This window comes from Carcharodon carcharias, chromosome 19 (genome assembly GCF_017639515.1).
Source record: "Carcharodon carcharias isolate sCarCar2 chromosome 19, sCarCar2.pri, whole genome shotgun sequence".
Taxonomy (NCBI): domain Eukaryota; kingdom Metazoa; phylum Chordata; class Chondrichthyes; order Lamniformes; family Lamnidae; genus Carcharodon; species Carcharodon carcharias.
The window spans coordinates 62227087-62299175 of record NC_054485.1 but is presented as its reverse complement, the minus strand read 5'-3'; the positions used below and the strand labels follow the sequence as shown (position 1 = coordinate 62299175).

At 42.9% G+C, this 72089-nt stretch overlaps 1 protein-coding gene across 6 annotated transcripts; it reads right to left on the bottom strand.

Moving 5' to 3' along the window:
* Positions 1 to 19171: 19171 nt before the first annotated feature.
* On the bottom strand, positions 19172 to 49154 carry LOC121291360 (KH domain-containing, RNA-binding, signal transduction-associated protein 1-like). 6 transcript variants are annotated; one of them, XR_005945984.1, is made up of 12 exons: positions 49024 to 49154; positions 43470 to 43591; positions 41919 to 42035; positions 41058 to 41204; positions 37506 to 37627; positions 36053 to 36281; positions 35077 to 35144; positions 34228 to 34286; positions 29992 to 30168; positions 26494 to 26553; positions 24360 to 24409; positions 19172 to 21693 (listed from the first exon to the last, which is right to left on the bottom strand). XR_005945984.1 is itself a non-coding variant. In XM_041212428.1 (9 exons), the coding sequence occupies exons 1-9, from the start codon at positions 49148 to 49150 to the stop codon at positions 30074 to 30076; spliced, it is 1086 nt and encodes a 361-aa protein (XP_041068362.1). In that variant the 5' UTR covers positions 49151 to 49154; the 3' UTR covers positions 29258 to 30073. The 6 variants fall into 6 exon arrangements, 1 of the variants encoding a protein (XP_041068362.1); XR_005945981.1 differs by having other exon boundaries at positions 24360 to 26553; XR_005945982.1 differs by having other exon boundaries at positions 19172 to 24409.
* Between the last annotated feature and the right edge of the window lie 22935 nt (positions 49155 to 72089).

Sequence of the window (72089 nt, the reverse complement as noted above, 5' to 3'; positions counted from 1 at the left end):
CTCAGCCAGCGGAGCAGCAGTCTTTCAAAATGGCCTGCAAGTGTGGAGCCAAGTCCCTAGGTTGCAGGGAGACAGGGGTGTCGGATGAGGGTAAGAGTCCAAAGGAAAGGGTAGAGATTGGTGTAGGGTCTGAGAGGTGTGGGGCTGTGGTTGTAAGGCTGACAGTGAAGTACAGTTATTTCTGTAGCTTGTCCATTAGAAAGTATTTGCTCAGCCAAATGTCCATTTTAATGAGAAAGCACACTGAGTCCATTCTGACTTTGTAATGATGGTCAATGCTGATATTTTTGCTTCCGCCCTCAGATGGAACATCATCATGACCCCAAAAGGACCCTGAGGATCCCCCCCCACCCCACCTTGAACCCCGAGGAGAAACAGTTGCCAAATGCACCAGCGTCACATCCTCCCTCTGCACCATCCACCAGCACAGATACAGGCACGTTGGTGGGTATAAGTGTTATGGGTCAGATGGTAAAGGCACATCACATTTGCCAGAGGAGTTAGCGAAGGCAAAGAGTCCACAGGGTGTGGCAGTCAGAGAATTGCTGGAGAACAGGTGATCCTGAGTCCAAGGCAGATGATGAGTCTCTGGAGTCGTCCATCAGGTGGCAGATGTTAGAGTCCAGCAGGATGCGTGGCAGGATCTGGTGGAGATCCCTGAGAGGCTGCACACCATGGTCGCTGTCTTGGAGGAGTTCATACAGAGCATAAGCACTGTGCTGGCCTAGAGCTCTGAATGCACAGCTTTCTCCATAGAGAGAGTGACAACTCTCATGGAGAGAGAGGCAGCTCCAGGAACTCAATCAGGGGTTTCTGGGGCTTTGTTCAGAGCTGCGAGCCCACACACTGGCATTGACCTCAGCAGGTCACTGCCAATGTGAGAGATGGATGAGGCATCTGGTAAGGACAGCTGCCAAGATCATCAAGGCCAAAGGGGCATCAGAGTCAGCAGGCTGCCCCGAATCCAGCTGCCAGCGAGGCGTGGGTGGTGGGGCACCAAGACATAGCACTTAGTGTGCTTTCTGCATTTGGTAGAGAAGAGGCCTGGGACTTGCGCGTGACACAGAGGAAGGGCTGCAAACTTTATTTTACAAGTCAGACCTTGACTTAAGGGTGACAGGATTGCCTTAACAGGAGAGATCAGTAAGGTGGCATACCCCTTACCATCACCTTGACTCCTTGCTTTGGACGTCTAGCTGAAAGTTCTCTGGGTCAAGGCCTCCTGGTCTCCCTGCCTCCCATAAGGATCCTCACATTGGGATCCAGCTCCTTATCCTGGGGCTCCTCTGGCTCCTCCTCAGGCTCAGTGCGTGACTCATCCTCTGCAGCCTGCTGAGCAGGATCACTGTCTTCACCCTCCAGTGGGTCCTCCTTTGACAGAGCCAGATTGTGCAGCACACAACAACAATAAGGGAAACGCACTCAAGATATTGAAGTGACCACCCTGAGCAGTCCAGGCATTGGAATCTCACCTTGATTAGGTGTATGGTCCTCTCAATTACTGCCCTTGTGGAGACATGACTGTGATTATAGTTTTCCTCAGCTTCTGCCCTTGGGCGTCTAAGTGGGATCATGAGCCACCTTTTCAGTAGATAGCCTTTGCCCCCCAGGAGCCAACCATCCAAGTGAGCTTGAGCCATGGAAAGCTTTGGCACCTGGGAGTAACAGCGGGTATAAGCAAAATGACAGCTTCCTGATAACTTGGCACAAACCTGCAACATCTGACTCTTGTGGTCAGACACAATCTGCACGTTACAGGAGTGAAAGCCCTTTCTATTGACGAATGCATCCAGCTCCCCCACTTGTGCCTTTATGGCCACAAGTGTGCAGTCAATGGATCCCTGGATGTGAAGGAGCCCAGAAATTGCAGTGAAGCCTCTGACTCGCTCAGCCTGGCTGGCTTTGATGGCCCAGAAGTGGATGAAGGTGCTGACCCTTTGGAACAGAGTATCAGTGACCAGCTTAATGCAGCTGTGGACAGCCAATTGTGACACACCAATAGATCTCCCACTGACCCCTGGAAAGAACCTGAGGCATAAATGTTCAGGGCTACTGTCACCTTCAGAGCCACTGGCATAGGGTGGCCACCTACACAGTTGCTCCACTCTCTTTAATTAACTCTCCTCCCTCTCTCTCCATGTTGTTTAATGAACTCTCGTCTCTCTCTCTCTATGCCCCGAAGGTGCCGTGGGAAGGGGATGAGGAGTTGGGGGTGATGGAGGAGTCGACCAGAGTATCACAGAGGAAATGGAATGGACCCTATGGAATGCTGATGGGGTGGGGGGTGGGGTGTGGTGGTGAGTTTGGTAGTGAGATGTGTTTGGTGGTGGCATCATGCTGGAGCTGGCAGTGTGGTGAAGGATGATCCTTTGAATATGGAGGCTGGTGAGGTGAAAAGTGAGGACAAAGTGGACCCCAACATGGCTCTGGGAGGGAGAGGAAGGATTGGGGGCAGAGGTGCAGGAGATTATATATTGTATATATTATATATTAAATGCTGTTATTCAGAGGGTCCTTGTACACAAATCACAAACTTAACATGCAAGTACATTGAGCAGTTAGGAAGATTGAAGGCCTGTTAACCTTTAATGCAAGAGGCTGGACTATAAAAATTAGGAAGTCTTGCTGCAATTATATAAAACTTTGGTGAGACCACACCTAGATAATGTGCACAGTTTTGGTCTCCTGACCTAAGGAAGGATATTCCTGCCTTCGGAGGGTTGCAAAGTAGATTCACTTTATTGGTTCCTGAAATCAATGGGCTGACTCTGTTGAGGAGTGAGAGAGAGAGTAGGCTGGGCCGATATTCTCTGGAGTTCAGAAGAATGAGAGGCGATCTCATTGAAATGTATGAAACTCTGGCCAAAATTTTGCTCTGGTGAGTGGGCGCGTGGTGGTTCTAATCCTTGGTGAAATGGGCTGCGAGGACGTTGGCAGAGCATTCTGATGTCATCGTGCCGCCTCGCGGTATTTTGGTCAGTGGGTGGGTGTGGAAGTCGGAAGCACACCTGGTGACAATTAAAGGCGGGACACTCAGCCAGACAGCCTTCACCTTTTTCATGGATTCTACTTCCAGGGCAGGATAAAAGGCCCCCAGCAGATGCAAAGGTGACTAGTTAGGAGTTTGGCTGTGAGTGGTTTGGAGTTGCTTTAGAGGTAGTTTCTGGTATTTTTGTGGTGTTCAGGAGAACTCCCTGATACCTTATCATTTGCAGAGGCTTTCTGCCAATAATTCCCTTCAGCGCAGAAACCTGTGGAAACATCAGCACAAAAATGGGGATGTTTACTCTGCTGGAGAGACCTCCTTAGAAGGGGAGGAGAGAGCCAGAAAGAGAGAGCCAGAAGGGAGAGGAGGCCATCTGCCCGCAGGCAGCACCCCACAGTGGGTCTGTGGATGGAGAGGTGCAGCCAGTAAGGATGCAGGCTCAGCAAGAAGTGCAAGGCAGAAGGTACTGGAGAAGGCATCATTATCCAGAGTCGGAGTCTACGGGCTGCGCTCATGCTACCTGGACATGCCAGAGGTTCAGTGCTGAAGAAGGCTCTACCTCTCCAGGGAGACTGTCACCTCGATATACAAGATGTTTGGTCCAGAGATTGCCTCCAACTGTGAGAGAGAGGGATGAGAGTTCATTGAAGAGCACGGAGAGAGAGGGAGGAAAGTTCATTAAGGAGTGCGGAGAGAGAGAGAGAGAGACGAGAGTTCATTAAAAGAGAGCAGAGAGAGAGGAACAAGAGTTCATTGAGGAGAGCAGAGAAAGAGGGAGGAGAGTTAATTAAAGATCGCGGAGAGAGAGAGACATGAATGCAGGAAAAGTAGCTGATTGGTGAGTAGGATTGATAAGTATTTCTAATCTTTAAAGTAAAAGAAAGGTCTTTAATTTGTGTTTAGGTCTCTAGTCTTTTTGTCTCTTTCTCTTAAAAATATCTTAAGTATAAGATTGATACTGGTGTGTAAAAAAGTGTAAAGAGTAAAAGTTTTGACAAGTGTAAAGAGCAGGGATACCAGAGTAATTAATTAATTAATTAAAATACGATAGCAATGGCAGGGTGGGTGATGTGTTGATGCTGCGGTATATGGGAGTTGCTGGACACCAAGGTGATCAAGAGCGAACACATCTGTAGTAAGTATTTGCAGCTCGAGGAACTTCGGGTCCGAGTTAAGGAGCTGGAGTCGGAGCTGCAGAAATTGCGTCACATCAGAGAGGGGGAAAGTTACCTGGACACTTCCTCCAGGCGGTGATCACACCCTCAGATTAGGTAATTCAAATTTGGTCTGTGATCAGGGACAGGAGGATGTAACTGCAGGTGAAGCAGATTTGAGGACCCAGGGGGTAGTGTTTGAGGAGCCTCGGCCTCTGCAACTGTCCAACAGTTCCGAGGTTCTTGCAAGCTGTGTGGATGAGAGCAGGGAGGATGAGCGAACTGACCACGGCACCGAGGTACAGGAAGCCACTTAATTGGGGGTGGTATTGGGAACGTAGTAGTGGTTAGGGACAGAATAATAGGGGGATAGATACTATTCTCTGCAGCCGTGAGCACGAGTCCCGAAGGCTGTGTTGCCTGCCCGGTGCCAGGGTTAAGGATATCTTCTCAGGGCTGGAGAGGAACTTGGAGTGGGAGGGGAGGGATCCAGTTGTTGTCATCCACGTTGGTATCAACAACATTGATAGGACTAGAAAGGAAGTTCTGCTGAGAGAATATGAACAGTTAGGAGCTAAATTAAAAAGCAGAACCTCCAAGGTAATAATGGACTGCAGCAGTTCAAGAAGGCAGCTCACCACCACCTTCTCAAGGGCAACTAAGGATGGGCAATAAATGCTGGCCTGGCCGGCAAAGCCTAAATCCCTTGAATGAACAAAAAAAAGAAAATCTCAGGTTTACTACCTGAGCCACAGGCAAACTGGCATAGGGTAAATAAAGTCAAGGAGTGAAATGTGTGGCTCAGGGATTGGTGTGGGAGGAATGGATTTCAGTTCTTGGGGCACTGGCATCAGTACTGGGATAGAAGGGAGCTGTTCCAATGGGATGGGTTTCACTTGAACTGCGCTGGGACCAGTGTCCTGGCAAATCAAATAACTAGGTTTGTAGAGAGGGCTTTAAATTAAATAGTGGGGGGGAGGGACACATAGGCTTACAAAGCAAAAGGACATGGCAGCCTTGCAGGGCAGCTATTTAGGTAATGATACCCAGAGTGTGACAGGAAGGGACAGAGTGTACAAACATTTTAAAAAAGCAGCAAATAGGGTCAAAGGGAGATAAAATGGTGATAAGGCAAAATTAACAGCTCTTTACTTGAATGCATGTAGTATTCAGAACAAAATAAATGAATTAATGGCACAAATAGAGGTTAATGGGTATGATCTTATAACCATTATGGAGACATGGTTACAAGGAGATCAAAGCTGGGAACTAAATATTCAGGGATATGTGATTTTTCAAAGCGGCAGGCCAGAAGGAAAGGATAAAAGCAAAAAACTGCAGATGCTGGAAATCCAAAACAGAAATAAAAATACCTGGAAAAACTCAGCAGGTCTGACAGCATCTGTGGAGAGGAACACAGTTAACTTCTCGAGTCCGTATGACTCTTCAACAGAACTAAGGAAAAATAGAAAAGAGGTGAAATATAAGTTGGTTTAAAGGGGGCTGGGACAAGTAAAGCTGGATCAAGGGCCAGTGATAGGTGGAGATAACCAAAAGATGTCACAGACAAAAGGACAAAGAGGTGTTGAAGGTGGTGAGATTATCTAAGAAATGTGCTAATAGGTGACATTAAGGGTAGAAAACAGGACGAGCAAGGTACAGGTAGCCCTGGTGGGGGTGGGGTGGGGGAAGGGATCGAAATAGCCTAAAAGGTAGAGATAAAACAATGGATGGAAATACACTTAAAAATAATGGAAATAGGTGGGAAAAGAAAAATCTATATAAATTATTGGAAAAAGGGGGATCGGAAAGAGGGTGGGGATGGAGGAGAGAACTCATGATCTAAAATTGTTGAACTCAATGTTAAGTCTGGAAGGCTGTAAAGTGCCCAGTCAGAAGATGACGCAAACTGGAGGAACAGCACCTCATCTACCAATTAGGCACTTTACAGCCTTCTGGACTTAACATTGAGTTCAACAACTTCAGATCATGATATCTCTCCTCTATCTTGACTCCTTTTTTAATCCAATTTTTATTCATTTATTTATTTCTACATTTTATTTTATTATTTTATTTATTTGTTCATTTTTTTATCCTTTTTCCCCAAACCCAACCGCACCTCGCACCCCCCACCCCCAACAGTGTCACTTGCTTTTAGCTTTTGTTTTCAAAGAGCGCAGACCCTTGTTCTGCTATTAACACCTTCTGTTATCTTACCTTTATGCCACGATCAGCACCTTTTTTTCATCTTTACTTCTGCCATTAATACTCACTTTGTCTTGTGTCCATGACATCTTTGTCAGTCTCTCCTTAGCTCCCACCTATCCCTGACCTTCTATCTTGCTCCATCTCCTCTTAAACAGTGTAAATTTCATCACATTTCTACTGCTCTTTAGCTCTGAATTCGAGTCAGATGGACTCGAAGCATTATCTCTGCTTCTCTCTCCACAGATGCTGCTGAGGTTTTCCAGCATTTTCTGTTTTTATTTCAGATTTCCAGCAACCACAGTGTTTTGCTTTTACAGCATTTAAGTGACTTTGTAAAAATTCTGCTACTCTATTCTTTCCGCCAGAGGGAATATCTTGACATTTCTCCACATTATGCTCCATCTCCCATCTTCTTACTCACTTAACTGAGCTATATCCCTTTGCAACCCTTTACATCATTCTCATAGCTTACTTTCCCACAAAGCTTAGTTACATCAGCAAATGTAAATACATTACACCCAGTCCCCTCATCTAAGCCATTAATATAGATTGTAAATAGCTGAGGCCCAAGCACTGGTCCTTGTGCTACCCCACTAGTTACAAAGATGAAAATGACCCATTTATTCCAACTCTATTTTTTCTCCATTAACCAATCCTCCATCCATTTATCCCCAACCACATTACCCTGTATCTTGTGCAACCATGTCTTATGTGGCACCTTATTCAATGCCTTCTGAAAATCCAAATATAGTACATCCACTGGTTCCCCCTCATCTACCCTTCAAAACACTCTAGATTTTTCAAACACAATTTCCTTTTCATAAAATCGTGTTGGCTCTACCTATTCATCGTGACTTTCCAAGGACCTGTTACCACATCCTAAATAATAGATCCCAGTATTTCATCTACTACATATGTCAGGATAACTGGCCTATGATTCCCTGTTTGCTTTCTCCTTTTCTTGAATAACGGTGTTACATTTGCTATCTTCTATTTGACTATGGCATTCTAGAATCCAGGGAATTCTGGAAGATCAAACCCAGTACACCCACGACCTCTGCAACCACCTTTTAAAACTCTAGGTTTGATCACCAAGTCCAGGGGTTTGCCAGCATTTACTCCTGTGAAGTTCTTCAGCACCTTTTCTTAACTAATATTAATTACTTTTAAGCTCCTTACTCAAATTAGTCTCTCGGTTCCCCACTTTTTTCTGGTATGCTCCAGCTTTTGTTGTGAAGATACAAAATATTTGTTGAATGTCTCTGCCTTTTCCTTATTTGCCATAATAATTTTGCCTGATAATGTCTCTAGAGGGATCATTTCCTTATGCTGATCTCTTATATTTTACATATTTGTAGGACCAATTATAAACTGTTTTTATTTTCCTGGCTCGTTCTATTTTCTTCCTCTTCAGTATTTTACTGATCATTCTTCACTGATTTTTCAAATCCTGCCAATCTTCATTTTGGCAAAATTGCAAACCTCTTTTAATTTAATAATTTTCAATTAATATTCATAGCTTCATTCCTCAAGGGCATGTCTATTCATCGAAAATTAATTTTTCTTTATACCTTTGCCATTGCTCATTTACAGTCATATTTTATAATTTAATTTCTCAGTCTGCCTCAGCCAACACGCTTCTCATATCTCCACAATTGGCTTTGTTTAAATTTAAGATTCTAGTTTTGTACTTACTACATTGCTCTCAAACTTAATGTGAAACCTATCATATTATGATCACTTTACCCCAGGGGATCCTTTATTATAAAATTACTAATTAACCTCGTCTCATTGCACAATACTAGATTAAAAGTAAAAACCAAAAATGCTGCAAGTATTCAGCAGGCCAGGCAGCATCTGTGGAGAGAGAAAAAGAGTTAACACTTCACGACAATGATCGTTCATCAGAATTCCGTCTCTCTCCACAGTTGCTGCCTGACCTGAGTATTTCCAGCATTTTCTGTTCTTATTGCTGATTTACAGCAACTGCACTGTTTTGCTTTTGTACTAGATCTAGAATAGCCTGCTCTCTAGTTAGTTCCTCAGCATATTGTTCAAGAAAACCATCTTGGATGCATTGCATGGACTTGTCCCCTAAACTACTTTCACTCATTTGGTTTGCCCAGTCTAAATGAAGATATTCCTCTTCAGGAGCATTGTATTACCCCTATTACATGTTCTTCTAATTTCCAGGTTTATACCCTGTCCAATGCTATGATTATTATTAGGGGGCCTATAAACTACTCCCATCAGTGCTTTCTGCCCTTTGTTGTTTCTCAGCTCCACCCACTCTGATTCTAAATCCTGATCTGAGCTGAAATCCTTTCTCACTGTGGCCTTTATCTCATCCTTTAATATCAGAATTACTCCACCTCCTTTTCTATTTTGCCTATCTTCTAAAAGTCAAGCTCCCTGGAATATTCAGTTCTCAACCTTCATCAACCTATAGCCATGTCTCAGAAATGGTGACCAGATCAAATTTATTTGTGCCATTAATTCATACAGCTTGTAACAAACACTTCCTGCATTCAGGTGTAGCACCTTTAATTTTATCTTTTTACTATTTTGCCTGATGTGGTCTTAGTCACTTATACCATTAGTAATTGCCATTATTAAACTTTCTGTCCCTTTCTTACACAATCTGCTTGACTTTACCCAAATGGTTGTTCTCTTTTACAGCCTTGACTTCTCTCTTTGGTTTTATAAATTTACCCTTACCTGGTACAAAGCACCTTGGGATGTGTTACTACATTAAAGGCTCTTTCTAAATACAAGTAATTACAATGTGTACCACTGAATGTGAACTCACACACACCATTGCACTCCCATCTTTTCAAATGGACTGATGAGATGAAGCAGATCATGAACAAACGGACTAGTTTATTCTACATGAACAGCATTTTGGCCCTGTTGCAGCCTCAACTCATTAGACAAGTTAGTGGTCCTTAAATTAAACAGCACTAAATTTTACTCTTGCAGTTTGTATGCATTCATTGTTCAGCCTAGTCCATTAGCTAGCCTGTCTCTTACTGTTTCACTGTCACATATCCTTCACTGAATCTCCAGAGACTAAGCTCTGGCTACTCCATCAGCTATGTGTCAAAGGTGTTTTGAATTAGATGCTCTTTTCCTCAGCTAAACTGACCCCGCTGCTGCTGAATAAACCACTCCTATACTGAAGACTGCTACAAGCATGTTTATCTCAAACCCGAAATCTCAAAATTCCAGTGGGAGAACTTACACACAGAAAGAAAGAACACAAGTGAAAGAGAGGGGTGGAGGCCAATATAAATAGTAACAAAGAGAGCAAGAGGCACATGCAGAAGTAATAGAAAGTAGGCCAGGAGGGAGAAGTAGAGACAATATTTGCTTTAAATTTTCTGAGCATTATCACACAGCCAAATTTGATTCTTAAGTATACTTTTTATTGAGGTTTATTCTTCACTGAAATTTTTGGTTAGGAACTTCAGCCACAATACAGCAATGCAGAGAACCAGGACATTCATACAAACCGTTATTCAGGAAGCTAGGAAAAGCTCAATTGCTGGAAAGCAAAGTGCTCAGCTATTTTCTGGATAGAATGCATTGCAACACCTGAGACTATCACCCAGGACAATGAGTATAATTTATATTGTGCAGTTGAGCATAAATCATCCAGCCCACAACTCCTAAAATTGAGATTTAGGTTTATAAGGTTGTTACGTTTTGCAACTGTGCATTAACTAATGAAGGGGATCATGTGACATGTTCTGAAGTCTGCCTGACAGAAAGCCCAGGTGGTTTGAGTGTCAGAGCTAAAAGGGGGCCCAGGTTGTTCTACTATGAAGAAGATGCAAGATGCTTACACTTGAAGACAATGGCACAAGCCTATGTGCTGACAGTGAAAAACCAGTGAATAATATTGAGAATGTCAGATTGTAAACAGGTGTACTTTAAATTGTCCATTTACTTTGCAGATAAAAGAAGTTTGGGGTCTCAGGAATAGCTAATCAGCATTTCTACCTTGATACAAGGCTCGTGTGATTCATATTGTCATGAAATTGGCTTTGAGGGGGAAAAAGTCTAAGGTAGCCCTAAAAAGAGGATATGGTAGAAGTAGGGCAGCTTAAAGACAGCAAGTGGCCCACCATGCAAAAATGTGGGTAGGAGATCACACTTGGATTAAAAAGTCCAAATTCACGAGAAGTTAAAACAGGGCTGGAAAATTTGCCTAGCTTGTACTAGAGGAAGAATCTCTGGGGGAAAAAACTCACTGCGAAAGACAATTCTGAGATTAAAAGTTCTCAGAATGAAAAAGAAAAAGTACAGAAGTAAATCCTTGGGAATTACAGGTTCTGGGAGAATTCAATGTCTACTTGAAGGACAGTACAAAGTATATCAGTGATATGTGTTTTCAGTTGTACTAAAAGAAAAAAGGGAATGTTCTGTCCTGTGGTTTAAAGTATAAGTTGCCTACAAAGATAATGTTTAGTCAATAGTGATTTTAGTCTTTTGATACAGTAAAAATCTTAAAATGTGAAATCTTGCCATGTCATCCGTTCAGCTATGAACTGAAGTGCCAACTTTTTAAAAGCTATCAGTCTCTACAGAGATTGTAACATATCACACTAATTTATTCATGCTGCAGGCGGTTGCATAAACACTGAGGAGAAAGCATGTGTAATATATAAAAAGATTCACTGCTGCCACTCTCCTTTTATGGGGAACTACTTATAACATTGTATTGGCAATTCAAGGGGGTGAAAACAATTTTATCTTTTTCTGCCCACAGCCGAGTGTATTCCAGATACCATTAGGTCTTGCAAGTCCCGATCAGCTTGAAGAAGAATGTAAGAACATAAGAACTAGGAGGAGGAGTAAGCCATACGGCCTTTGGGGTCTCATTTGCTATTCAGTAAGATCATGATTGATCCTTGAACTCAACTCCACTTTCCAGTCTGAACCCCATGGTTCTCTTGGAGCCTAAATGTCTGTCAATCTCAGTCTTGAATACATTCAAAAACTGAGAATCCACATCTCTCTGGGGTAGAAAACTCCAAAGATTCACAATCTCTGAATGAAGGGATTCCTTCTCATCTCAGTCAACAATCACTTCCCTTATCTTGAAAATGTGTCCTTTAGTTCTAGACTCCCGAATCAGGGGATCAGCATCTACCCTGTCAAGTCCTCTTAGAATCTTATACCTTTCAATGAGATCACCTCTCATTCATGTAAACGGCAGAGCAGATAGACTTGATTTACTCAGCCTGTCATCATAGGATCAATTGTCACATCTCAGGAAGCATTCTAGTGAACTTTCACAACACTGACTCAAAGGCAAGTGTATCCCATCCTAAGGTAAGGCAACCAAATCTATGCAGAGTACTCCAGGTGTGGTTTCGCCAACACCCTATAAGACTTCCTAGTTCTTATACTCCTATCCCCTTCCAATAATGACCAACATGTCTTTTGCCTTCCTAATAGCCTGCTTTGCCTGTGTGCTGCATTTCTGCATTCCTTGTACTAGTACACTCAAATCTCCAACATCGACAATTAAAACAGTTTCCCATGCATTTCTATTCTTCCCACCAAAGTGAATAACCTCACATTTCCCCAGTGCGGGCTAGTATGAACTGAGATTTTAAACTATTCTTCAACAAATAAGAACATAAGACCTTAAGATGTAGGAGCAGAAGTAGGCCATTTGGCCCATCGAGTGCTCCGCCATTCAATGAGATCATGGCTGATCTGATAATCCTCAACTCCACTTTTCTGTCTTTTCCCCATAACCCTTGATTCCCTTACTAATTAAAAATCTGTCTATCTCAGCCTTGAGTATACTTAAAAACTCAGCCTCTGAAGCCCGCTACAGTAAAGAATTCCACAGATTCACTGCCCTCTGAGAGAAGAAATTCCTCCTCATCGTTGCTTTAAATGGGCACCTCCTTACTCTGAGATTATGCCCTCTGGTCCCAGAGTGTCCCACAAGGGGAAACAACCTCTCAGCATCTACCCTGTCAAGTCCCCTAAGAATCTTATATGTTTCAATAAGGCCGCCTCTCATTCTTCTAAACTCACGAGTACAGGCCTCATCCACTCAACCTCTCCTCATAAGAAAATCCCTCCAGTCCCGAGATCAACCTAATGGACTTTCTCTGGATTGCCTGCAATGCCAGTATATCTTAGATAAGGGAACCAAAATTGTTTGGAGGATTCTAAGTGTGGTTTAACTTGAATAGTTTTAGTCTTGCTGCTTTGTGCAGAATATGACACACAAGAGGACTGCAAGAGGACTACATAATTAGACATGTCAGTGTGGTGTCAGGAATACATTACTCAAGTTTGTATCAAATAAATTGCCTTTTGGCCCATTGTTGTGATGCTGCTGGAACAATCCAAAACTAATCCCTCTGCCCTTTTACCTTCCTCAGTTTCAAATATTGTTTGAGGACTGAGGAGTGATGTTCCTACACTCTAAAATGCATTAAATGTCATGTGTTCACAGATTTATTCAGTATATAATTAAAATATACACTTAACAGTAATTACGTTGAAACCTTGCAAGATTTAGCAGAATTTAAGTGTGTGCCAGTTCAGAACTCGGCACCCAGATTAATCAGACATGAGCCCCAGCAAATCAGCTCCAAGGCCCTCCCATAACCTTAAAATCCTTCTCCCTCTATCCTATCTGGGAGAAATCGGATTCTATGCTGTGTGTTCCAACATCTACTGTTTAGGCCATTTCTTCCATGTGATAAGCCTGACATTTCTACATTGCCTAAAACAACTTCATGATTTTGATGACTTTGATTGTAACAATAACTAGTTTTAACAAATACTTTTCCCATAAACCACTCAGTACAACTCTTCAAATTTCTCTCAGGCAGTTGCTCAACTTCAAGGTTGAAGTCCTTATGAGTGAAGAAAGGGTGCTTGTCTGCTTGTACGTAGTCCCTCCTGTAGAATTGGTTATTAACTAATTAAACCTCTGGTTTAATTTAGTTTACTGTCTAAAGTTACTTTAAGGCTGGTCTTAATTCAATTCAGCTCTAAAGCAGGCTGAAAGTTATTCTTGTAACAGGGAGAAAACAATAGCAGTTTAATATCAGCAGACTTAAGGTAGTCTGATTAACCCATGCCTTACAATATTTATCCAATTTTCACTTAAAACATGGTCTCTGCTTCAATCACATCTTATGCAACAACAGCCCTCAATGGAAAGACATCTCTCTTCTCACTGAGGGTTTTAAATTGATGACATCACTGACTCCCCAATGTAAATAAACTATCCTTGTCCACCATCTTAAAACCTCAATTAAAAAAGAACTTCAATCCCCTCTGAATTTTCTATGCTCCAGTAAAAACAGTTTTAGTATTGAGAATTATTGTCCTAATCTAATGTCTCAGTAGTCACGTTTCCCCTCTAGTGTGTTCAGTTTTGGGGAAAACACTCAAGATAATCACTCAAACTGATTTAACTCAACATCTTGTACAGTTGAGAAATTACAGTAGATCAAACAGGGCTGAGGTAGGGGGCACTGTGACTGAAATATGCAGTCCATGTTATCTTCCCCACAAATTTATTTGAACACAGTCCTGTAACCTTTGCAAAATTCAGGTCATCCAAAACTCTGATATCTTACCCAGCACCAAGTTCGACTAGCCCATCATCCCTGTTCTCTATACATTGACCACTGGTCCCCCAATGCCACAATTTTTTTATTTACATGGTAAATTATCTTCACAACCTTGTCCTCATCCAACTCCACAAATACCCCAGTCCTCCGGTCCTCTGAACCAAGTAATCACCAGCCATACATTAGGCTACCTAGGTCCCATATTCTGGAAGTCCATTTATTTAATCTGGGAGTATTGGTTTGATGCTGTTACATTTTCTACCTTCTGAAATGAATAATGGACAATTTATGGGATTGCCAGCAGCTGATGTCACATAAAAGCTCAGTTCCAAGCTACAGGTATAATTGACAGAGCAGTGAGGTGGAATCAGTGCCTGCAGGCCAGAAACCGAATAGCAAGTCCTTGAACCAAAAACAGAAAATGCTGGGAGAACACAGCAGATCTGACAGCATCTGTGGAGAGGGAAATAGAGTTGATGCTTCAAGTCCATATGACCAGCTCTGAAGATCAACTCTTTCTTTCTCCACATGTGCTGTCAGGTCTGCTGAGTTTTTCCAGCATTTCCTGCCTTTATTTCAGATTTCCACCATCCGTAGTATTTTGCTTTCATCTTTAGAAGTCTTTGACCTTGCCAACATCGACCAACCCACCCATAACACATCAACTGCAGATCCTAGGATGGAGGCAGATAGGTAAATTGGGCATGAGCTCTTTAGATGTCTCAAGTATATCTTGAGACTTTTATGTCTAAACAAGAACCACTTATTGTTAATCTTTAACTATTTACTGATCCCAAGTTAGTCATACATGGTGTAATACAATCTTTACTTGCTATTGCTGCTCCCCCATCTCAAGCTTTGGCTTTATAAATTCAGATGGTCTTGATGTTTGATAGCTCCTCCACATCTCCATCTGTCATGTTTGGAGGAATTGTGGTAGTACTCGGCTTCTGGTACTTGGTTATCTCCATTTCATTTTTTTTGCGCATCTTTGAGTTGTGTTTCTCTTTATTAATAACCCATCTGCGTTTGCCACACTGTGGGGTTGTTTCCTTCCCTCTGCAGGGAATGTGCACTCCATTCATTCCTAGAGTGAGCTTGAATTTTCTTTTTCCATGATATCTACTATGCTTTTGCTGGATGTATACATACACAATTAGTTGAAAAGGGAAGAAGCTTGTATGGAACATAAACCAGTTGGGAGTAAATGGCCTGTTTCTCTGTTGTTCTTGCTATATAATTCACTTTGTGAATTTTTTCAGAAGATAAAGATGGAGAGCTCGGTAGAGATTTTTTTTTAAAAAAGAGCTTCACAGGCATAGTGAAGTGATGAATGCCAAGAATACTCTTTTTGAAATTAAGTCCTACCTTCAAGATTAAGTCAGCAGTGCACAGGAACCTAGTGGTACCCAATTCACATTTGTTTAAAGGTGGCACGCATCTGTAGGCTTTGTGCCATTGTGGCGGAGATCAACTTTGTTGAATTCTCTGGCACAAGAGAGGGGAGTAGAACGGCAGCTTGTATGGAGGGTTGTGACTGGCAAAGGCGAGTTAGGGGTGAGGGGGTGGAAAGTTGCGATGGCGGGGGTGGGGGGGGGGGTCAAGATGAATGGAAGAGGGCTCCAAGGGCAGACTGAGTGAGTTTTTTTTTTGGGGGGGGGTGGGTGGAGTCGGTGTAGAAGAAGAAAATTAGGGGCCTAAAGAGTAGGGTCAGTGACCCACCTTGGTCTCTGTGGCTGAGGGCATGTTCACAGTCACAGTGGGGAGAGTGGGGAAGTTTAATTCAATGCACACAGGTCCAATCTGAGATAGGGTTATTCAGATGTCTTGTAGGGTGGGTCCCTAGATCTAACCTAAAACAAGTATGATGCAGGGAGGCTGTAGGAAGAGAAGGAATTTCAATGGGGATAGGGATAGGCTGGGGGGGGGGTGGGGGGGGTGGGGAAAGAGATGACATCCACTTCCACAATGACAGAGCCAGGGGAAGGTTCTAGGGTGATGGGAGGTAAAGTCAAAGGTGACGGGAGACGGTGGAGGGTCACAAGGACTGGTAAGTTGTGATAGGTCAGTAGACATTTAAGATATTTCAGAATACTCAAAAGATACATTCCAGTGAGAAAGAAAGACTATTGGACGGATAAATCATCCGTGGCTAATTCAGGAGGTGAAAACTAAAATCAAATTGAAAGAAAAAGCATATAATTCTGCAAGAATGAGTGGGTCAGAAAATTAGAATATAAAGAACAGCAAAGAATGACTAAAAGATTAAGGAATACATTTGAGTACAAGAGACAGCTAGCTAGAAATATAAAAACAGATAGGAAGAGTTTCTACGTGTATTTAAAAAGGAAGAGTGAATGAGTGTTGGTCCTCTTAGAGTGAGAGTCTGGGGGATTATTATTTCAAAATGAGAAAATGGCTGAGGAATTGAACATATAATTTGCAATTGTCTTCACTGTAGAGGATACAAATAACATCCCAGAAATAACTGCAAATCAGTAAGTGAAAGGTAGGGAGGAACTTAAAATAATTACCATCGCCAGGGAAAGGATGCTGAGAAAATTATTAGAACTGAAATGACAAGTCCCCAGGTTCTGATGGACTTCATCCTAAGGTATTAAAAGAAGAGAAACGAGCTGCTGAAATAGTATATGCACCGATTTTAATTTTCTGAAATTACCCGGATTCTGGAAAGGTCCCATCAGATTAGAAAATTGTGAATGTGACTCCTCTATTCAAGAAATAAACGGAAAGCAGGAAACTACAGGCCAGTTCGACACCTATCATAGGTAAAACTAAATCAGCCTGGTTGAAACCCATTGTGTTTTGGAGTAGTTAACAGTGGGGCCATTAGCACAACATTGTAGATTGGGATCACAAATAGCTCTGCCCATGTCCACAGCTGGCTGGTGCAGACTTATCATCTACAAATTGTGTGTTGGCTTGGCTGGAATGTTTATGCAATACAAGTTACATTCCAGGATGATGAGGTAACCTTTGTCAATAGGAAGAACTTAGAATCTTTCAGAACTAGGAACATGTGATCAGCTGCAGCCATTTTATGATCCCAGCAATTACCCATTTGAAAAACAGAAAAAAATCTCAATTTTACAAAGGAGCCAAGCTGACATGTATATATTTTTTTCTTGCCTCTTGGATGGGACATGGACATTAGGCTCACTCATGCCACTGTGTCACCTATCCTGGTGGATCAAAGGATAGGGTGAAGCTCTCTAAGTTTTAAGAACATGCTTCACCATGCTCAGATGTAAACAAGGTTGGGTATTTCAATTTCCCTCAACAGTTGGTCCTCGGAAGTCTGGAGCTAAACCTCATGGTTGCTCTATTACATCAAAACCCAAAAGCTAATTTAATCTAGCCCTGCATCCATAATCTTGGATGGACCCCACAGTTGCTTACCTCCTCTATTAGTTCTGCCCAGGCCACCATGGTCTCCTATTTCCATTTCCTAACAGCCTGGGGGAGTCTTCAGGAAATCATCCCTAAACCATGAAGCTGGTCTTTTCTCTGCTCTTGAATTATTCTTCTAAAGGTCTTGGAAGTGATGTCTAGAACTGTAGATTTTATTGAAGGGAGAGTGATGGAGGGAGAAGTTCAAGGGTTGGAAATACAAATTGACCAAACTGCATAAAAAACACAGGTGCACAAGCAGCCTATGGCCTTGATCCCTGCTTATCCAGGCAGCTATTTTACAGCTTGCCTGGACCTGCTGAACAATCACCACACAGGGATCCACCAATGGAAACCCTCCCCCACCACACATTCGCATGTGCTTCACATGCCCATTGCCTGCCCTTCAAATTTTCATATAAATCGTGCAGGCACCAGCTCCCAACAGTTGCTCCCTTGCCCAGTTGCACACACCCAAGGGGTACAATAATAGAACATTTAAAAAAGATGACAGAATTGTGGAACATATTACCTCTCAAGGTGAGTTTATATGCATTGCAATAGATACGACCATACACTATCCACAACTTGTTTTTGCAAAATGAACTTTATTCAGAGACTGCATGAACATTTGCCCCATGACTTTGGATACAAAGTCTACAGCTACATTTTAACTTCCAGCTGACACACCTGTGTGTTCTGGAACAGTTACAACAATCCCCTACCCTACATGAATTGCACTTCTACATTTGAGACAATTGAAAAAGCTGATGCTTTAAGAGTTACTGATTGACGCTCATTTCACTAAAACCTATCGTTGTTCCTCAAACAGGCATTGATTTAATTGGGTGGAGGTTTTATAATCTGCTTATCTGTCAGTCATCAGCCTTTGTATTTGAGCTTGCCATTGTTCAGTTTCCAATAGAGTGATGGTTTAGTTCAGTGGTTCGATGGAGCAGATGGTGATTAGGCAATAAATCCCTACCAATAGATGATAGAATAGTAGAGTTTCTAAATATATGACATTTCTGTTTGCTGTTCCAGCACTGTTCTATCTCGAAGGAGAAAGGTGGATTTCCACATTTGAGTGACAATACCAAGCATTCACTAGAGATAGGGTGAAGCTCTCTAAGTTTTAAGAACATGCTTCACCATGCTCAGATGTAAACAAGGTTGGGTATTTCAATTTCCCTCAACAGTTGGTCCTCGGAAGTCTGGAGCTAAACCTCATGGTTGCTCTATTACATCAAAACCCAAAAGCTAATTTAATCTAGCAGTCTGACATCTAGGCTTTTGCATCAGAACTGAATCTGTATATCACCTGTCTGAGACCCATTATAAGCTAGTTTTCCATTGAAAAACCTAATTACATTGAATAGATGTGTTGCTCCCAATATACGAATGGCTTTTTGCAACCTGAGACATGAAACTTGCAGCTAAGACAGCTCAGTCCAAGATGGCACTATGAACAGCTAAAACAACCATTGTTGCACAAGACTCGTGTCTCTCAATAGCTTCCATGGACTGCAAATTTTATATACCAATGAACAGCCAACTCCTTCAGTGCACCATTAAAGGAATTATTATTCTTGTGTGCTCAGCTTCCTGGTTGGAAGCAGATTAGGGTCCTACACCAGACCTGAACTGATGTTCCAGGTCATTAACCCTGACTTTTGAATTCAGTAACATAACAATGGAACTATAATACCTTGGTTGAGAAGTTTTCAAAATTCAATGCATTTGTTAAAAACGACACAAATAAGAATCAAGAAAGCCAATGAGTAAGAGACACCAAGCAAAGTAAAAGTAGCTTTATTTAAAACCCAGTTATCTTCCAAATGTTTCAAAAGGACAAACCGTATGAACTTTCTACTGACAAATAAGGATTATAACTTGAATATAATTAAAAGCTATAACAAATCAGAAGTCAGCCATGTCAATTTTAAGTATAAACTTTAGTTAAATTAGCTCTTTCATTCAAGGTAAAAATTTATCATACAATGTATTACACATTACGTATTACATTGTATAAAATAATATTGTTTGAAGTTGGAGAAATGTGCCAGTAGGGAGGCCAAAGCAGTGCTCCTTAAGCATTCTGGGGCTTTGTGCACACCACACATGCTCAAATGCAGCATCTGCTATCAGCTAAGAGTCACAGTTCTGTATGCACGTATCAAGGACAAGCCCAGGCTTTCCTGAGAAGCTGAGGCTTTCAAGTAAAATTTTCAACAAAAATTCAAAACAATTCATTGGAGAGATTTCATTTGGTTATTGCAAAATATGTATTTTATATGTTTTTGATTTTCTTATTTGGATGATACAAAATTTCAGTTAGAGATATTAATTTTCTACCATTATAGCTGGAAAAGATGTGTTACAGGGTGTAAGACTCAATGTATTCATAGAATGATTACAGCACAGGAGGCATTCAGCCCATCGTATCCATGCTGGTTCCCCTAAGGAACAATTCATGGACTGCCACTGCCCACCCTCTCCCCACTTCCCTCCTTTTCAGATATTTAGAAAATGCAGGAAAGCCACTCTACCCACCATGCCTGCGCCAGCCAAAAAAGGAACCACCCAGCTTAATTCCATTTTCCAGCATTTCGCCCATAGCCATGGAAGTTACAGGACTTCCATGCATATCCTGACACCTTTTGAATGAGGGTTTCTCCCTCTACCAGCCTTTCAGGCAGTGAGTTTGAGATTCCCACCACCCTCACGGTGAAAAAGGGTCTCATCTCCCCTCTAGTCCTTCTACCAATCATTTTAAATCTTTGCCCCCTTGTCACTGACCTCTAAGGGAAATAGGTCCTTCCCATCCACTCTATCCAGGCCCCTCATAACCTTGCACATCTCACATCAAATCTCCCCTCAGCCTCCTCTGTTCAAAGGAGAACAACACCAGTCTATCTAATCTTTCCTCTTTGCTGCAACTTTCTAGCCCTCGTAAATCTCTTCTGTACCCTATCTAGTGCAATTAAATCCTTTCTGTAATGATAAGTACTCAAGTTGAGAGCCTAACTAGTGCATCACAGGTAATTAAGAGCAAGTCTCCCTTTATCCATTCCATGGGGTGCCCTGTAGTTGGCCTCCTCCCAGCTGAAAGTTTTCAGTTTCCTTTTCTTTAACTAATATCCTATGTGGTATATTTAAACTCCAATGGAATTGCTATACATGAAATATGATTCTCCCACTGCTGCAACTGCAGTACTAGAACAAACCAAAACATACCACCTCACGCCTATGGAGTGCATTGCACCTACCAATATTAAACTCATTCCACATCTCTTTGGAAGTTTACTTTGGTCTACAAAAGTATCTATCTTGGTATCTTCTACAAAGTTCACACACTCCTTCTAGGCCTATATCCAAATCATCGATGGACCATGAACAGAAGTGGCCCCAGAACTGAAACCTGTGGGGATCACTAACCATCCCCAAACATAACTAATCTCCTGTTTCTTTATCCCCATTCGAATCAATATCTAACCACCTATTATCGTCCTCCTAATTTCACATCTTAAATCTTCTCCAGTAATTTCCCATGTGGTACTTTGTGTATCACGTGGAATTTGTCCACAACACGTGGAAATTTCCAATGCTGAAGAATGATGAGCTTTTGAATGCCACTCAAACCCCCAGTCCCAGGCAAAACTGCGCAGGCTATATAGCTTACAGGGATTTCTGAAATGAAATGATTTTTTGGACCGGATTAGTGATTGTTTTCAGAACTGTGCAACTTTTGTTACACAGACCTTAATGAAGTAGAGTAGCAGTCAAGGAGAGTATGAGGAAATCCAGGTGATTTCATTGCATCTTCGTTGTTGTGCTTTTTTGGATAGCTTCTATTTCCTCAGTAATATTTCAAGCAATCAGCATTGCTTAACCAACAGCTAACCAATCAAAAGGAAGTGTGCTTGATAAACAAAAGCACTTGCAGTACAAGGTACATTCGTAATAATATTGACACAATAATTTTAACATTGAGCGTTATGAACACTATCCATCATCTTAGTGATACTTCCAAAAATTTCAGCTGCTTAGACATAACACAACAGCCTCCTGAATCCACACAGTCTTCCTTCACAAGTTACATTTTCGCGAATATTCACCCATGTTCCTCAAAACAGATATGGAGATTTTCCCCAAAGATTATGGGTGCTTGATTCTTCATTTTCCAAGTGTTTATTCATACAAGGAGGGTTTGACATGGAACCTGTGCCATTGCTTTAATTAGTTAAGCCTTGGATTAAGAACTCCCACAATTTCACTTTTAGCTTGTGGTTCATAGGTGGGCTGCTCAGCCTGGTACCTTTGAAGAAATGACAGAGTCCAAGTTTACTGGACGTCAATTTACTAAAGCCATTTTAAGGCCTGAAACAATACTGTAATCAAAAAAGGGACAATTACTGCAAGAGGCTATGTAAACAGCTGGCACCAACAAGTAGATGATGCTGCCAAATACACCTGGCAAATATCTGAAGTCTATTTACATTATGGCATTTAGTGCAAATGAATTTTTCAAATCTGGACAGAAACTGTGGGTCAGACACTATGGAACTGCACATTAAAATTTCAGAAGCTTTAACTTAAGCTAATTTTAACTGCATGCTGAGATTTCTAATGCAGGAAAGGAACTAGATGCTCTACAAAAGTCATCTTTTAGTTTTCATTTAACCTCGTTTTAAATGATCAGCTTTCAGAGCAACATACAACACTAATCTCAAATATAGATCACAATTACCACAATCAAATTAGGCGTTTTCATACATGACACTGCTCAAGTTCTTCAGTTGTGATCTACCACCCCACCCTTGCACTGGTGTCAGTATCACCATGTAGACAACGTAATCAGGAACAGACCCCAAAGCCTGGGACACTCAGGTGTCTCACACCTCAGCCAGAAAGGTGCTCAAGAGGATGCACCATTCAGATGGCGCAAGAGAAATAAAGAGAGACACACACAGAGGGAGAGGAGCGGGGGAGAAGGCCACCAGCAGGCCACAAAGACACAAACACTGATCCCTTAAGACCGAGACTTGACATGTCCATTGCATATACCAGTAAACAAAAAGGCTAATTTAATAATTTTCTTTAAAGGATGCATGAATGGCCAGTTTCATCTTCCATGACTGATCAAGGATAACATTCAGTATTTTCACTTCTTGCAACATAGATTGTAGGGTGCACAGCTAGGGGAATAGAATACAAACACCAGGAATATTCTAGAGCATGCATAAAACATTGACATGATCCCATTTCTGCTAGAGTAAAATTTTGGTACTGTTCCAGTACAGATACATCATCTAATCCGGCTATGTGGAAAATTGCCCAGGTATGTCCTATCCACAAAAAGCAGGACAAATCCAATCCGGCCAATTACCTTGCATTGCATCACTTTGCTGATGATCAAGAGAATGGAGGGAAAACAGGGGCATATTGGTAATGTCACTGGACTAGTAACCCAGAGATCCAGGTAATGCTTTGGGATATTGGTTAAAATCCCACTATGGCAGCTAGCGGATTTTAAATTCAATTAATCAAAAAAAATCTAGAATGAAAGCTTGTTTCAGAAACAATGATCATGAAATCATTATCGATTGTTATAACAACCTAACTAGTTTACTAATGTCCTTTTCCCTAGGAAAGGAAACTTTGCCTGGCCTACATGTGACTCCAGACCCGCAGCCATGTGGTTAACTCTTAACTGCCCTCAAAGAGCAGTTTAGGATGAGCAACAAATGCTGGCCTTTCATGATCACATCCCATGAAAGAATAAAGAAAACGATGCTTGTCATCCTGCCACTGCGGTAGGCAAAACAAAGAGCAAAATACTGCAAATCTAGAAACCTTAAAAAAAAACAGAAAATGCTGGAAATACTCAGCAGGCCATGCAGCATCTGTGGAGAGAGAAACAGAGTTAACGTTTTGGGTTGATGACTTTTCATCAGAAATGGGAAAAGTTAGAGATGTAATAGATTTTGAACAAGGTATGGACGAGACGAGGACAAAAGGAAGGTCTGTGATAGGGTGGAAAGACAGGAGAAACTGAATGACTAAACAGTTTGTCATATAGGGTCAAAGAGAATTAAGATGGGGCAAGAAACAAAAGAAGATGTGCCTAGAGAATTGTGTTACTGTCTGAAAGCAAAAACAGGATAAAAACCTAAACATCCAAAGGAAACAAAATTGGGAGATAGAGTTTACAGTCCAAAATTGCTTTACTCAATGCTGAATCTGGAGGCTCAAAGGTGTCTTATCGAAATTGAGGTGCTGTTCCTCAAGTGCACATTGAGCTTCACTAAAGCAATGCAGCAGACCAAAGATGGAGATGTCAATGACAGCAAGGTGGAAAATTAAAATGACAGGCCACTGGTAGCTCAGGATCGTGCTTGTGGGTAGAACAGAGGTGTTCTATAAAGCAGTCACCCAACTGGCGTTTGGTCTCCCCAATGTAGACAGCACATTGTAAGCTGCGAATACAGTATACTAAATTGGAAAGGACATGTAAATCGCTGCTTCACCTGGAAAGATTGGTGCCTTGGATGTTGAAGTGGTAAAAGGGAGGGTGTTACATCCACGTTTGCATAGCAAAGTGCCATGGGAAATGAACAAAGTGTTGGGGGTGACCAAGAAACTAAATCATGCCCTGAAGTAGGGATCCATATTACAAAGAGGAGCTATGGAAATGGTCAATTTGCTGTGGGATAGAAAAGAACTCAAGAGATCAGGATTCAAAGGGGTCTAGATATATGGAACCACAGAAATTAGGTTTTAGATTTTACAAGGGGGCACCAGTGTGTGCACAGAAGCATCAACGATTAGAGGATGATGGGTGCAGAATATATGGAAATAACTGTTCCAGGAGGCAGGGAGGGCAACAGGGTTGGCAAATTCATAACAGAATTACACAAATATTCCTCAATCTCATCCACCATAAAATAAGAGGCAGCACTGTGGAAGATGTTTTGTACCAACCAGATGGTTCCTTTAGTTTCAGAAAATGGCATCACCTACTCCGAAATATTCTGCATAAAAGGTAGAGTTACATGGTGAGAGATTTTACAGTTTGCCATTGCATTCTAATTATACACAATTCCAATCTGACTGAGAAGAATCTCCTGATCCTAGATCTGAAATTCCTGGCCAGTTCTGCATAAGAATATCCATCATTGCCAGACATTAGAAAAAGGCAGCATATTCTGTTTTATGTTTATTTTGTTGGAAACAGCAATCCAAGAAATTTCATCTAGTTCATAACAACCTGTTGGGGTCTCATGATGTTAGACTGACTTTTACTGCACACTGGAGACAATACCTTTAAACAATGCAAATCCAGCAGCACAAAGCGCCCAACATGATCCAGATGCAATAGCTGTTTCAGCTATTCTGCTTTTTATACTGGCTTCAACAAAAGGTCTGAGCTCACAGGAGTGTCCTTATCTCCCACTTGCAGGAGGGGACAGATTAATCATTCTCACCAAATGCAGCAACATTTCACTCCCAGGAGCAGTCTGCAATCTTTGCAGTGTAATATAGCTTTCTGCAGAATTTTTAACCAAATAGAACAGGTCAGAATTTTTAAAAATGCATGTGCTTTATAATAAAGGTAGTTCTTACTTCACTGTCCTGTGGTGAAATGGATCCATCAGTAAGTGAAGCACACATAAAAGTATTACAATTCACCAGATATTGGGCCGATTGCTAAACCTCCCGTTCTTTAAACAGTACTCAATTTATCAGAATATCAGAGTTCCTGCACATGCAGACGCAACTATAATCTCCAGGAACCTCCTGAAGGGGCACAGTGCTGCTTCAGTAGCACCTTGTTCCTAGTACTTTACACCTCTTGCTGCAACATCAAATAAAATTATCTAATTTAGATTTGGAAATATTTATTTATCATTCCTTATTGGCACTTGTCTTTACCGATACCCTTAATACTGGCAAGGCAGTATGTATTGCCCATCACATGCTCTCCAAGGTAAATCTTATAGCATGAACTGAAGTCACACATAGGTCTGGCAGTGAATCATTTGGGTTTCACAACAATCAAGAAGATTCAATGATCATTTTCTGAAGCCCGTCCTTAAATTGAGATTTATTGAATTCAATCTTATGATTTGAGACTGTAGGATTTGAACTTTAATTCAAAATTGCAAATTCAGTAACAAACCCAGTAACTGGATTACTACATTGTACCCAACTCAGATAATCTGATGGTTCTTCTTGTAAATGATAAATTCCCACTTTGCAGTATCATTTAAGTTGCTAGTTTCAACTGATTGCAAACTCAAATCTTTTCAGGGCACCCACCCTCGCATCCCATGACTCCGTTTGCTGCCATTTCAATAAACACAAAGATAAGGAGTTTGTTTGTAGTTTTTGAAGACAACGTAGAGGAATGGGAAAGTTTCGTTTGTTTGTTGCCTCCATTTGTAACTGCAATGCCTGGAGCTCCACTGCAACATTTCTCATTTCAATAAGTTTTGAGCACCTCAGTTAGTTATTGCCTTTGTGCTATGGAAAAGGTTTCTAATAAATAAAACTTAATTGCAGAATTAGAGTAACCGCAGACATAAAAACAGGACTAATAAAGGAGAGAACAGTGTAAGTCTGCAAGTGAGGCTACTCAGATTGAACAGTGACATTCCATTTGAATAGGGGTTCATGACAGAGCCAGACTGCATGTCTTACACCACAAGAAGGGTTGTGTTTCCTAATCCAATATCAATGTTGGACAGATCATTTACAAGAGTGTCAGTACAAAACACATTTTGATCAATCTTTGAGGTAACAAAATTCAAATAACTCCTTGATCCAAAGGTAAATAACCAGCAAATGTTTATCAGTGGCTACCTGCAAAGGCATCAGATTCCACCTCATTAGATCTTGGAGCCACTACATCACTCTCATCCAATACAGTTGTGAACAGCTAACCCTTATTTCATCAGACACTTCATGAAGAAATACCCCTTTCTCAGCGAGTAGCTTGGATCAGTTCAGTGGTTTTCTTCATCCAGACCCGTCGTTCAACAAGGCACCATGCAATGATCATAGAGGAAACCTGGAGACATTTACAAAATAGCAGCGTGCACATGTACATACATACCCAGCCAGACTTCCCAGTTCTCCAAGGATGCAGACTTCAGCAGGGGTTACTACCCTGTGCCTGCAAAGGGAAAAAACTGGTAAGGGCTCAACAATTTGGAACTAAGTGCATTAGGGTGGTAAAAGCAGTTCAAGTACTTCCATGCAAATTAGACTTATATTACACACAAGGGCAGCATGCAACTCAAGCTTTTATATAAATTGAAACAAACTTCAGAATTAAAGTTTGAAAAATAGATACAGTAAAAATAAATTAGTCTTAAATAGGCAAAATCTAAAATACATTTTATTAGTGCTTGAGGACAAAACCAATTTCCTTTTAAAGCTTTACCTGGACTGATCTATTTTTGTGTGCTTTGTTTCAAGTTTAAATTTAAAGCATTCAGCGTTTAGCAAGAGTTGCATTACATTCATATTATGATGGGCAAATTTAGACTCTTTAATCAAGACAGGGTTAAAACAGAACAAGTTTATCACTAGTTAACACTAATTAGAAATTTATTTGCCTGTTTTCCTATTTTAATGTTTGGAAGTTTACATTTTTAACCATTTATAACTATAATAGTTACCAAGAAAGGCTGTATATACACATCAGTGCCTTAAAATTACAGATTTAGCATTACTGTTACCTTGTGCATTTTGCGAGGTGGTTAAGGTTTAGTCATCCATCCTGCGATATATTCCTTTAAAAAAATCAGCCATCATCTTTCATTTCATCATAAAGACATTGAGCCCTGTAAACTGACTGGGATTGCCGAGACTTAGTCACATTAACACTGAAAATTGCAAATACATTTTAAAATTCAATATAGAAAGACATTAACGTTTTGTATTCGTTAACCTTGTGTGGTTTTTTTTGGTTTTTGTTGTTAACTGTTGCACTGCAGTGCTCAAGACTCCGCTGTTGGGCCCTGTGTGGGGTAGTGTCAGACATATGATTTAATGGTGTTAGTCACAATATAGAATCTACAAGGAATATTTTGTCTTTTAACAGTTTTATGGTGAAGCAGTGGTCTTACCTCTATCTTCTTTACGTTTTGCTCACAGATAACATGCTGGCATAAACAAGTCCGTTATATTTATTTTAGCAAGATGAAACCGTCTTTGTTTGTTTATTTCACCACTTCTGTACATATTAACCAAGATTTACCAAAATCCATGCAACAGGTTTAACAGATTTGCTTTTAACTTTCAACTCATCCCAAGGACTTTAACCAAGCTAGTTTTTTTTTGGTAAAATGAAATAATTAGAACAGAGGTCTTTAAAGTTTATATAGTGAGAATGTTTATTGTACCGCAGAAAAAGAGTTTTATATTTCTAAGGAAAAAAGGGAATTCAGTTTAGTTCTATACAAAAGAATTGAACTTTATTGACAAACTGCTGCAAACGTGTTTGACAAATGTTTAGCTACCTATTTAGGCCAGCTCACACAAGGAGTGCAATGCATATTTATGTCCAGGCACAGATTTCAAGGACAACAGACAATTGTGGTTATAAATTTCCAACTACATACATGAACTCATTTTAGCTGCAGTGTCCCTTTTTACATCAGCAGACAGACCCTCTCGGAAATTGCCAGAAGCACAAAAGGCTAAAAGAAAACCATGAAGAGATGGGGAGGGGAGAATGAAATGAAGAAATAAACCTCCTTAATTTCAAAAATTATTTCCGACTCTGGTGGACTACAATTACCCTGCTCAAAGTCCAAATCTTAAAAGCAAGAGAATTTGCCAACATTTGAATATCAGGATCCCAGCTACCCACATATATGAACCCCATAACGCCCTTACTGCAAATGGCAGCTGAGACACAACTGAAGACATTCTCCCAGTTACTCCAAGTTAAAAACAAAAACAGAATTACCTGGAAAAACTCAGCAGGTCTGGCAGCATCGGCGGAGAAGAAAAGAGTTGACGTTTCGAGTCCTCATGACCCTTCGACAGAACTTGAGTTTCTCAAGTTCTGTCGAAGGGTCATGAGGACTCGAAACGTCAACTCTTTTCTTCTCCGCCGATGCTGCCAGACCTGCTGAGTTTTTCCAGGTAATTCTGTTTTTGTTTTGGATTTCCAGCATCCGCAGTTTTTTTGTTTTTAACTCCAAGTTAACTTGTCCTCGCTAAGCTGTCCTCAAACACCACCCCCAATTATAAATCAGGAGGGAAAAAGCCAAAGTTGCTAGAGCCTCATCACTGTCACAAGGATTCTGAGGCAAACATGTTGGCACCTGTGGCTGTTGATATCACAAACCATCCATCCACTGAGTAAATGCAATGGTGGCAAGGCCTTACTCATAATTCATTGTTTATATCACACAAACTCAGTACATCCTGTGAGAACAGGCATACGACTCTAGGGCAAGGTGAACCCCAAGTGAAACTACCAGAGGGGAAAATAAATTCACCCCCACAGATCAGCCTAAACACAGTCACTGATGCTGCAGCTTCTGAAAGAATATCAGAACCAAAAGGGGTCCTATGGCAGGACTGAAAACAAGGTGACTGAAGCTTTTCAGTCAGCAATCTGAATTTAATGAAAGTAAGCGCGAAGAAACGTATGGGGTACAGTGGCTAAGAGCAGCAAGCAAGAGTCAGATGATCTGTGCAAATGAAGCTGCCTGTCAAGAGTACTGCACAACTGGGAGAAGGCCAAAGCTATTGAGTGCACATTTATGTATTTTCCATAATTCACCAGCCCATTGGGAGAACACCATCAGTTGGTCTTTGTACTGAACAAACATATACCATTGCGGCTTGTGTTTTTTTGCAAATTATTAGCAAGATTTTTAAAAATCATTTGCAATGGTGGCAAACCAGCTTTCACTGTCAGAACTAAAATCATTGCATGTGGGGACTCTAAAAAAAAGTCAACCTCAAAGAGGTCCTTAAAAAAAAATCAAAATCAAATGTACACAACATCCTTTTATAAAATCCTAAACATTTACTTCTCTGGTTTGGAAGTACTCCAAGTGACAATGAAATATTGTCCAACTGAGTTAAAAACACTGGATTTATACTGGGCCCCAAAAACTAAAGACATGTAGGTAGCAGCAAAATGATTAGCAAACCATCTTGAATAAAAAAATCAATTTTGTAATGAAGCAGAGGGCGAATGGAATGTGAAGATCCAATTTGACAGGTTTAAAATGCAGCTCATGTAAATCCAATGGGATTCTGCAACTTTGAAGATCATTTAAACATTGTACGTAATTAACAGAAAGTTATGGTAAACAAGTCTAAAAATACCTACATAGCAGAATGAAATTCAAATGGCAAATAAAAGCCATCTTTACACGTACATGTAAATTGACAGATGCGTCAACAGTATAAAAACAAAAACAAAGCATTCTAATCATATGGGTTTAGCTGGAACTTGCTGCCCTCTAATTTATTGAAACATATCATGCCAGAGTTGCACTACCATGAGTTTTAGTTATCTAAACATGTACATAAACCAGTCTGCCCAATAAATGTCCAGAGTAGAAAACAAATGGACTATTACTTGTCTCACAGTTGATAACAAGATGGTGACCACAGAAGATTGAAGCAATTTATAAGGATGCACACATGGTCAGAGGCCAGACTTAGTATCTCCCATAGGGATGGTCTCTGTACATTCCCTTGAGTGGCCTTGCTGGTGCCTTCAGGCTTGCTCGTCCTGCATTCCAATCCTCTTGCCCTGCAACACAGAAGATAAACAGATATGCATTACATACAAACCAGAGCCTAAAGAGCAAGCTCTATATGTTACAATATATACACCTCTACTAGTGCCTGACTTGAAGAGCAATCACATAATAAATGTACAGACAAAAAAATTATATTCTTGCTGTATCCTAACAAAAGTGAGTTTAACACCACAGATTGTAAAAACTCTTTCCTGAGCCCCAACCACCAGCAACTCAGTAATCCTGTAATCAGGTTGATGAGCATTGGAGTGTGATTATCTTTTAACCTGAAACAAGTACAAAATGGGCAAGAAAAATGCCCCAGCAACCCTGCTGGGATACAGATTGGACATGTACTGCTCTGGGAAAGCTATCAGCTCACAAACACACACATCCTACATCGTGGAAGGAAAGGAAACAAAATCAACACAAATTTAACCACTGGTCCCTACAGAGTCTCAAGAATGGTACATTACACTGGGAAATCAAACCTGATGCTTTCTGGTCCTCCTTGTTGCAGAAAAGAGATAGGTATTTAAATGGGCCAGTTGAATGTTTGCAGTGTGTGTGTGTGATCTCACCATGCATATACGGGGTACTCACATGTGCAGTAAACGTTCAATGAAAATATGCAGCACAGTTGCACATAATCTGTGTCCACATGGGGAAAGGGAATGAGGAGAATTAGCCACAAGATCGAAAGTAGTCGACATCTCAGGTCTTCATAGGTCAGTATCATTGCTTAATCCAGGTTTTAGATCATCAAAATTAAAATGCAATCATAAATGTATTCCCCCATATTGGGGTTTATGCTGGTCACGGCTTCAAACAGCTTCAGGAAACACAAGGATTACAATAACCTGCTGTAGAATTAGCCCACTTCAGGTTTAAGTTTGACTGGAGTAAAAACTTGTTCCTGGACAGAACTGGCAATTTCAGTTCATTAGCTAAAGATAACCCACACACTACTCTTCGCTGAAATTGATTTGATTGTAGCTAAACTTGGCCATTTATACTTTACTGCAGCATGGCATGATAAGATTCTGAACTCCAACCTTCCCAGAGAAGATGAAACCATCTGAGTGAGGCTCCCCGCACTGCACAGCAGTACGTGCTCTCACTAGCGAGCAAATATTCAGACAATTAGCTGCACTCCTACCACATCATTCACTCACTTGCTATGCAGAACCACTGAACTTAAGAGAAATACATTCCTATAAATTTACTGGATTTCCAACCCAGCTAGACACGGTCACAGTTAGGACCGGCATCTGGCAACATACAATCACAAGTAAACACACTGTATTTCTAAATACCAGTGCAATTTAAACAATGATATCACACGAATACCAGCTCCCAATCACAACTGTGGACACATCCCGCAGAAAATCCAATCAGCAGTCCTGTAATAACCAAAATCTCAGGAAGCAGAGGACAGGCACAGAGGCTCATGCCCAAACGTGCAAGCACAACACAAATAGGGGAGAAGCAGCATATCTGTGTACGGAAAAGAAATGAATCCACACACAGCAACCAGATGATTCAGGGAGGTACAGTAAAGCGCCACTATCTGCAACTTCCTCTTTTTCAAATTTGCTGCATAAGTCTTTGCACACCACATCATCCATTGTGGGCCCAAATGTTCATTTATCTGTGGTTTTAAACATAGAATAGACACTAACTTTAGAAAACACTGAAAAAAAAAGAAAAAAACTGCCTAAATGAAGTTAAAAAAACGGGTGTCCATGACGTATTTCCTGCAGTAATAAGTATGTGCTGCATGTGTGTCATCTGTCATTTGCACATGGGCGTTCCTTGTTGCTATAATTTAATTCCTGATCACAGTCCACTACTCACAAGTACAGTAGATGCGACAAACATTACATTGTTCTTGTTTAAGTAAATTTCTCTTTAAATTTATTAAGAGCGTAGCCTTTGATCCTTTACACGTCAAATTTACAAAGTCTGGAACCTACCTAATTGACTGCCATCGTAAAGTATGTTTGTTGCTCACAATTTCGCTGTTTGCAAGGTTTCACGGGAACAAAACTTTCACGAACGATGGTACTTTACTGTACTAAGCCTCACACATTTGGATGTCCAGTCACTAAAATTTTAGGGCAAAGATTAAAGACTCTTCTTGGGTTAAAGGAGTCAGCTTGGGTTAAAGGAGTCAGGTTACAGATCAGTCATGTTGTACGTTAATTGCAGAACCAGATGAATGGCCTACTCTTATTCTTATGCAACAGCTCTGGAGGACATTATATCATCAGTCCACCACCATTTTATTTTAGGTGACCCGGTGGTTTTGAGCTGGGAAACTTAGATTTTAAACATGCTCACATCTCATCAGACAAAGAAGAGAGCTGCAATGATGAGCCAAACTCAGGAAGAAAACATCAAGATAAACTGAGCATTCAATAACTTGCACATCATACCTCGTCTCAGCTGTGGCTCAGCTGGAAGCACCCTAGACTCTGAACCACAAAGTTCCAGGTTCAAGGCCCTCTCCAGCGCTTGAAAAGAGAAAAAAACAAGGCAGACACTCCAGCGTAGTACTGAAGGAGCACCGCACTGTTGGAGGTGCCATCTTTTGGATGAGGCGTTAAACAGAGGCCCCAACTGCTTACTCAGATGGATATATAGGATCCCACGGCATTATTTCAAAGAGTTATAGGGGGAAGACACCCCAATTTCATGGCCAATATTTATCCCTCAATTATCATAAAAAGAGAGATTATTTAGTGATTATCGCATTGCTGTTTTGGGAGTTTGCTGAGTGCATATTGGTTGCCCTACTACAATAGGAACTATACTTCAAAAGTACTCAATTGGCTGAAAAATGCTTTAAGACAACCAGTAATCTTGAAAAGCACTACACATTCATGCATGCCATTCTTTTTTTATGCTTAATGACTGAAAGCAACACCTATCTGGGAGTGGAATGATCATTTGGTAGAGTTCAATTCGCTGCATTTATTCTGCATACAATAACCTCGGCCTGTCCTTTTCTCTTTTGGCAACAATCGTCATATTACCCCCCACTTGGCCAGCCAAATATTCCACCTTCCATATATGTTGAAGGAGATACTCTGGAATATGTTGAGCACTGCCCACATCTCTCTTGAAAGACCACCACTGACAAGAAGATCCAACACCAGATCAACTGCGCCAGCTCAGCCTTCTACAAACTACACCAGTGTTTGTTTGACAACAGACCTCAAGTCAACACAAGTCCTAGTGTATAGAGCAATTGTCATCACCACACTCCTATACTGCAGTGAGACCTGGACTGCGTATCAGTACACGTAAGGGCACTGGAGAAATTCTACCAGCAATGCTTCTACTCCATCTTCCAGATTCAATAGGAGAACATCCAAGCAAACGCTTCTTGAAGCCAGTCCACAAGCATTCAGGCAAAAATCCAAAATCAACTATGATGGACTGGACACTGGGTCCAGATGGCCAAAACTATCTCCCCACCAGATCCAGTTTTTTCAACAGGGAGGACAAAGAAAACACTTCCAAGACACTCAAACTCTCCTTGAAGCGCAGTAACATTGACATTAATGCCTGGGAGGAGTTTGCTATCAATCGTTCAAAATTACAACTTGTTCATCAAACTGCTTCACACTTTGAACCTGTGTCTAAATGATAAGGCAGAGCAACGGCTGAGATGAAAGAAAATGAAGCAAGTCCAGCACTCCAGATCACACTACCTTGTGGGGCTTCCTGCCCCACGTGCCCAAAGTTCAGTGGGTCAAGAATCGGCCTGTTCAGTCACATGAAGACACATGGCAGAAACTTGCATCCCTGAGTAGACATCATTCTTGAATTGAGAGTCAGCCGCCACTGAAGAGACAGTAGCTACATTTGGTACAACTTGTAATAAAACCACAGTGAATCACATACAAACTCTTTCAACAAAGTACTAATTCACTTCAGTTGCCTGCCAGTCTCACAGCTTGTTTACAACAAAGTGGTAGAAAAATCAATTATGACTCTCACTTTCAAATGCATATCAATGCAGCATTGGACCGGCTCCAAGGGGATAACTCCCATTCACTCACCATAATCCTCATAGGTTTCTTGCACTTCTCCATGTCCATAATCGAAATATTCAGCGTCACTGCAGCAATAAGAAATATTAAAAAAAGACGTCACAGGGCGAGGTGCTTAAATCTTTGCTGAGCACATAGGTTTTTTTAAGCAACTCATTTGCTTTCTTAGTTCCACATTAAATTGGGTAATATGCCATTACAAAATCCATGACTTATGTTTAAATAGCTTTCTCCCCAACAATGACTGGAATATCAGGATTCTGCAAATAGTGCTGACCACAAAAATGCACATCTAATCTCAATCATAACCTAAATCCCACTGCAATGCATTCCTCAATTCTGTTCTACAAATGCAATGAGTCCCACTTACATCTATAATTTTATGCTAACCGTACTGTGGATCTGTAGCACTTTGGACTACAGCTCCAACAGCAGCAACACCTCCTTCATTCCAAAGCAAGGTCCTGACTCAAGAACAATGTAGCAACCTTTCAGGAGATCAAAAGCAAACATTTGAATAGACAAACTTGGGGGGTAGGGATTGAAAAGATATTTGCCTACTAGGATCCCAGTCTTAGGACAGCCTATATCACTGTCCAGTGAAATCACATGAACCCCACACTCACTTATGTGGTAATCAGTCTACATTACAGACCAACAGGTCCCTGTTGAACAGTTATAAATTACAATAAGAGAAAGGCCCCATTCTACAAATTTGCGTCTTCAAGACTGAAGTACCAACCAATGTAATTTCTTTTTAATGAGTGTGAGTGCAGTCATGGGTTGCATCAGGAATTTATAAAAAAACATTTCCACTGACGATCATTACCTTCTGCAAAAATCCCCTACTCTACTTACCCCTGGGATTGGTCATAATAGTTTTCGTAACTGTCATAATTTTGTTCTGCGTATCCATCATCATAGCCCTGCAATGTTTAAATAAAAATGCTCAGTTAACTCCCACTGGCATACCACATATTCATAACATTCATCACTACTGATTTTACAAGAGTAATTTATTTTCAAGAGCAAAGTATTCACTCCCCTCCCAGAATGAAAAATAACTCGCGTCAGAAACTCCAAGTCAAAGCAGGTACTTTCATAGAGCTGCACTGCTACTGTGTAGAGATATTTGATATTACACAAGGGTCACTTCTCCAGCATAATTATTTCAAACTACATAGTACCCAAAGCCTGAATTAACTATAAATATTCATCTCAAATATATTCTACTCAGGGCCAGAAACAACCAAAGCACCTGCCTGTATGCAAACTAGCTAATTCTGCACTGGCCATTTATCAGAATGCTACAAAAGCCATGGAATATGGCATTGATTTCCAATACCAAATATTCTTTTTAATACACTGGCTCTAGATTTCCCACCTGTATAAATACCTTCAAATACTGTTTGCTATGATTGAATCATTTGTGTCAGATGAACAGCAACACCAGTATAACGAGGCTGCTGGTTTTACTTCAAATCTTGCATTACAGGTATGCCTTGGAGTTCAGTCCCTTCAATAGAATTACAGCTTCCACTTTAAGCACTATTTAGACTCCCAATCCAATGCATTGCAGAATGCTGATTTATCCCATTGAATTTATTATTAAACTTTAATGTCACAGGCTGTATCTCCAATTTACCAGGTTCCGCAGTTCCGAAGAGAAGTTATATTGGACTCCCCTACTGAGATTTTCCAGGACCACTTTTATCTCCATCTATGGAGTATTTGGAAGGGCTACAGATAGGCCCCAAATGCCCCCTAAGCCTACAACTACACGAGAAATGTGTCCCAGTCCCAAACAATAAAATTGATATATTTATGCTCTTACATATTCATCATAGCTCTCCTGAGCAGGCGGAGGGTGCAGTGCCTGTCTGTAGGCTGCAGGTGCGCCCCGAGCACGAGGTGCTGGGGCACCCCTTTGCGCTGGGGTGGCACCACGTCCACTTGCCACTTCCCTGCGTCCTCCAGGTGCTCCTCTCACAGCTGCTCCACGTGTCATTGCACCTCGTGGTCCATACTGAGGGGAAGGTGGTGGTGGCGCAGCACCACGACCCCTAAAAAGGAAGATATTACACTTCCATTGATTTGCCAGTTGGGTTTCTCAATGTGCAAAGCAAACCTTTTACCACAAGTCCAGTTAAACACAGATGTTTCAAAGCTTTCATCAGCAGAACCCAAGAGATCAGCTGTTAGGACTTAGGAAAAAATCCATTAGAATGCTATTGTTTGCAACTGAATGACATCTACTCTACCTGATACAGGTTAACTTTAAAGTGACGGCTCTCTGCACAAATCATTTTTGTGCACACTCAATATTGTGGTACTATCAGTGACACTTGACTTACGCTGCTTACATTAGGCTTGTAGAGAGTCAAGTCAGGCTTTAACTGTTCAGAAGCACTCTTACATGTAAAAGTGAAATTTTTAGTGAAATTTTAACATGCAGACCCAGATGAAGACTAGGCTGACTCACACTCGAGGACAAAGAGTGACAGACAAAAAGCAATGTCTGGGAGCATTCATGAAATTTATATCTCTGTAACAATGGGAAATATTCCTGGAGATATTTAAGTGTCTAGATGCAAATTAAGATTTAATGATGCAGTATAACATTGCGCCGATAAAAACACAGATTCCATTTAAGCTCTTTGAGGAGTTGACTTTCAATTATTCTTAGGAAGACTGACCACACCAAAAGCAGTTCAATATCCTTGGAAACCAGAATTGAAAAGACACTGATTGGGTCTCTCTGGCTCCCAAAGTTCTAACTCTGGGATACCACGTCCATTCATTATCAACAAAGCTGCCCCACAGACAATACAACGTAATGTACTGCAGGGAAGGATGTTCAAAAGGGGAAAATCTGATTATCTAGCTGTAATTTATTTTCTGCCAAATTCCAGATGGTTATGCAGGAAGGAAGCAAAAAAAAATGTAGATTGCAGAGCCTTTATGAAGGTTTCTGACGGTGCAAAGTGAAACAGAATTTGAAAGTGCAGTGACTGAAGCTTTTAGTTTGGCACTAAGCAAAACAAACCAAGATGATCCCAAGTTTGATCCTCTCTTTGTGCTAGGTTAGCTGATTTAAAGTGGGCCAGATATTGAAATGGTACAGTTTATTTCAGCATGTCTGCACTAAGGAATGGCTGGGGGTATTTGAGGGGTGGGGGAGGCGGGGAAGCAATGATTCTTACACCTTATCAATGAGCCCTACTGGGTTGCAGATCAGATGCTGAGCAGTGACTCCTTTTTCAACCCAACCATTCTGGAACCTTTACCTTGCAAGTGGTACAGGTGGAGCTCCACGACCACGTACACCTCTCCCACGAGATGCTTCTTGCCCACCATTCAAGTAAGCCAGCTCAGTTAATTGCTCCTGCCTTATTTCATCATTGTAGTCCTGTTAAAATGATTATATAATTATTAACTAAATACAGAAATATATAATTGTTACAGCAGCCTTTCAACACCACAGCTTGCATGATACAATTCTTAATCCTGTGCCAGTCCCTTCTTTATCAGACCTCTCAGTAACCAAATCAGTGCTGTATTTTCTTTTCTCTCCTGCCTACATTACAGCAGCTAATCTACTGGTCAGTTTACTTTCTCCCAGAGGCAAACCTCAATGATCCTACAAGTTTTAGTTAATAACGTCAGTTTTCAAGGCTCTTGGTAACATTGGTTCATATTGGTCTCCTCCTGACACAGATAGTTACTATGCAGGTACGACAATCACTTAGGAAATCAAACTTTAACCTTTATTTACAAAAGGACTGGAGTACAAAAGTGAAAGAAAAAATACCTGGAGCACTGTGGGCAATTTTGGTCTCCTCACTTAAGGATATAATTGTCTTTGAGCAAGTGTAACGAAGGCTCACTAGGTTAATTCCTGGAATGATGGACAAGGAGGGATTGAGTAGACTAGGCTTATGTTCCCTAGAGTTTAGAAGAATGAGGGGTAATCTAATTGAAACAAAATTCTTGAGGGGCTTGACAAGAGTAGATGCTGGGGAAGTGTTTCCCCTAGCTGGGGAATCTAGAACACAGGGTCAGCCATTTCGGACTGAGACAAGGAGAAAAGACTTCACTCAAAGGGTTGTGAACTTTTGAAATTCCATACTTGAGATCTGTGGATACTCAGTCACTGATTATGTTACATTAGAGATTGGTAGATTTTTACAAACTAAGGAAATTAAGGGATTATGGCGATAGTGCAGAAAGGTATAGCTGATGTAGATGATCATCTATGATTTCAGTGGAGCACGCTCGAAGGGCCAACTGCTCCTATTTCTATATTCTTAGTCAGAACATTTAAATTTGGCAAAATCATCAACAACTGCGTGAACATATGCCTCCATTTTAAAGCTTGCACCACAATGCAGAGAAACCAAATCCCCATCAGCTTCAGAACGCTGGGAGCCTCAGGCCAAATAATTGACGCAGACCATGTGGTTGGTTTCAAGGATCAGTTGCAGGAACTGTGAACAGTGCGTATCATGCTTAATTCTAACACAATGAAGCAGCTGGTAAATCACCAAACTCAACATTCACTGATTAGTCTGTAACCATGACAACTACAAGTGTAAAGCTTTGCTTTAAGTCCCCTTTTGGATTATTGCCTTATTCAATCTATATTTCATTCCAGGACATTGGCATTTCAGTAGCGTATCAGTGCAAGAGACACTATGGTCTTACTCATTTGACCATGCTTATTCAAAATGAATTGGCTGAAAAGTAACTTTACAAACAAAAATACTGATTACCAAGTTGCCATTCCAGCAGTGAGATACTTCAGGATAAAGTTCTCACTTCAGCTAGTAAAATAACTGCGTCAGCAGTAAACCAAATGCAATTATGTTGCAATACTTACCTTGACATCACACCTCCCCAACACAATAGCACATGCAATGTACATCAAAATTAGTGGTCATTTGGTACAGCAATGTTGTCAAATTAATAAACAGCAAACACCATAAATAGGTAGCCCAGGAGAATAAGTCAGTATGGACTAACTTGTAGAACATACAGCAGCCCAATCAAGGACTGTCTGAAGACAAAGTTTGATTAAAGAACGTCTTGAGGATCTTCAGGGATGGAAGGTGTGATTAAGGCAATATCAAGCTACAGTTTTAAGAGCTTCTAAATGAAAGATGATAAGAACCAAGATGACAACTTGCACAACTTTGAAGGGGGTTAGAGCAGGAGATGTCACGCCGAGTCTTAAATCCGGCAGCGCAGTGGTGTGCAATGATTTGTACAGAACACCCATCTTGCTTTCTCACTGTATGTTACATAGCTATCCATTATTCATGCTCTGCATTTTTAAAAAAATCTCCATCCTTGTTCTTCCTGTACATGGATTTTCATGGATGCTCATTAGAGCAGTCACTTCACAACACAGACAGCTCCTTCTGTCTCTGGATAAAACTTAACCCAATTAGCTAAAACATGCATATATTCCACTAATGAGGCCTGCTCAGTCCAATGACATTAACTCTTCACTTCTTTGCACATTGCAGGAACTTTGAGCAGTGCAAATCATGGAATTACACCAGCTGCTCACTGTTTGAACAGTGCACATCATGTTAATTCTAAGTTTCCACAATGAGGAAAGGAGTGGGGAGTTGATGTTTGAGGTGGGGATGGGTGGGCAGGGCATTGACATAACCCGAACACAGCCTTGTTACCTGCACAGACATCTAACTGCCCTACTCCCAGAAGCAAGCTCCGTCTCTTGCTCACGTTGCTGTTTGAGACTGTGGTGGGGAAAGCAAAGGAGAGAAGACATACACACACCAGCACCACCCTTCTTGTTTCAAGGACTTATCTATCATACAAGCAATGTAATTGCAAGAACCACACTTAATCTTGCAAAGGTTTTTAATTAAACTTTCAACTCAACTACCCATTTACACAACCTTGATCGAATTAGTTTGGGCCCAACTGATAGGATGAAATCCTCCTTCCTGCTGCAATGAAACTTGACTGGATCCCCATCACATGGGGATATGGATCATATCCCAGTACTGTTCACAACTGTGCACAAACTGGCAATGCAAGGGAAAGCTAATGTGAGAAGTTGCAGTGTCCTTCTCAGGTTAAAGTGTACAGCAAAGGCATGGCCTTAAGCCTGCAGTCCTAGAGCTAGGAGACCACACGGTGCATTGAGAGGTGCTCCAATTCAAAGGATCATCTCACTGTCATAAGTAGAGTCATACTTGATAAAATAAAACCAGTAAACATGCCAATATGTAAAGCTAACATTCAAAAATAGGGAGATTTCTCCACAGAAGCATTCCAACCAACAAGAATCATGACAAAAACCTGATTTGCAATGAAGCCTTCAATCAGAGGTCTTGTTTCGATGCATATTAATCCCAGTGGAGCAAAAGACATTTGCAAAATTTAATTACTGTTGGGTAAGGATTGAGTTAATGAGAATTTGTAACGAGGTGTGAAAAGTTATTAAATGCTTAACAAACACCGTAATTAAGTGACGAAATGAAACCGTCCCACCGGCTCCCTATCACAGACTGAGTGTGATACATCTGCACAATGACAAATCTACATCTGATTCTCAGCTAATCCAAACCATCTTATATGTGGAAATCAAACTCAAATAGATGCAATTGAGAAGTGCACAGTACTCACTCCACATTTCATCCATCGAACATTACAGCTTAGTGCTACAATCAGCTGAACAGCACAACCATTTCCTTTCATTGATTCACTCCATTTGGGATAGTCAGTGCAATGGGGAAAGGGAGTGAAGCTGCATGGAAACAAGCTGGAGCCCGAATCTGACTATCAAGAAGAAGATTGAGACTCACAGGAATAAGGAATTTTTTAAGCTCCTCCATGGCATGGTACATTCGTGAATAGGCCTCGGTTGGGGGTGCGAAGACTTCAACAAGAACATGCAGATCACTGTTCAAGTGTGCGTATTTAGCTTCTCCTCCTTTACGGAGCTCATCTTCCTAATGGGATGGAAAGGGAAACACATTTGGATTTAACCTGTAATTAACACAACAGATGCCGAGCACTGGCACTGATCAGATGCCAAATTGTTATGATGGTACATTAAACTATTTCATGCACCAAGGATTCTGCTATTGTAAAGTGGGTTCTTCTGCCACAGTACAGGTCCGCTGATGGCAGCCAAACTCAGCATCACATGCAAGTGATTACTGTTCTTCATTATGCAATTCATTCATGGAAGGAAACACAATCAAGTTCAAACCTGTCCTCTTCTGAACCAGAGGCATGCGCAATAATCAGTAATCCGAAACCAGGCTGATTTTCCCCTCCCTTTCTCACATTTACAAAAGCAAGCCAGCATCTCTCAGATCATAACTCATCAAGTGGAGATCAAACATGACCATCTATTCTCTCTGCAAAGTCGTGAGTCATATGCAGAGACATATAAAGTACATTAATTCTCATGTCTACAATATTTGAACACCAACTCATTCAGTTCACACCATCTGAACTTAAGATTTGACAAGTTTGTGCAAAAATATTTATCCATTCTAGAGGAATGGTTACATCCAATTGCATGGAGATGAACTTCATAGGTTTGAATAAAGTGGCCAACTGATCAGAATTCAGTTGGAAAACAACCTTCCATCTGCAATTCCAATGAGATTATACATTGATCATTAAGTCATTCCTTTGCAACACAGTTTTCGTACCTTGGACTTATCTCTCATCGAGCCTTTCCCAAGGATGGACATTTTTGTGCCAGTTTCTTCCTGTAGCCTCTTTAATGAATTTCCTCTAGGTCCAAGCAGTTTCCCTACAAAGTTGAACTGCAAAAGCATTACAAATTAATGCAGAACTGCATTACAACAAAGATTACATTTCAAAGTATTGTTTGTAAAGCATTTTGGGACATCCTGAGGCCGTGAATTGCACTAAATTAATGCGAGTCCCTTTTCTTCCATACCATCCAACTAATAACATATAATAGTTATGTTATGTCCAAATGCAGCAAGACCAGGACAATATCCAGGCTTCAGCTGACAAGTGGCAAGTAACACTTGAGCCACCCAAGTGCCAGGCAATGACCATCTCCAGCAAGAGAGAATCTAACCATCGTCCCTTGACGTTCAATGGCATCACCATCACTGAATCCCTGCCAATCAACATCCTCGGGGTTACAATTGACCTGAAACTGAACGGGACTAGCACATAAATACTGTGGCTACAAGAGCAGGTCAGAGGCTAGGAATCCAGCGACGAGTAACTCACCTCCTGGTTCCTCACAGCCCGTCGGCCATCTACAAGGCACAAGCCAGGAGTGCGATGGAATACTCTCCACTTGCCTGGATAAGTGCAGCTCCCACAACACTCGAGAAGCTTGACACCACCCAGGACAAAGCAGCCCACTTGCTTGGCACCCCATCCACAAACATTCACTCCCTCCATCACCAACACACAGCAGCAACGAATACCATCAACAAGATGCATTGCAGGAGCTCATCAAGGTTTCTTCGACAGCACTTTTCAAACCCACAACCACTACCATCTAAAAGGATAGGGGCAGCAGATAGATGGGAACACCAACCCCCAGAGAATCCCCTACAAGTCACTCACCATCCTGACTTAGAAATATATTACCATTCCCTCACTGTCACTGGGTCAAAATCCTGCAACGCCCTCCTTAACAGCACTGAGCGTGTATACACAGTTGCATGGACTACAGTGGTTCAAGAAAGCAGCTCACTACCACCTTTTCTAGGGTAATTAGGGATGGGCAATAAATGCTGGCTTAGCTAGTGATGCCCACATCCCAGGAATGATTAAAAATTCACATGAAGCACACATCAGGCCTTTACTGGACACAAGTTAAATTTAAGCAGGAATCAATGGGGGGCTTTGGAAATTTCACACCCTTTCTCTTGAGTAACCCTGATGACCCTCTTGTGCTCCACATGTTCTTGTTGAGATCTGTCAGCATAGAGTGTACTGAAACACGAATCTGCCCCCACAGCCACAATATGAGAGCACTGTTCTGTCAGCAGGACTGAAAATAATGCGAAACACAATCATACTGCACAACACCGGAGACGCAGCGCACGTCATTTTCCTCTGCAGTTAGCAACACAAATGAAGGGAGTCACACGAAGAAGCACAAATTTCACCCCATCACCAAATCTAAATCCCTGCCCCCAAAGCATCAGAATTGCAAAGCAAGGATCAAACTCTAAACTAAGACACATCCAGTGCATCAGAGGCCTTACCTTTGGGAATTGTGCAATCGGTATCAGACATCGCTCAGAAAGCTTGATGTTCTTCTGCGTCAGGACATCAAGGAATCTCTTTTCCTCCTCTTTCTTCTCTCCCTTCTGAACCTTTTCCATTTCTGGGAATGAAAAATGCAAAATAATTCAGAACTCCTCTACAGAGCAAATGGTAGTTGTCATGATACAGACCACGTAAATCCTCAGTTAGGGAAAACATTCGTGCCTGGTGAGAACACAGTTCATCACCGAAAAGTAAATGTGGGTGATCATGGGAACTGCTACTGAAATTCCACATCCTAATTAATTTCACGTTTATACACATTTTATTGCGTTTAAGGAAACCCCGGACCTGATGCATTCTACCAATTTGTGAGCTATGAGAAGGGGAGTCTCAGTATCAGGAATTGGGAAGGTGCAGGTTGGAGACAAAAACAAGGAAGGTGTTTTATAGTGCTAAGGAACCAGAGTCTGGCAGTATCATGGGTCCCGACAGGGAGAAGAGTGCCAAGAAGAATGGGATCTAACTGCCATAGTCCCTTTTCAATCTTGTCCCAAACTCCAAAATCGACAGGCAGAACATCACATACCAGGGCCGTCTAGCCTCCTGGGAACACAATCATGGGTGCCCTGCAAGTGTAGATCTGGAAAATGTAACCTTTAGTGCAGTGCTGATGAGCTTTCTTAATGTTTAATTCCAAACCCAATAAATTTGAATTTAAAAATACTTCCCATGAGGAACACTGAAGTTGCTTGTTTATGCAATTCCTAATTGTTATCAAGTAGCACTCATTCAGCACTAACCTGCTCACTGACACCCAGTTTGGGTCAGCCAGGGCAACTCAGCTCCTGACCTCATTACTTTGGTCCAAGCATGGACAAAAAGCTGAACTCAGGAGGTGAGGTGAGAGTGACTGCTCTTCACATCAAGGCAACATTTGACTGGGTGTGACATCAAGGAGCCCTTAACTGGAGCCAATGGGAATCGGGGGAAACTTCTCCATTGGTAGGAGTCATACCGAGCACAAAGGAAGATGGTTGTGGTTGTTGGAGGTCAGTCATCTCAGTTCCAGGTCATCACTACAGGAGCTCCTCATGGTAGTGTCCTTGGCCCAACCATCTTCAGCTGCTTCATCAATGACCTTCCCTCCATCCTTAGGTCAGAAGTAGAGATGTTTGCTGATGATTGCACAATGTTCAGTACCATTCAAGACTCCTCAGATACTGAAGCAGTCCATGTCCAAATGCAGCAAGAATTGGACACCATCCAGGCTTGAGCCAACAAGTGGCAAGTAACATTCACGCCACAAAACAACCATCTCCATCAAGAGAGAATTTAGCCATCTCCCTTTGACATTCAATGGCATTACTGTTACTGAATCCCCCATTATCAACATCCTGGGGGTTACCATTGACCAGAAACTGAACTAGACTAGCCATATAAATACTGTGGCTACAAGAGCAGGTCAGAGGCTGGGAATTCAGAAGTAACTCACCTCCTGACTCCCCAAAGCCTGTCCATCATCTACAAGGCACAAGTCAGAAGTGTTATGAAATGCTCCCCACTTGCTAGGATGAGTGCATTGTGAATTAATTACAGGGCTTCACATCAATTCATAGAATCATCGAATGGTTACAGAACAGGAGGTGGACATTTGGCCAATTCATAGAATCATCGAATGGTTACAGAACAGGAGGTGGACATTTGGCCCGCTGCGTCCGTGCCAGTTCTTTAGCAGCTCCTTAAATAGTCCCACTCCCCTATCATTTCCCCCAACCCTGCAAGTGTTCTCTCTTCAGAAAATTATTCAATTCCCTTTTGAAACCCACAATTGAATCTGCCTTGATCACACCCTTAGGCAGTGCATTCCAGATCCTAACTCCTCACTGCATGAAAAGGTTCTTCGTGTCGTCATTTCTCCTTTTGCCGATTATCTTTTGATTGGTATCCTCGGGTTCTCAACCCTTCTGCCAACTGGAGCAGTTTCTCCCCGAAATCTCCTCTTCTCTAGAGAACAGTTCCAGTTTTATCAATCTATCCACGTAGCGAAGTCTCTCATCACTGGCCCCATTCTCGTGAATCCTCTGCACCCTTTCCAATGCCTTCACCTCATTCCTAAAGCATGGTGCCCAAAATTGGACAGAATATACCAGTTAAGGCTGAACCAGTCTTTTATAAAGGCTCGCCACCATAACTTCCCTGCTTTTGTACCCTATTTATAAAACCAGAATGTTGTCTGCTTCATTAACCGTGCTCTTAACCTGTCCTGCCACCTTCAACAATTTGTGCACATTTATCCCCTGCTCCTGCACGCCATTTAGAATTGTATGCCTTATTTTGTATTACCTCTCCATGTTATTCCTACCAAAAGGCACTTCTAACGTTTTCTTTTGCAACAGAGTATTCACTAAACCATTAAGTGGAGGAGATAGGCAGAACATTTAAATAAGCAGCACAAAATGAACCCATGCCCCAGGGAACAGCAAAAGAAAAACACTTTGTACATGACTCAGCACAGAGCACACCGCAGAAAGGCTGCCTGACTTTTCACAAGATATTTTTCCACAAACCTGTGTCCTATTCAGTTACAGTAAAATCCTGTTCTTGCTAGTCACATGATTTATCTAGAGTTGTAATCACACTCTCCACTGATATTGAAAATTTAAGGCATAAATTTAGGCCAAGTCGTGTACATGAACCAGAATACTTCCCGCCTCTGGCAAGATGATTACTGGAACAGCTGTAAGATTGATCAAAGATCAGCTTTAAAATGGGTTTATCATTACCATGTCAGCTGGGTGCTTACAACTTGGCTTTCAACTGGAGTGAATTCCTCTCTGGCATGAATTCATCGCACCGACAAGGCTGCATGTGACATTAAAAATTAATTACGCTCCCACATGCCCTGAAACAGCAGTGTGTGTAATGGGTTTTAACTTGTACTAGATCTCTACCTCACCATTGTGTAAAAAGATGCCCTTTGTCCAGTGGTCTGTTTTTACATCTATGCTACAGCTCTGATCAGATATGTTTTAAACCCTGAAGGCAAAAACTCACACTAAGCTTAGGAATATGCCCTGCAAGATTTTATAAATTGCAAATGCTTAATTCTAAGATAAAAACAAAAAACTGTGGATGCTGGAAATCCAAAACAAAAACAGAATTACCTGGAAAAACTCAGCAGGTCTGGCAGCATCGGCGGAGAAGAGCTGACGTTTCGAGTTCTGTTGAAGAGTCATGAGGACTTGAAACGTCAACTCTTTTCTTCTCCGCCGATGCTACCAGACCTGCTGAGTTTTCCCAGGTAATTCTGTTTTTGAAATGCTTAATTCTTGCTATGACTGTATATTATTCATTCTTACTGCATTTAACTACTGCACACTGCTTCAGATAAAGGACACCACACAAATTCCCATTCCAACTTTTAATTATTTCCAACAGAATCAGATATCAAGTTGTATGATGTATAGTCTTCTCAGTTTGTTACCCATACCTGCTGCATAGAACATATCTGTCAACTCTGGTTTCTGGTGCAGAAAATGTTACTTTTTTAAACACGTCTTCCTAGCAACTGTTCTGTACTCATTTTACCCCAATCCAAGTTACCAGAAAGACAGACTTACGTTTCCATAGCACCCTTCACAACCTCAAGACATCCCAAAGTGCTTCACAACCAAATGAATAACTTTTGAAGTGTGGTCACTGTTGCAATGTAAGAAATGCAGCAGTCAATTTGTTTACAGCTAGCTCCCACAAATAGCAATGTGATAATGACTTGATGTCCTGAATTTTGTGATGTTGATGGAGGGGTATTTATCAGCCAGGACACTGGGTATAACTTCCCTGCTCTTCAAAATAGCCTCATTGAATCTCCTAGATCCACCTGAAAGGGCAGACAGGGCCTCAGTTTAACATCTCCTCCTAAAGACAGTGCTTTCATCAGTGAAGGACTCTTCAATACTGCACTGGAGTGTTATCCTGGGATGGGATTTGAACCCACAATGTTCTGACTCAGTGGTGAGAACTGCCCACTGAGGCATGGCTGACACTATAAAGCTACAACTAAATCTTTCCCAGCAGCCAATAAGCAAACACTGAACTAAATAAAAGCACTGGCAGAGAAACTTCACATTCTAGAAACATTATAAAAACCATCAAGGTGTTAATTTGTTTCAAATAGCATGAAAGCAGCATAGCTGTACATTGAAACAAACAACATTGGCTGACAATTTAATAAGGCAATTCCAACGATATGTACTAAGACAGAATATACAATAACTAACCACAGCACTGGTTACGAGACACGGGCACCGGTATTACAAATCTTCAGTCTTGCAGTCAATAACAGACAAGAACCCCAGTGAACCACATGATGTGTCAAGAATGCTGGATCAGAGAACAACACTGCTGAATTCTTCCCGCACATGGAATGATAAACAAGCTGTGCACTGCAGGAACACTAGTCATGGAGTGAAGCTATCCAGATCTACTGATAAGCTTGCACAGGCAGTAAAATTGGTTTAAAACAAGCAGCAAAACTTGGGGCCAAGATTTATCCCCTGATGTCCCGATAAGGTCCAATAAGCTTACACAAATACGATATATAAAAAAATACACTTGGACTGAATCAGGACACGGAAAATGCATCTTAAAGGGAGTTGGTAAATTCGGCATAGTTGCCCTTCAGCGTCAGCCCATCGATATAAAAACAAAAAACTGCGGAGACTGGAAATCCAAAACAAAAACAGAATTACCTGGAAAAACTCAGCAGGTCTGGCAGCATCGGCGGAGAAAAGAGTTGCGAAGAAAAGCGTCAGACCATCACCGTGCACGAACATATCAACAAGAAGCATGAGTAGGCCATTCAGCCCCTCAAGGCTCTCCGCCATTTAATAAGATCATAGCGGACCCGATAGTAACCACAAATCTGCATCCCGCCAACCCCTGATAACCTATCACCCCCGTATCATTATATAATGCTTCTCTCCATATAAAGCACACTATCTTCTAACTTACTGCAAGCCGCACCACAGACAAAATCCAAACAGATCTCCTATTACACGCATGTCGATACAATTACATCCATTGCAGAAAGTCTTATATTTAAAAAAGAACGCCTCGTGACAACTGGGCATTCAGGAGAAAAAGGACAAAATCTCTCAAGCCATTTTCAATGGGAGGGGGTTGGAGGGAGGTGGGAAGCAGGGGTTTGGGGAGGGGGGGGGGGGGAGAGAGTGCGGGCGGTGGAAACGGGAGGGGGAGGGGGGTGGTGGAAACAGGAGGGGGAGGGGGGCGGAAGGGAACCGGGGGTTGGGCCCAGTCTCCGCCCCGCTCCCCTCCCCCCGGCCCATGTGCTCTTTCCTTTGTTCTGGGCCGCGCTGCCGGGCGGATGGGGAGGGGGCGGAGCTTTGGCGTGCCGCGGGCCTCGAGCCTCCCGCGCGATGATTTCGATGGCGATCCCTCGAGCTCGAGCCCGGAGCGCGCAAGGCCGTGAACCAGTCAGCCGAGCCGCCGGCAGCGGGCCAGTCAGCCCGAGACGGATCTGCTCCTTACCTGCAGCCAGCAGCCGGCTGGCGTGGACAAAGGACGGGTCCAGGCTGTCCTTCTCGGCCATTAGCTCGGGCAGGTATTTCTCAGTCGCCATGGCCGCTCCGCTTCCTCTCCGACTGACACTGAGCATGCGCACCAACCGCCACCCGATTTAACTCCGGCACAGCCCACTGGTCGCCTATTGGACGACACACATGCCTGTCAGATATATACTCCAATCACCCTAGCTGCCAATCACATGATGAACAGCCCACATCCGATTCTCGCCACTTCCTCGGGGCAGGCATTGTTCGACATGATTGTGTCTTTCTCCTGTCAATCACATCGAGACCCCGCCCCATCTAGCCCTCCCTGGCAATCATACAGATACTGAAGAGTCATCTGGAGTCGAAACATTAACTCTGCCTATTTCTTCACAGACGCTGTCAGACCTGCTGAGATTTCCCAGCATTTTTTGTTTTTGATGCAGAAACCCGCCCCATCCTGACCAGTCTGTCAATCACATGACGGTATTCCGCTCTCGTGACGTTACATACAATGTGTCACTCAAATTGCCAGCGCCCAATGGGATTAAAGCCCCGCCCCCTCCCCACAGGCTCCCGGTCAGGCTGTGGGGAATCATCGCTGACGTGAAGTTGACAGATTTTCCTCACTGGAAAGTGAGTTCCAGATTGCCACCACCCTCAGTGAAAAAATTCTTCCTCACATCCCCTCTAAATCTCCTGCTCCTTACCTTAAATCTATGCCCCCTGGTTATTGATCCCTCCACCAAGGGGAAAAGTTCCTTCCTGTCTACCCTATCTATGCCCCTCAATTTTATACACCTCAATCATGTCCCCCCTCAATCTCCTCTGCTCCAGGGAAAATAACCCCAGTCTATCCAATCTCTCCTCATAATTAAAACTCTCCAGCCCAGGCAACATTCTGGTAAATCTCCTCTGCACTCTCTCTAGTGCAATCACATCCTTCCTATAATGCGGATTCCAGAACTGCACACAATACTCTAACTGTGGCCTAACCAGTGTTTATACAGTTCCAGCATAACCTCCCTGCTCTTATATTCTATGCCTCAGCTAATAAAGGCAAGTATCCCATATGCCTTCTTAACCACCTTGTCTACCTGTCGCGCTACCTTAAGGGACTGGTGGACATGTACACTAAGGTCCCTCTGATCCTTGGTGCTTCCCAGGGTCCTACCATTCATCGTGTATTTCCGTGCCTTGTTTGTCCTGCCCAAGTGCATCACCTCACACTTATCAGGGGCAAATGGAATTTAATCCAGATCAGCCCATCTGACCAGCCTGTCTATATCCTCTTTTAATCTAAGGCTATCCTCCTCACTATTTACCACCTCACTAATTTTCATATCATCCGTAAACTTACTGATCAACCCTCCTACCTTCAAGTCTAAATTGTTTATATATACCACAAACAGCAAGGGACCCAACACCAATCCCTGTGGAACCCCATTGGACACAGGCATCCAGTCACAAAAACATCCCTCGACTATCACCCTCTGTTTCCTGCCACTCAGCCAATTCTGGATCCAATTTGCCAAATTGCCTTGGAACCCATGGGCTCTTACATTCATTATCAGTCTCCCATGCGGGACCTTATCAAAAGTCTTGCTGAAGTCCAAGTAGACTACGTCAAATGCATTGCCCTCATCTACACACATGGTCACCTCTTCGAAAAATTAAATCAAATTGGTCAGACATGACCTCCCCCTAACAAAACCATGCTGACTGTCCTTGATTAATCCCTGCCTTTCCAAGTGTAGATTAATTCTGTCCCTCAGAATTGCTTCCAATAGTTTCCCCACCACTGAGGTTGGACTGACTGGCCTGTAGTTCCTTGGTTTATCCCTTTCTCACTTCTTGAATAATGGTACCACATTGGCTGTCCTCCAGTCCTCTGGCACCTCTCCTGTGGCCAGGGAGGTATTGAAAATTATTGCCAGCGTCCCTGATATCTCCTCCCTTGCCTCACTCAACAGCCTGGGATACATTTCATCCGGGCCTGGAGATTTATCTACTTTTAAGCCTGCCAGACCACTTAGAATCTCCTCCCTTTCTATGCTAATTTATTTATATATATCATAGTCCTTCTGCCTGATTTCCATACACACATTGTCCCTCTCACTTGTGAACACCGATACAGTATTAATTTAGAACCCTACCTACATCTTCCAGCTCCACACACAAATTACCACTATGATCCTTAATGGGCTCTACTTTTTCTCTACTTATCCTCTTAATCTTAATGTACTTGTAAAATAACTTTGGATTTTCCTTTATTCTACCTGCTAATGATTTTTCATGCCCCCTTTTTGTTCTCCTAATTTCCTCTTTAAGCTCCCCCCTACACATTCTATACTCCTCTGGGGCTTCTGCTGTTTTGAGCCCTTGGTATCTGCCATAAACCTACCATTTTTTTCAATTATTCAACCCTGTATATACCTCGACATCCAGGGTTCCCTGGATTGTTGGTCCCACCCTTTCTCTTTACTGGAATATGTTGGCCCTGTACTCTCCCTATTTCCTTCTTGAATGAGTCCCACTGCTCTGACGCAGATTTACCTAAAAGTAGCTGCTCCCTGTCCACTCTGACCAAATAATATCTGATCTTATTAAAATCGGTCTTCCCCCAATTTAGAACTCTGATTTCTGGCCCATCCTTGTCATTTTCCATAACAACTTTGAATCTAACGGAGTTATGATCACAGAGATAAAAGCAAAGAACTGCTGATGCTGGAAATCGAAAACAAAAACAGAAACAGAAATACCTGGAAAAACTCAGCAGGTCTGGCAGCATTGGCAGAGAAGAGCACAGTTGACATTTCGAGTCCTCATGACCCTTCAACAGAACTAAGTAAAAATAGGAAAGGGGTGAAATATAAGCTGCTTTAGTGGGGGGCGGTGGGGGGGAGGGGGTGGTTTGTTGGGACAAGCAGCCAGAAAAAGGTGGAGATAACCAAAAGATATCACAATCTGTGACATCTTTTGGTTATCTCCATCTATTACTGGCTGCTTGTCCCAACAACCCTCCCCCACCCCCCCCAAACCAGCTTATATTTCACCCCTTTCCTATTTTTACTTAGTTCTGTTGAAGGCTCATGAGGACTCGAAATGTCAACTGTGCTCTTCTCTGCTGGAGTTATGATCACTATCTGCAAAATGCTCCCCCGCTGATACCTCTGCCCGGCTTCATTCCCTAAAATTAAGTCCAGTACCACCCACTCTCTTGTAGGACCTTCTACGTACTGGCTTAAAAAGCTCTCCTGGATGTATTTTAAGAATTCTGCTCCCTCTAAACCTATCACTCTATGACTAATCCAGTTAATGTTGGGGAAGTTGAAATCCCCCATTATTACTACCCTATTATTTTATAAAAGAAGCAAACATTTAAAGTCCCAAAAGAATGTTCTGCAAAAAGTCCCTTTATAATGAACAATTTTCAGAAATTGGCCAAACTTTGACTCCCAGTATTCCATGGGACCTTGAAACAAAACTTTGAAAACCTGACACAAACACAATGGGCAGAATTTAGCTCTTGGCTGGCGGGCAGGCCCCACCGGCTCAGTGGCAGGCAGGCAGCTGAACACCACCGCCGAAACGGGGCCCGCCTCCATTTTGAGTGGGCGGGCCAATTAAGGCCCGCCCCACGGCCGGCTCGACATGAAGCGCTATGCACTTCCTGTGCAGGGATGGTGGGGGGAGGGATTCCCCATCTGTCAAAGTGCGCTCTTTCGCACATGTGCGCTAAAGAGCGCACTGCTCCCTGAGGCAAAGTCCTGTCTCAGGGAGATTAGTGAAAGGTAAGTAAAGTCAAAAAATAGAGACGTTTTAAAATTATTAATGTGTCCTCCTCATGCGACAATGTCTCACGAGATGGGACATGTTGATAGCAAACTCATAAAAATTTATTAAATTCTTAGAAAACAGTAATGAAACTTCATCCCGCCAGTGGATGAGGTTTCTTAACAATCTACAGGCCGCTGGGGCTCTTGGCCTGCCTGCCATCCTTGAGGTTGGCTGGGCAGGGCATTTAACTATCTTAATGAGCCTGTCAATGGCTCAAAAATCACACCCATGACAATGATTGCTGCAAACCCTTCCTGCTATTGATTGTACCTTCTCACGTGGCAACAATCTCACATCCTGGACTCATGAATGCTTCATTAACATATGAAGGTCTTTCAATGAGGAAGATTCTGGCTCATCACATCAACAGGCTTCGCTCTAATGAAACAGTTCTTTGGGATTAGCATTTCCAAGGAATGTGGGGACATATCCAGATAGAGAGATTACTTAGCTTGTTAGCCTGTTAAATATTATTTATAGTTACATTAAAACAAAATACTGTGAATGCTGAAAATCTGAAATAAAAACAGAAAATTCTGAAAAAACTCAGCAGGTCTGTGGAGAGAGAAACAGAGTTAATGTTTTGAGTCCATGTGAACTCTTCAGAGCTCATTTACAGTTCTCTAGCAGTTCCCAGCAATCGGATTGTTGAGATAAATCCTTTAAATCTTGGATAGACACATTTAATTGAATTGCTCTGTCATCTGTTGGCTAGCATATTGAAGAAGTCACTCATTGGCCAGGATATTCCCCCAGCGATTTGGGGGTGGGGCCCGCTCGCCGAGGGGAAAATGACACGGGTTGACGTTGGGAGGGGTCCCTGACGTCTCTCCACAGACCTGCTGAGTTTTTTCAGAATTTTCTGTTTTTATTTCAGATTTTCAGCATTCACAGTATTTTGTTTTAATGTAACTATAAATAATATTTAACAGGCCAACAAGCTAAGTAATCTCTCTATCTGGATATGTCCCCACATTCCTTGGAAATGCTAATCCCAAAGAACTGTTTCATTAGAGCGAAGCCTGTTGATGTGATGAGCCAGAATCTTCCTCATTGAAAGACCTTCATATGTTAATGAAGCATTCATGAGTCCAGGATGTGAGATTGTTGCCACGTGAGAAGGTACAATCAATAGCAGGAAGGGTTTGCAGCAATCATTGTCATGGGTGTGATTTTTGTAGTTTTTAGCAGTAGAAGCACTGCACACTATGAAGCTTCTCAGAAAGTTGGTTTAATAAGGATGCACTAAAATGGGATGGCTAAGCTAAATTTTTTTTAAAAAGAGCAGCAATCCTTCAAGGTGCAATGCTCAGAAGTTACAAGAACAACTTTTGTAAGTAGAATATTGATTTAACTTAAAGGGAGGAGGGTACTGATGTTTGTAAGTTTATCAATGTTACAATAAACTATTAAAAAGAGTTGTGAGCCTTGACCATTTTCTGCACCCAGATGGGTTTGGGTCGAACCTTGGAGTTAGGAATATAAGAGGAGAGGTGTGGGTTCATCAAGCTACAATAGTAATTCTACAAAACAGATCTCTGACTTGTTTCGGAAAGGCTGCCTCCTATTCATACTGGAGTGAGTGAGATGGGGCTTGGGCTAACGGAAGGCAGGGCAGGTTCCAAGTTGGGATTCGACTGGGTACAAAGGGGGAATGTTTACATATCATTCTCATTACTCAGTTTTCTATTTTTTCTGAAATTCTATGGTTTGTGGTGATATGAAGGTTTAATACGAGTCTGTCGATGAGGATTTTTTTCAGAGGAAGTTGCTGACGGGAGTTTCTTTTTAGGCTCTGGATCTTATAGAAAGACCCATAAATCAGATCCCATTAGCACATGGATGGCTGCTGTGGGAAATGAAAGGCCCTTTGTTCTGGATAATGAATGTGTGTAATCTGTACAGATTCAAGACAAGGAATGGTCTTGCTGTTCTGGTTTGCTCTTGTACCTTAGATATTCTGCTCCTGTAGTGGGAATATTTCACACCAAACACAGCGAACTCTGATAAATTTCTGATGGGTTCATCCTCTTCTGGATTCTGTTCCCTTCATAATGGATCATCTCTCCTTTGCTTCTTTTTGTTCACCTCCTCTGGCCACTGACCCCAGTCTCTCTTCAGAACTTCTCTGTCATCCTTCACTGGTCTGGGTGGCTCCTTACCTCTGCTCCTCTTCAAACCAGCTCACCCTGGGGAATTACCTCAAGGGAGGTTCAGTCCCCTGAGCTTCAACAAGCTCTGTCATGAGTTTCACTCCACTGTCCCTCACTCCTCTGCTGGAAGATTAGATCTGCTGCTGTGTATTACTAACGCTAGTTTAGGTACTATTCAGCTACATGAGATTTCTGGATTAACTGTGGTGGCTCGTGATTGACTTGACACTCCAACTCAGCTTTCTGTTTGTACTGGGAAACCCCCTGTAGTCTGCAGCCACTGATACTCTGCCTGCCAAACAGCTCCTGGGTTTATTTCCTCTTCACAACTGTCACTGAACCTGCACATTGAGTATGTCAGTGCTCTAAACTGACTCCACTCTGGATATAATTTAACTTCATCCCAGCACAGATTACCTCAGACTTTTTCTATGAGCTCTCTCACATTGTCCCCTCCCCTTCCTCTATTTATGTGTCTCATCTAATCAGTCATTCCTGTGCAATATAAATTCTCTCTGTGAATTTTGACAGCTGCACTGAACCTGCCATGTTAGTTGTGTCTCAGTTGGTAGCACTCTCACCTCTCAGTCACAAGGTTCCAGGTTCAATCCCACTCCAGGGCTTTAGCACAAAAATCAAGGCTGAAACCCCAGTGCAGTACTGAGGGAGCATTGCACTGTCAGAGGTGCCATATTTCAAATGAAACATGCTGAGTCCCCATTAGGAAGACATTAAAGATCCCATGGTGTTATTTCAAAGAAGAGGTGGGGAGATATCCGTGGTGTCCTGAATCATATAATCATCACCAAAAAGAAATTGTTTAGTCGTTAGCACACTGCTGTTTGTGGGAGCTTGCACAAATTATTTGCTGTGTTTCCTACATTACAATAGTGACTACACTTCAAAAGCACTTCATTGGTTGGAAAAGCCTCTGAGATTTTGAGAGGTCCTGAAGAACACTTAATAAAAGTAAGTATTTTTTTTAACTATCTTTGTCTCCCTTTTGCTTCTCTTGACCTCTAAAGGGCCCCTTCTCCCCTGTCTCTAATCAATCTTTTTATTTCTTCCATCTCTAATATTTTGTCTCCATCCCCAAACCCTCCCACTCACCCTCTAAATCCATACCTCATCATTCATTATTCCTTACCTTTCTATTCTCCAGCCACTGTACAAAACTCCTTCTTGATTAAGCCCATATGTTCACTCTGTGCCTCTCGAAATTCCTCAAAGGGCCCATTGAGGCATCCATTGCTGCTTCTTTACAAACAGAAACTCCATCTGTCTCATACTCCTATCTCACTGACCATACAACCCAGTTTGCCCAATGGGTCAATCTTGCCAACTTCTTTCCCAACCTGTTCACCCCTTTAACATTGACCCCAGCTCAATACACTGGTATTGTTGATTACCTTCCTTCTCTGCATTTCCCTTCAAAATATATTTTCATTCATGAGAAAGATCCTTACTCTTCGTGATGTTATTGTTGATTGAGTTGGCTTAGACTGAAACTTGGCTCACAGGTCAACACCATGCTTACTGAAGCCTCCCAGTCCAGGCCACATGGTGGTGATATTTATTAACTCATTAACATGGTGTGGGCATCACTGGCAAGGAATTAATTGCCCCTGAGAAGGTGGTGAGCTGCCTTCTCGAGCCACTGCATTATTTATGGCGGTTTTGATACAGCTGAGTGACTTGTTCAGCCATTTCACAGGGCAGTTAAGAGTCAACTACTTTAGCCCAGACTGGATAAGAATGGCAGGTTTCCTTCGATAAAAAACATTAGTGAACCAGATGTGTTTTTATGACAATCCAGTAGTTTCATTGTCACCATCACTAAGATTGGCTCTTTTTTTAATTGCAAGTTCATTTAATTAACTGAATTTAAATTCTCAAACTGGCAAGGTGGGATCTGAGCTCATGTCCCAGGATGGTTAATCTGAATCTCTAGATTACAACTCCAGTAACATAACCACAAAGCTATCATACATGAATCAACAAATCTTATCTTGGTTTGTTGCCATCCCCTGCTGCCCACTTCTCAGCTGCCCTCTTGTCCTTCAAGCTCCTCGCTTTGTTCCAACCCCTACCTCTTCTTTAAAATCCTCATTCCCTACAATCCACCCAGCAAAGTGCCATGCAAAGTTTCTCACCAAAGTTTCCTCACTCTTTTCCTTCCCTCAATCTCAGCACCAATCCATCAGAGTTGTTGTAGCACAGAAGGGAGCCATTCAGTATATCAGATTCATGCCAGCTCACTGTGGAGTAGTCCAATCAGTCTCACTCCCCTGCTCTTTCCCCATAGCCCTGCAAGTTTATTTCCTTCAATTTCCTTTTGAAATCATTGATTGCCTCTGCTTCCACCACCCTTGTAGGCAGTGGGTTCTAGGTCGTTACCACTCACTGTGTAATCAAGTTCTTCCTTGCTTATCCCCTGTATCACTTGCCCAAAATCTTAAAATTTGTCTTGTAATCCTTGTACCATCAGCCAATGAGAACAGCTTTTCTTTGTCTATCTTACTTAAATCTGTCATCATCTTGGACACCTCTATCAAATCTCCCCTCAATCTCCTTTGCCCCAAGGAGAAGAACAACAGCTTCTCCAAACTTAACTTGTAGCTAAATTCCCGCACCCCTGGAACTATTCTGGTAAATCTCCTTTACACCCTCTCAAGGACCCACAAATTATTCCTAAAGTGTGGTGACCAGAACTGGACACAATGCTCGAGTTAGGGCCTAACCATAGCTTTATAAAGGTTCAGTATAACCTCCCTGCTTTTGTACTCAATGTCTCTATTTATGAAGCCTAAGATCCCATATGCTTTGCTAACCAGTCTATCAATATGTCCTGCCACCTTCAAAGATCAATGCACGTGCATCCTCCCTGGACTGTCTGTCCCTGCACACTCTTAGAACTGTGCCTAAGTCAACATTGTCTCTTCCTATCCTTTTAGCCAAAATGCATCACCTCACACTTCTCTGTGTTAAATTCCATCTGCTACTGGTCTACGCATTCTGCTAGCTTATCAATATTCTGCTGCAGGTGATTGGTATCATCCTCACTCCTCCAGGTTTAATATCATCAGCAAATTTTGAAAGCTTTCTTGGTGTTTCAATATTCAAGTTGTTTATATTTATGAAAATAAAGCAGTCATCCTAGCACTGACGCTTGGGGAACACCACTGTTTGAAAAATAACATTTACCATGATTCGCTGTCTACTGTCCTTTATCCAATTTTTTTATCCAGCTGACATTTGACTCTCCTATTCCTCGAGCCTCAATTTTATTAACCAGCCTTTTATGTGGGTCTTTGTCAAACGCTTTCTAAAAATCCATATAGACAACATCCATTGAGCTCCTCTCATCAACCTTCTCTGTTACTTGATCAAAAAATTCAATCAGATTGGTCAACACAATCTGACATACAAATCTGTGCTGGCAATCCTTCATTCAAACCTCCAAGTCCCGTTAAATTTTTTTCCCCTGATTATTGTTTCAACAAATTTACCCACCACAAGTGTCATTCAAAACAAAAGCAGAATTACCTGGAAAAATTCAGCAGGTCTGGCAGCATCGGCGGAGAAGAAAAGAATTGACGTTTCGAGTCCTCATGACCCTTCAACACAACTGGGTGAATCCAAGAAGAGGGGTGAAATATAAGCTGGTTTAAGGGGGGGGACCATGAGGACTCGAAACGTCAACTCTATTCTTCTCCGCCGATGCTGCCAGACCTGCTGAGTTATTCCAGGTAATTCTGTTTTTGTTTAGGATTTCCAGCATCCGCAGTTTTTTGTTTTTATTACAAGTAACATTCACACACACAAGTGCCGGCAATGACCATCGCCAACAGGAGAGAATCTAACCATCGCCCCTTGACGTACAATGGCATTACCATCACAGAATCACACAGAATCACAGAGCAGAAGAGGCCCTTCGGCACATCGAGTCTGCACCGACACATGAGAAACACCTGACCTACCCACGTAATCCCATTTACCAGCACTTGGCCCATATCCTTGAATGTTATGACGTCCCAAGTGCTCATCCAGGTACTTTTTAAAGGATGTGAGGCAACCCGCTTCCACCACCCTCCCAAGCAGTGCATTCCAGACCGTCACCACCCTCTGAATAAAAAAGTTTTTCCTCACATCACCCCTAAACCTCCTGTCTCTCATCTTAAGCTTATGCCCCCTTATGACTGACTCTTCAATAAACGGGAACAGCTGCTCCCTATTCACCCTGTCCATGCCCCTCATAATTTTGTACACCTCGATCAGGTCGCCCCTCAGTCTTCTCTGCTCCAACAAAAACAATCCAAGTCTATCCAACCTCTCTTCATAACTTAAATGTTTCATCCCAGGCAACATCCTGGTGAATCTCCTCTGCAACCCCTCCAGCACAATCATATCCTTCCTATAATGTGGCGACCAGAACTGCACACAGTACTCCAGCTGTGGCCTCACCAAGGTTCTATACAACTCCCTACTTTTGTAATCTATGCCTCGATTGATAAAGGCAAGTGTCCCATATGCCTTTTTCACCATCTCACTAACATGCCCCTCCGCCTTCAGAAATCTATGGACACACACGCCAAGGTCCCATTGTTCCTCAGAACTTCCTAGTGCCATGCCGTTCATTGAATACTTTCTTGTCAAATTACTCCTTCCAATGTGTATCACCTCACACTTTTCAGGGTTAAATTCCATCTGCTAGTTAGCTGCCCGTTTGACCATCCCGTCTATATCTTCCTGTAGCCCAAGACACTCAACCTCACTGTTAACCACCCGGCCAATCTTTGTGTCATCCGCAAACTTACTAATCCTACCCCCAACATAGTCATCTATGTCGTTTATATAAATGACAAATAATAGGGGACCCAACACAGATCCCTGTGGTACGCCACTGGACACTGGCTTCCAGTCACTAAAGCATCCTTCTGTCATCACCCTCTGCCTCCTACAACTAAGCCAATTTTGAATCCACCTTATCAAATTACCTTGCATCCCAAGTGCATTTGCCTTCTTTATAAGTCTCCCATGTGGGGCCTTGTCAAAGACTTTGCTGAAATCCATATAAACTACATCAACTGCACTACCCTCACCTACTCAAAAAATTCAATCAAATTTTTTGGGCATGACCACCCTCTGACAAAGCCACACTGACTATTCCTGATCAAACCTTGCCTCTCCAAGTGGAGATAGATACTCTCCTTCAGAAATTTCCCCAATAGTTTCCCTACCACTGACGTGAGACTCACTGGCCTGTAGTTCCCTGGCTTATCTCTACAACCCTTCTTAAATATCGGAACCACATTAGCTGTTCTCCAGTCCTCTGGCACCTCCCCCGTGGCCAGAGAGGAATTAAAAATTTGGGCCAGAGCCCCTGCGATCTCCTCCCTTGCCTCTCTCCACAGTTTGGGACACAAATCATCCAGACCTGGAGACTTGTCCACTTTTAAGCCTGCCAACAAATCCAATACCTTGTCAGTCCCGATATCAATTTGCTTAAGAACCTCAGTCTCTCTCCCCAAGTTCGATACCTTCATCCACATTCTCTTGGGTGAAGACGGGCATGAAGTATTCAATCAACACTCTAGCGATGTCCTCTGACTCCACCCATAGATTGCCCCCTTGGTCTCTAATGGGCCCTACTCTTTCCCTGGTTATCCTCTTCCCATTGATATACTTATAGAATATCTTGGGATTTTCTCTACTTTTACCAGCCAGAGCTTTCTCATTTCCCTTCTTTGCTCTTCTAATTGCTTTCTTAAACTCCACCCTGCACGGTCTGTACTCCAGTAATGCCTCTGCTGATTTGCTTCCCTTGTACCTGCTAAAAGCCTCTTTTTTCCTTCTCATCGTAACCTGAAAATCTCTGGTCATCCATGGTTCTCTGGGCTTGTTACTCCTTCCTATCATCCAGAGGGAACAGGCTGAGCCTGTACCATCCCCATTTTCTTTTTGAACGCTCCCCCACTGCTCCTCTGTAGATTCCCCCACAAGTAGCTGTTCCCAATCTACCTTGGCCAGATCCTGCCTTATTTTACTAAAATCCACTGTCCCCCAATCCAAAACATTTTTTTGCAACTTGTCGATTTCTTTGTCCATAACAAACTTAAACTGTACCATGTTGTGGTCACCATCACTAAAATGCTCGCCCACCACCACCTCAGCCACCTGTCCGGCTTCATTCCCCAGAATTAGGAATGCACCGTCCTTTGTTGGACCCTCTACATATTGACCTAAAAGGTTCTCCTGTACATATTTCATGAAATCCACTCTATCCAAGCCCTTAACATTATGTCCAACCCAATTAATGTTGGGAAAGTTGAAATCACCTAATATAATTACCCTATTGTTATTGTTTTTACACACCTCCTCAAATTGTGCACATATTTGCTCCTCAATTTCCCGCTGACTATCTGGGGATTTATAATAAACACCTAGTAATGTGGTTGCCCCTTTTTTATTCCTAAGTTCTACCCACAAAACTTCATTCAATGTCCCCTCCAAGATATCATCTCTCCTTACTGCAGTAACTGACTCCTTAACAAATAATGAAATGCCTCCTCCTCTTTTACCCCCTCCCCTGTCTCGCTTGAAGATTCTGTATCCCGGAATGTTGAGCTGCCAATCCTGCCCTTCCCTCAACCACATCTCAGTGATGGCTACTATATCACAATTCCACGTGTCAATCCTCACCCTTCACTCATCCGTTTTACCTGTACTACTCCTGGCATTAAAGTAGAGGCCATCCAGCCTTGCCTTACTCCCTTGAAGCTTATTGCAGTTGTACTCCCTCTGACTTGATCGTTTTACTGTATTATGATGTGTCCCTATTCTGCTAACATTCTGTGTCCCCTCCCCCTGCTGAATTAGTTTAAACTGCTCCCAACAGCACTAGCAAACCCACCCACAAGGATGTTAGTCCCGCTTTGGTTCAGATGTAGACCATCCCGCTTTTACACATCCCACTTCCCCAGAAACGGTCCCAGTGATCCAGGAATCTAAAACCCTCCCTCCTGAACCAACTCTTAAGCCACATATTCATCTGCGCTATTCTCCTATTTCTGAGCTTGCTAGCATATGGCACTGGGAGTAATCCAGAGATTACAACCCAAGAGGTCTTGCTTTTTAGTCTGCTGCCTAACTCCCTGAATTCTTGATACAAGACCTCATCCTCTTTCTACCTATTTCATTGGTACCAACATGTACCATGACCTCTGCTTTATCACCCTCCCCCTTCAGGATGCCCTGCAGCCATTCAGTGACCTCCCAGCCCCTGGCACCAGGGAGGCAACACACCATCCTGGAGGCACGTTGATGGCCACAGTAGTGCCTATCTGTTCCCCTGACTATTGAATCCCCTATTACTATTGCTCTTCCTCCCTTCCTCCCCTCCTGTACAGACAGGCTGCTTGTGGTGCCAGAAGCTTGGCTCTGTCTGCACTCCCTGGAGGAACCAGCGTCCACATAAACCTCCAAAACGGAATACCAATTTGCGAGCAGGACCCTAGGGGACTCCTGAACTACCTGCCTGTTTCTTTTGGACTGCCTGATGGTCACCCATTCCCTTCCTTCCTCAAGTCCCTTCATCTGCGGTGTGACCACCTCTCTAAACGTACTATCCACGATGCTCTCAGATTCATGGATGCTCTACAGTGTCCCCAGCTTCCAGGAGCTGCAGCTGGACACACTTCCTGCGCACATGCTGGTCCCGGGCACTGGAAATATCCCCGGCTTCCCACATGGAGCACAAGGAGCACACCACGATTCCCCCACTATCAACATTCTGGGGGTTACCAGTAACCAGAAACTGAACTGGACTAGCCATATAAATATGCTGGAAAAAAAGAGCAGGTCAGAGGCTGGGAATCCTGTGACGAGTGTCATGAAGATATTAATGTATATAATGTTATTGGAAATTATTTTTAAATTGGACTTGTCGTAGTGTCTGTTACTATGGGGGTGTATGTTTCACTTAATTGTATTAAAGCCAATTAGTCTGGGTGCTTTGAGATGTTAATTGTGTGAACAGTAAGGTAAAGAGTATATTTGCTTTTGTTGAATAAACCTTTCAAAAGAAAGGAGTAAAATCTTGCACCTAGTTAGGAGACGCCAAACAATGTGTTTATTTTTTTCAGTTTACTAATAAAATTGGTGCTACGAAAGGGATTTTATTGTTAGATGGAGTTCAAAGGCCTAGTGATACAATGAGAATTTACATTCAAAGAGAAGGCCAGGTACAGCCCGAGAGGAGTTTGCGTGTGCAGGTCAGAGGCATGTAAGATCTAAGGAGCCTTTAAGCCACCTGGAAGTTCCCCTCCAAGTCCCACACCATCCTGATTTGGAAATATATCACCGTTCCTTCACTGTCACTGGGTCAAAATCCTGGAACTCCCTCCCTAACAGCACTGTGTATGTTCTTATGCCACATGAACTGCAGTAGTTTAAGAAGGTGGCTCACCACCACCTTCAAGGGCAATTAGGGATGGGCAGTAAATGCTGGCCAGCGATGCGCACATCCCATGAATGAATAAAAAAGACTAATCCTAAACTGTAGTTTAAACTGCTTGCAGCTACTAAGAATGTTCTTATGTCCAATTTTGAAGGCGGCTTTCAAATTTGCCACTTCCCAACCCTCTGAATTTAGTTAGTACCTTGTTTAAGTTAATAATTTTGATTAAGGCCTGCTCTGGGCTAATACTCCTTTATTAATTTATTTTCTGGAATATTGCAGCCTCCTTCGACATGATTTTTTCATCATATCCACATAGTTTCACCTGTTCCAGTAGGTCCTGTACGTTGGGTGGTATCTCCTTGTCCTATGTGGTCCCCCCTCTCTCTGCTGTGAACTCCTAATGCCCAGGGATCCTTCTTTGTTGTGCATGCTGCCGCTGCACTCCCACGATGACCTCCATTTGTGATAGTGCAGCACCAGGTCCATGCTTTCTCTTGATCAGGTGATATCCCAGCAGCTTGATTCAAGGAAGCAATGTCCAGCCGATGTCAGGAGATGGCCAGTCCCTGAAGTGGCAAGGGCCTCATCCCTGCTTCTTCTCCTCTCTTTTAAGGAGCTCCTGCAATTTCTCAGTCCATGCAGTGAACTGTTTCAGCCAGTTGAAAGTTTTCCTCTCACCTTCAACTGTTGCCCCGCTTCCTAATTTGCCTCCATTTCCATTCCCGTCATTCCTTACAGGGCATAATCACTGAGGACACTCAAATCCCACTGGCTATAAAGCTAAGCCTTTTATTAAGGCCTTAATGAGTTCAATTGGCCTCATAATAATGGCTCCTTCAAAGAGCCAAGACACACACAATGGGTCAAATGGCCTCCTCCTGTGCTGTAACTATTCTATGATTTGTAATAGGTGCTGGTCTGTTCAGAAGCCCATGATGCTGAAAATGGCAGAGGGTTGAAATGGAGATTCTGTTTGCACTGCTTAGCAGCCATCCTGCTCCAGTTCTGTCCCAATTCAGAATGGCAAAATCTGGCTCGAACAGTGGTTTACAGCAAGTATCAGCATTTCACAACAGACCAGGATCAATTGTCAGTATTAACCAATCAAAACCATGGAAAGTGCAACTAATTCCTGTTGGAAACAATCAGATTGGTTGAAGAGGTGGGAACTCAAACTAATTTGAAATAATCAGATTGGTTGTATGGTGGTGGGGTGGGTAGTTGGAATGAGAACATATTTGAATTAATAGACTGGTTGTGAGGTTGAACTGAAGGAATGCATTACCTTTACTAGTTGGAGGTTCCACACTAACTGAGAGCAGAAATGTTTTAAGATGAATTGACTGAGAGTCACAGTGTATTTCTTTATTGTGTTCGTGCCCAAAGAATGTTGCCCATATAAATTACAAAATTTCAGTCTTTATACCATTTTCTTAAACTGCAGTTATTTGTTTCCACAATTTTTATCTTGAAGGCCCTTCTCCTTAGAAGAACCAGAGGGGAAGTAAAAAACTAATAAGAAAAGCAAGGAGAGAGAGCATGAAAGCAAGGACAGAGCTGCCGGTCTGGCAGCTAACATGAAAGGGAATCCCAAGGTATTTTTTAAACATGTAAGTAATAAAAGGATGGTAAAAGAAAGAGTAGGGCCAATTAGGGATAAAAAAGGGACTTGCACATGGAGACAGAAGAAATACGGTGGTGTTAAATGAATACTTTGCATCTCTCTGTACAAAAGAAGAAGATGCTACCCAGGCTGAGGTGAGAGAGGCAGTAACTGGTACATGTCATAAAAAGTATTTCTCCACTTTATTAACCTTTTAAAACTTAAAACTTATCTGGTGCCTCAGGGAGATTCTCTGCCATCTGCACATTCATATTAGCTGCTGGTCTCTTTTCATGCTCCCTCCTTGCTTTTATTAGTTTTTTTTACTTCCCCACTGGTTCTTCTAAGGAGAAGGGCCTTCAAGATAAAAATTGTGGAAACAAATACCTGCAGGCTTCTGCCACCTGCACATGGAGCACTCAGCACTTCCGGGTGTACATCATGCTGAGCATGCCTTAATTGGCCCGCCCACATTAAATGGCGGCGCGGACCCGATCAGGGGTGCCAATTGGATCTGTGCCCGCCCCCGCACAACCCCCCCAATGGGGGGAAAATTCTACCCATTATTTAACTAACTTGTTGGAGTTTTTAGAGGAGGTGAAAGAAGGTTGATGGGGGCAATGCTGTTGATGTGGTGCATATAGATTTTCAAAAGGCATTTGGATAAGAAATTGGACGAGTGACCAGGAAATCCTGGCCAATATATATTAATGACCTAGACTGTGGTGTTCAGGGCATGATTTCAAAATTTGCAGATGATACAAAGATTGGAAACGTTGTCAACTGTCTTGAACTCCAAAAGGACATAGACATGTTGGTGGATTGGGCAGACATGTGGCAGATGAGGTTCAATGCAGAGAAGTGTGAGGTGCTTCATTTTGGCAGGAGAGATATGGAGAGACAGTACAAAATAAAGGAAGAAACTCTAAAGGAGGTGCAGGAACAGAGGGACCTCGGTGTATATGTACATAAGACATTGAAGATGGCAGGGCATGTTGAGAGTGCAAACTTAGGCTTTATTAATAGGGGCATTGAGTACAAGAGGAAGGAGCTTATGTTAAACTTGTATAAGACACTAGTTAGGCCTCATCTGGAGGACTGTTTCCAGTTCTGGGTGCCATACTTGAAGAAGGATGTGAAGGAATTGGAGAGAGCACAGAGGAGATTCACAAGAATGATACCAGGCATAAAGAACTTTTAAAAAAAAAATTTACAGGATGTGGGTGTCACTGGCTAGGCCAGCATTTCTTGCCCATCCCTAATTGTCCTTGAGAAGTTGGTGGTGAACCTGAACCGCTGTGGTCTCTGAGGTCTAGGTACATCTACAGTGCTGATAGGGAGGGGGTTTGACCCAGCGACAATGAAGGAATGGCGATATATTTCCAAGTTCTTTCCAAGAACTTTCAGGTGGTGGTGTTCCCATTCATCTGCTGCCCTTGTCCTTCTAGATGGTAGTGGACGTGGGTTTGGAAGGTGCTGTCTAAGGAGCCTTGGTGAATCCCTGCAGTGCATCTTGTAGATGGTACACACTGCTGCTACTGTGCATCGGTGGTGGAGGAAGTGAATGTTTGTGGAAGGGATGACAACTGCAGCTATGAGGATAGATTGCACAGATTGGGACTGTTTTCCCTGGAGAAAAGAAGGCTGACAGGAGACTTGATAGATGTATTCAAGATCCTGGGCAGAATTGCAGTAGCTGGTGGATAAAACAAAGTTTTACCTGCTAGCCACAATGGTGACTTTTCACGCTGTATCGTCCTAAACCCGCCTCATTAATTATGCATTCCCAGGAAACTTGGATTTTCCATGGCAGGTGGGCTCTCATTTGCCCGCCAAGCCATTGCATGTCCTTATCGCAACGGGCGCCATATTTAAAGTGCAGCTGTGCACACACCTCTCAGTGCTTCCAGCCCAGGACTGCTGCATGGAGGACAGGAGGACAGGATGGCCCTGAAAGGCAAGAAGACTGCAGCCCCCTGGTTCAATGATGCACCCCTCAAGCACCTTTTGGATGCAGTGGAGGTTCACCGTGATTTCCTCTACCCCAGCTCTGGCTGCAGGATGGGCAGCAACCTCACTAATCTGGCTTGGGAGGCGGTGGTAGTGGGGGTCAGAGCCAATGCCCTACCTGGTGTTGAAAAAGGATGAATGGTCTCATCCGTTCTGCCAGGGTAATTTGCTCTTCTCCTCACTCTCAACTCACACAACCACAAACCCATCACAAATCCACAGGGATCTCACACCTCAAGGGACAACACCACAAACTCTCACACAAACCCTCACATCTCCATCAGGCTCATATCCTCTGCTGTGTGCTGAGTGGAGCCATGGAAGGGATGAGGACATGAGCTCCTTGTGTCCTCATCCTGTCCATGGCTCCACTCGCCCCACAAACATTCCACACATTGCCATGTGTCCTGCTCCCACTCTCTCCATCTGTTCCCAGGGGAAGCTGGCTCACAGCAGGGAGAGGTCCCAAACCAGGGATCAAGTGACCCACATTAGGCCCCTCACTCATTTTGAGGAGCGTGCATCGTGCTGACTGGACTGTGCCTGCGAGGATGATGAGGTCAGCGGTGAAAACCCTCGTGAGGATCCTGCAACACATCATCCCTCTCTCAACACAACTGTGAGTGCTCTCTCTCCTGCTTTTGACTCTGCTGCCATGCACTAATTATCTCTACTTTGGTTCACAGGGAGCTCTGCCAAGCGACCAACACCCTCAGCCAGTCAGTCCCTCAGCTCCATCCATATCCTCACCTCCAGCCAAGAGGACACCTCCATTGAAGAGCTGGAAATAAGCAGCCTGGAAGACCCATCACAGCGCTTACCCACACCCTCCACCAGCGCAGAGAGACACACCTCGGTGGGACCTAGATCTAGAGCAGGCTCGGGTTCACAATCTGGTGGTCACCGCACGGACACATGTCCGCAGCAGAAGGAGGCAGGTTCACGCGAGCTCCCCGGTACCTGGAGGACTGCTGGAGAAGGGGCATCTGTGAGGTCCGAGTCAGATGATGAAACTCTGGACTTGGCCTTCCAGCTCATCGTGGAGAGTCAGCAGGAGGCGGGGGAACATCACACAGAGCTGTTGGAAGCCCTCAACAGAGTGGCATGTGAGTCAGAGGAGTGCGTCCGCCTGCTCTCTGATGAAGTGGTGCCCACATGTACATGGATGGAGGTCTCCATGGGGAGGATGGTGGGTGCCTTGGAGACCCTGGTCCAGCAGAACGTGGCGGTGTGTACAAACCTGCACTCCATTGTGGAAGACATGGGTGACCTCCTGTAGTGGCAATGCTAGAGGGAAATGGGGCACCTCAATGTCCCTCCAGGTGCTCCTTCCCCTCAAGAAGTCAGGCCAGAGCCCCTAGGCACCCGAAGGGAGGAGGACCGGCAACTGGACACCCCAGGGTCACCCACTCATTAATCTCAGAGGCTGTCCTCCCCCTCCGACTCCTCTTTCCCTATGATCTCTCAACCTCATCCTCTGTCACCGCAGAGGGAGCAGCTGGGGAACGAGTGATTCTTGAGAGAGGAGTGTGTGTGTGTGTGTGTGTGTGTGTCAGGGCCTTTCAGAGCCTCGAGCAAGCACACTCCGACACACGTGGACTCTTCCCGTATCACACTCTCCTCAATGTCCTGAGCATTTTCATTGCTACCTGCTGTGGTTTACTTTCAGTGTCCATCTGAGCCAACCTGCATATCCGCCCACTCACTGATCACACTCCCATACAGCACCTGGTCACACCCACCACAACTCTTGTTTCACTTTCAATTTAGACAGCATGGCCTAGATTCAGTTTCTCATGTGTTTCCCTGTCTTTTCCCCTCTCCAGATCACCCATTTCCTTTCCCTGTCACTGTTGACGCCCCCCCCAACCAACCAGAATCACCTTCCACCCTCCCCCCTGTGACCTTCCAGCCACAACCCTTTCCTTTGGGGATGTCCAAGTGAACATGCACATTCCCTTCCTTCCTGAATATCCCACCCCCATCCACAATCACCTCCCCAACCTCATCCTTCCCACCCCCAGGGTCTGTGTCTGTCTCCGAGTCCCCAGCAACTACAATCATTGTCCCTTCTTCCGTTATCATCTCACTCTGCCTTCAGTCATCCTCACTATTCTCTCGTACCTTGCCCACGCTCAGTTCTCTCCCCAGGAGGCAGTCATGGACCCATCAGACCTCTCCCTTGCATGTTCATCTGGACATCCCCCCCCTCTAGACCCCTTCCCCCCTCTGGACCCCTTACCCTGCCCCACCCCAAGAACCCCTTCCCCCCGAGAACCTGTTCAGCCCCGGTAGTCCTTCTACCCTCCACCTTAGTCTACCCACCCCCTCAGATTCCACCCCCCCATCTTAATCCCTCACCCTTCCTGACTCCCTCAGACACCTTCATTCTTTCTGCCACCCTTAGCCCTTCCCTCTGACCCCTTCCGCCAGCATTACTTCTACCTCCAGCCTCACTCCTCACCCTTCCTAACTCCCTCTGACACCTTCTTCCTCCAGCTTTACTCCTTCCCCCTCACTGACTTCTTCCTCCATCTCCTCTCCGTATTCTTTCCTTCCCCGGTATCCCCCCTCTCTTCGCATTCCTTCCTCCCCCGGTATCCCACCCCTCTCTGCATTCCTTCCTCCCCTTGATCCCCTTTTTGCCTCTTGAACTCCTTCCCTTACACCTTAAACCCCACCCCCAACTGTACACATACTCTCCCAGTTGCAATCTTCTCCCCCATACTCCCTCCCCCCTCCAACCTCACCCTGACACCTTCATTCTCCCCATCAACCTAACCCCTCCTGACACTTCTTTCTCTCCCAGTTGATCCTAGACCTTCCTCTCTCACCCCCTCGACCATTGTCTGTAGTGAGCATCAACGGTGACTTTCCAACTTCCATGAGTTGCTTTGTGGTGGAGCCTTGTCCATGAGAATCCACCCCGCACACCATGGACGTACCTCCAGGGTCCGGTTGGTATCGGGCTCCAGTGTCTCCTGCTCTTTGGATGTCCGCGATGTGAGGAAGTGTCCTGGCAATAAGTCCCGACTTCTGCATATCACACTTTTCAAGACGCATTCTGCACTGGCCTGTTTTCCCACCGATGTGGGCGGGTGATCCAGCAGGGATGGGTGATGAGTCCAGCGGGCTGTCCTGATAATGATATGCTGATGTATTACAATGAGGTTCCCAATGTCCAATGGCAGGAAACGTGGCCTGCCATTGGTGGGCGGAGCGGATAATCGCAAACTGGTTTCATGATGTTGTGAAACTGATTTTTGGCCTTCTCACCATATTGTCCACTCACACCACTGAACATGCCCAATGCCAGTGGGCACAGAAAATCCAGGCCCCTGAGGGCTATCAACAGTGTAAACAGTGAGAAACTGTTCCTGCTAGAAGGAGCATCAAGAACTAGAGGGCACAGATTCAAATAATGGGCAAAAGAAGTAAAAGTGATGGGAGGAAAAGTTTTTTCAACCAGAGGGTGGTTGGAGTCTGGAATGAGCTTCCTGAGAGGGTGGTGGAAGCAGGTTCAATCAAGGTATTCAAAAGGAAATTGGATCGCTACCTGAAAAAGAATGTGTAAGGTTACGGGGATAAGGCTGGGGAGTGGGACTAGGTAGAATGCTCTTTCAGAGAGCCAGTGCAGACTCGATGGGCTGAATGGCCTCCTTTTGCCCTGTAAAGATTCTGTGATAATGTTCATAAAGTATCTTCAATAAAAACAATTTCAGAATGTTATTGGTACTAATTTCCTGCCATCTATTACAATCTGTACACAATCAACAACTTCTAAATTCCATTGCAATTGCATTAAAACTTTACTAGTAAGAGGAAGAAAAACAAACGGAACAAAACATATACAAGTAGAAAGGTTAACAACTGGTATGGCTCCAGCAATTTCCTCCTCTTTTTTTTTATTCATTCACGGGATGTGGGCGTCACTGGCCGGGCCAGCATTTATTGCCCATCCCTAATTGCCCTTGAGAAGGTGGTGGTGAGCTATCTTCTTGAACCACTGCAGTCCATGTGGTGCTGTTAGGGAGGGAGTCCCAGGATTTTGACCCAGCGACAGTGAAGGAATAACAATATATTTCCAAGTCAGGAGGGTGAGTGACTTGGAGGGGAACTTCCAAGTGGTGGTGTTCCCATGTATTGGCTATCCAATCCTTCTAGATGGTCGCGGTCGTTGGCTTAGAAGGTATTGTCTAAAGAGCCTTGATGAATTCCTGCAGTGCATCTTCTTGAGCATGTTAATATAGGGCAGCAGACAGTCTTTCAACTTGACCTACATGAGGTGACATGTGGTCATAATTACTTGGCTTCAGTGTTTAAGGAATGTAATCCCTCCTTTGATGTCCACACCCTGGTAAGATAATGAGCACTTGTAAAATGTAATCATAGTTTGAGCAGCTAATCTGGTTTATATTTACTTGCAATATGCCAAAGGATGTTTAAGTTTAGGACAGGCTTCTGCTGCACAGTCTACATTTTCCCCAGCACCAGCTCGGCCCCTCACTCATTTCTTTTAGCTTGGGGTAGTTTCCGTTTGTTACTTTGATTGTGATGTTGTGAACTTGGGGACAGGCGTTACAAGCAAACCGGTTAACATGTTTGTCCTTCCTCATTATCAGTATGTTCCTGATGAAGAGCAACATCATCAGAAGTCCATTTATTTTCCAAAAATATACTTTATTCAAAACTTTATAAAAAATATATCACATGAACATTCAAAGTTGATATTACATAAAATGCAGACAAAATCAATTTCTTCCAATACTGTATATTACTCACTGCATTTACAATTACAGTTAATATTTACAAGATTCATTACATGTCAAACATACAGCCCAAGGGGTTTAACCCAGTTGTCAGCCCTTGGGTGTGCTATGGGCTGAAAGGCCTCAGACAGTGGCATTTGCCCATTGTGTCTTTACGGCAGCCGCCGCAAGCTTTATTGCAACCCAGAATCTTAATGGCACAGGAGGCCA

Bases quoted from the DNA above. Each gene is read 5' to 3' on its own strand.
- LOC121291360 (XM_041212428.1), bottom strand. From the start codon at position 49,150: ATGCTCAGTGTCAGTCGGAGAGGAAGCGGAGCGGCCATGGCGACTGAG. The intron at 43,592-49,023 runs GTAAGGAGCAGA...TTTCATTCCCAG, and splicing joins CAGCCGGCTGCTGGCTGCAG to AAATGGAAAAGGTTCAGAAG. The intron at 34,287-35,076 runs GTAAGTAGAGTA...TTATTGCTGCAG, and splicing joins TATTATGACCAATCCCAGGG to TGACGCTGAATATTTCGATT.